The sequence below is a fragment of the Pseudophryne corroboree genome (genome assembly GCF_028390025.1).
Source record: "Pseudophryne corroboree isolate aPseCor3 chromosome 3 unlocalized genomic scaffold, aPseCor3.hap2 SUPER_3_unloc_6, whole genome shotgun sequence".
In the NCBI taxonomy this organism is placed as follows: Eukaryota; Metazoa; Chordata; class Amphibia; order Anura; family Myobatrachidae; genus Pseudophryne; species Pseudophryne corroboree.
Window position 1 is genome coordinate 2,589,309 of NW_026967552.1, and position 72,089 is coordinate 2,661,397.

Sequence of the window (72,089 nt, forward strand, 5' to 3'; positions counted from 1 at the left end):
TCATAAAACAATTATCATTTGGGCCTGTGCATAGTCCCTCAGACTTAACGTCTTCCCTGGAAATACTTGTGGATGGAGCCCTTCATTCGCTTTGCCAGGATTTAAGGGTGGTCAATCTGTTGAAATCAGAGCACTACATTTTGGCCACCGTGCTTGATCCTAGGTGTAAAGCCTACGTTGTATCTCTCTTTCCGGACACAAGTCTGCAGAGGTGGAAAGACCTGCTGGTAAGAAAATTGTCAGCTCAAGCGGAACGTGACCCGCCAACAGCTCCTCCTTCATTTTCTCCAGCAACTGGGGCTGCGAGGAAAAGGATAACATTTCCGAGCCCACCCGCTGGACACAAAAGTAACAATACAAGTGACACAGTAACAGGAAATTGTTTCTGTCACCATAGCGACAATTATCTGGAAATAAGATAATATACAGACACATAAAAAGACTCAATGGAAATCTTTTGTTTTTAAAGAACTTTATTTCATATCTTTAATACAGATTTTTCTCTATATTTTAAACTTAAATAATACTTTACTCTGCACAACATGGATAAAATATCCTTTAAAAGCACAGAAACAATTCAAGTTACATTATAGTATTGCAGGCAAGTAAAACAGATACACATCAGGAGAGTCAAAACCCTATGGGGGTCATTCAGACCCAGCCGCAATAGTGGCCCGCAGCAGTTTACTGGTGGTGGCAAAATGCACATGCGCAGCAGGCGCACAGACACACTCATTGTGGCTGCATCCCTGAGGGGTGAACGCGGGCGGGCCGGGATTATTTTCCAGGGGCTGCGTGATGTCACATCTGCGTTCATCTCTGATTACCCCCTATAAGCTTCCAGAGTGCACCTCATATCTCATCTTTTCCAAGTTACTACAAATGATATGAGATCGGTAGCAGCACTACTTTCAGGATTATTACACAGAACACACATAAAGGCTGACACAGCAAATAACAGTAACACATACAAGGGATTAATTAGAAATAAGGAAGCATAATCATCATTAAGTCTAATTATCAACTGGTTCTGTGCGGGACCAATACACCTCTTTACTGCCTCCAGCAGCCCCTGGTACTGCACTGCGGCCATTCACCCTGTCTCCCCCCAGTACTGCCACCCACCCTGTCTTCCCCCCACTACTGCCACCCGCTCTGTTTCCCTCTACTACTGCCACCACCCTGTCTCCCCCCCTACTGCCACCCATCTCCCCCACTACTGCCACCTGCCCCGTCTCCCCACACTACTGCCACCACCCTCTCGTTCCACTACTTCCACCCCACTGTCTCCCCCCACTACTGCCACCCGCCGTCTCCTCCCCACTAGTCACCACCCTGTCTCCCCCCACTTCTGTCACTGACGAGTCTCCCCACTACTGCAACTGCCCTGTCTACCCCCAACTGCATCCGCTCTGTCTCCCACTACTGCCACTGCCCTGTCTCTCTCCACTACTGCTACCGCCCTTCTCCCTCAAAACTGCCACTGCAGTCTCTCCCCCACAACTGCATCAGCCCCGTCTCCCTCCACTACTGCCACCGCCATCTCCCCCCACTACTGCCACTGCCCCGTCTCTGCCCACAACTGCCATTGCCCTGTCTCCCCTCTTACACCTTAGCGCTGCTTGAGGACAATATTACATACAGACAGTGCCTCCGGCAGCCCCTACTACAGCACTAGTGTCACCACCCTGTCTCACCCCTGACCTCTCAGCACTGCTTGAGGATTCTTGGTACTGCTGGTAACAGTCCTACATCTGCAGGTGGAAGTAACTGGGCAGTAAGGAGGCAGAAGCTGCTTCTGGTACCATGGATCCTGGTCATGTAGGATTGGGAGAGTCAGTGAGATTATGTAAGAGTAACCATCTTACAGGCAGCCGGTGGTGGGAGCAGAGAATGGGTGTTATGTGGCAGGAACAAGCTGGTTAGGTAACAGCTTGGCTGCTGCATTCTGTACAAGCTACAAGCGGTGCAATTCTATTGCTGGGAGACCCAGGTAGAGGACATTGCAGTAGTCTATGTGTGATGATACAAGTGCATGTATGACTGTAGGTAGATCTTCTGAGGGAATAAAGTGCTGGAGTCTGGCTATGTTCCTCAGATGAGGATCTGATTGTGGCAGATACTGATGTCTAAGTGTCACTCCACCATCCAGGACACCAAGATTCCGCACATGATCAGCATTTTGTAACTCTGAACCCCCAAGCGTAAGTCTGGTTGGTTTGCAAAGCTGAACTGTAGCCCTGCCCTTTGGTGGTGAGCTTAAAGACCTGTTTCACCAGGACTGAATCACAGCCAACTGGTATCACCCATACCTGGAGCTCAGCTAGACAACCATTTAGGATTGGTACTGGGTTCTCAGTACCCAGAGCAAAAGACAGGTCATCTGCATAGCAGTGGTAGATGAGGGCATGACATCTGATTATTTCACCCAGTGGTAGCATGTATATTGCAAAAAGCATAGGAGATAGAATAAGAACCTTGAAGAACAACGCATGGCAATGATAAGTATACTCCAGAAGATTAAAATAGTTCCTCACCTGAGTGATGTCTATTGTGTGCAACAAGAGCTGCTTTATTTCTCAGAGTATAGAAATAGCTTCTCACCTGTGTGACTTTGCTGATGTCTAACAAGTTGTGATTTGTGTGCAAAACATTTCCCACACTCAGAACATAGAAATAGCCTCTCACCTGTGTGAGTTTCCTGATGAGTAACAAGATATGATTTCCGTGTAAAACATTTCCCACACTCAGAACATGGAAATGGCTTCTCACCTGTGTGACTTCTCTGATGTTGAACAATATCTGATTTGTTTGCAAAACATTTCCCACACTCAGAGCATAGAAATGGCTTCTCACCTGTGTGAGTTCGCTGATGAGTAACCAGATATGATTTCCGTGTAAAACATTTCCCACACTCAGAACATGGAAATGGCTTCTCACCTGTGTGAGTTCTCTGATGATTAACAAGATCTGATTTGTGTGCAAAACATTTCCCACACTCAGAACATGGAAATGCCTTCTCACCTGTGTGAGTTCTCTGATGTCTAGCAAGATCTGATTTGTTTGAAAAACATTTCCCACACTCAGAGCATAGAAATGGCTTCTCACCTGTGTGAGTTCGCTGATGTGTAACAAGATGTGATTTCAGTGTAAAACATTTCCCACACTCAGAACATGGAAATGGCCTCTCACCTGTGTGACTTCTCTGATGTTTAACAAGATATGATTTGTATGTAAAACATTTCCCACACTCAGAACATATCAGTGGCCTTTCACCTGCCTTACCTGTATGTGGGTTAATATGCTTTGTGTTTTGTGTAAAACATTTGGCATCTATAGAACACGGAAACACTGTATCTACTGTCAGAGCTGTAACAGATGCACCAATATCAGAGTGATCAGGAGAACATTTCCCAGGATCAGAGGGACCAGCTGATAGAGCTGGATGTATAATTGGGGTAATGGGGTTAGCTCCTGGAGAATCCTGTCTACTGTCATTATCTTTTATGTCACAATCCGGGGATAACATTAGATGTCCTTCTGTGATATTCCTGCTTGTGTGTCCATCTGCTGGAAATAAAATACATTATGGAAATGTGACATTTCCTGTAACAATATTAATCTTGTAAACAATAGGAGAAGACGACTCTCTGGGACACTTAATTGTAAATGTCATAACTTTTTATGAAGGTTTTATAATATTGTGTCTCAGACTATCATTGTGTCCACCCTCCTGAGAACACTCACAATAACAAATGTAATATTATAATAAGACTTAGATAATAGGATTTTAATACCTATCGGTAATACTTTACTCTTAATCCGTAGAGGATGCTGGGGTAACCATAAGAACCATGGGGTATAGACGGGATCCGCAGGAGACATGGGCAATTTAAGCCTTTGAATGGGTATGAACTGGCTCCTCCCTCTATGACCCTCCTCCAGACTCCAGTTATAGGAACTGTGCCCAGGGAGATGGACATTTCGAGGAAAGGAATTATTGTTAAACTAAGGTGAGATACCTACCAGCTAACACCGCAAACACGCCACACAACATGGCATTCAACAGAACTCAAGCCAACGGCATGAATAATGTCAGCAACAGGCTGACTATAACCATAACACAACCTGTGTGTAACCATAACTAATAACTGCAGATACAGTACGCACTGGGATGGGCGCCCAGCATCCTCTATGGACTAACAGAAAAGGATTTACCGGTAGGTATTAAAATCCTATTTTCTCATACGTCCTAGAGGATGCTGGGGTAACCATAGGAACCATGGGGTTATACCATAGCTCTAGAACTGACAGGAGAGTGCGGATGACTCTGCAGCACTGATTGACCAAACATGAGGTCCTCCTCAACCAGGGTATCAAACTTGCAAAACTTAGCAAAAGTGTTTGAACCCGACCAAGTAGCTGCTCGGCAAAGTATTAACGCCGAGACCCTCTGGGCAGCCGCCCAGGACGCCCCCACCTTCCTGGTAGAATGGGTCTTCACCGATTTTGATAATGGCAATCCAGCCGTAGAATGAGCTTGCTGAATCGTAGCACAAATCCAGCAAGCTATAGTCTGTTTGGAAGCAGGAGCCCCAATCTTGTTGGGATCATACAGGACAAACAGAGCCTCCATTTTCCTAATCTGAGCCAGTCTGGTTACATCAATTTTTAAAGCTCTGACCACATCGAGAGACTTTGACTCCACTAAGACGTCAGTAGCCACTGGCACCACAATAGGTTGGTTCATGTGGAATGACAACACCACCTTAGGCAGAAATCGACGAGTCCTCAACTCTGCTCTATCAAATAAGGGCTCTTGTGAGACAAGGCCGCTAACTCCGATACCCGCCTTGCGGATGCCAAGGCCAACAGCATGACCACTTTCCAAGTGACAAATTTCAACTCTACCTTCTGTAAAGGTTCAAACCAATGTGATTGAAGGAACTGCAACACCACGTTAAGATCCCATGGTGCCACTGGGGGCACAAATGGAGGTTGGATGTGCAACACGCCTTTTACGAAAGTCTGAACTTCTGGAAGGGAGGCAAATTATTTTTGAAAGAAAACCGATAAGGCTGAAATCATTACTTTCTCTAACGTCCTAGTGGATGCTGGGGACTCCATCAGGACCATGGGGAATAGCGGGCTCCGCAGGAGACAGGGCACATCTAAAAAGCTTTTTAGGTCACATGGTGTGTACTGGCTCCTCCCCCTATGACCCTCCTCCAAGCCTCAGTTAGGTTTCTGTGCCCGTCCGAGAAGGGTGCAACCTGGATGGCTCTCTTATAGAGCTGTTTAGAAAAGTCTTTTTTAGGTTTAAACTAATCAGTGATTCCTGCTGGCGACAGGATCACTGCAACGTGGGACTTAGGGGAGAGACTTGCAACTCACCTGCGTGCAGGAGGATTGAAGTCTTAGGCTACTGGACACTGAGCTCCAGAGGGAGTCGGAACACAGGTCAGCCTGGGGTTCGTCCCGGAGCCGCGCCGCCGATCCCCCTTACAGACGCTGAAGACGGCGGAGACGGAGGTCCGGTGACAGGCGGCAGAAGGCTTCACAGTCTTCATAGAGGTAGCGCACAGCACTGCAGCTGTGCGCCATTGTTGTCTCACAGGCTCACTGACACGGTCACGGAGGGTGCAGGGCGCTGCTGGGGGCGCCCTGGGCAGCAATATAAATACCTAAATTGGCAAAAGAAATACACCACATATAGCCATTAAGGCTATATGTATGTATTTTAACCCAGGCCAGTATTAAAAAAACCGGGAGGAAAAGCCCGCCGAGAAAGGGGCGGAGCTTATTCTCCTCAGCACACAGCGCCATTTTCCCTCACAGAAAGGCTGAGGGGAAGGCTCCCATGCTCTCCCCTGCACTGCACTACAGAAACAGGGTTAAAACAGAGAGGGGGGGCAATGATTTGGCGATATAAATATATTAAATGCTATAAGGGAGGAACACTTATATAAAGGTTGTCCCTGTATAATTATAGCATTTTGGTGTGTGCTGGCAAACTCTCCCTCTGTCTCCCCAAAGGGCTAGTGGGTCCTGTCCTCTATCAGAGCATTCCCTGTGTGTGTGCTGTAGGTCGGTACGTGTGTGTCGACATGTATGAGGAAAATGTTGGTGAGGAGACGGAGCAAATTGCCTGTAATAGTGATGTCACTCTCTAGGGAGTCGACACCGGAATGGATGGCTTACTTATGGAATTACGTGATAATGTCAACACGCTGCAAGCCGGTTGACGACATGAGACAGCCGGCGGACAAATTAGTATTGGTCCAGGCGTCTCAGACACCGTCAGGGGCTTGTAAAAACGCCCATTTACCTCAGTCGGTCGACAGACACTGACACGGACACTGACCCCAGTGTCGACGGTGAAGAAACAAACGTATTTTTCCTTTAGGGCCACAAGTTACATGTTAAGGGCAATGAAGGAGGTGTTACATATTTCTGATACCACAAGTACCACAAATAAGGGTATTTTGTAGGGTGGGAATAAACTACTTGTAGTTTTGCCTGAATCAGATAAATTAAATGAAGTGTGTGATGATACGTGGGGTTCCTCCGATAGAAAGTTATGGGCGGTATACCCTTTCCCGCCAGAAGTAAGGGCGAGTTGGAAAACACACCTTAGGGTGGATAAGGCGCTCACACGCTTATAAAAACATGGCGTTACCGTCTCCAGATACGGCCGCCTCAAGGAGCCAGCTGATAGGAAGCTGGAAAATATCATAACAGTATATACACACATACTGGTGTTATACTACGACCAGCAATCGCCTCAGCCTGGATGTGCAGCGCTGAGGGGGCTTGGTCGGATTTCCTGACTGAAAATTTTGATACCCTTGACAGGGACAAGATTTTATTTACTATAGAGCATTTTAAGGATGCATTTCTATATATGCGTGATGCGCAGAGGCATATATTGCATTCTGGCATCAAGAGTAAATGTGATGTACATATCTGCCAGACGAAGACACGACAGTGGTCAGGTGAGGCAGATTACAGACGGCATATGGAAGTATTGCCGTATAAAGGGGCGGTCCATTGGACCTGGTGGCCATGGCAACAGCTGAAAAATCCACCTTTTGTTACCCCGAGTCACATATCGGCAAGAAAGGACACAGTCTTTTCAGTCTCAGTCCTTTCGTCCCCATACGGGCAGGCGGGCAAAGGCCAGTCATATCTGCCCAGGGGTAGAGGAAAGGGAAGAAGACTGCAGCAAGCAGCCCATTCCCAGGAACAGAAGCCCCTCACAGCTTCTGCCAAGTCCGCAGCATAACGCTGGGGCCGTACAAGCGGACTCAGGTGCGGTAGGGGGTCATCTCAAGAGTTTCAGCACGCAGTGGGCTCACTCGCAAGGGAACTCCGGGATCCTACATGTAGTATCCCAGGTGTACATTGGAAATTCGAGACGTCTCCCCCTCACACAATTCACAGGCTGTATTCCCAGCAGGTGATAATCAAAGTACCCCTCTTACAGAAGGGGGTAGTATTCCACACTATATTGTGGTACTGAAGCCAACTGGCTCGGTGAGATCTGAAATATTTGAACACTTACGTACAAGCGTTCAAATCAAGATGGAGCCACTCGGAGCAGTGATAGCGAACCAGGAAGAAGGGGACGATATGGTGTCACTGGATATCAGGGACACTTACCTACATGTCCAAATTTGCCCTTCTCACCAAGGGTACCTCAGGTTCCTGGTACAGAACTGTCACTATCAGTTCAGACGCTGCCGTTTGGATTGTCCACGGCGCCCCGGGTCTTTACCAAGGTAATGGCTGGAATGATGATTTTTCTTAAAAGAAACATGGACGCTTTCCTGATAAGGGCAAGGTCCAGAGAACAGTTGGAGGTCGGAGTAGCACTATCTTAAGTAGTTCTACGACAGCACGAGTGGATTCTAAATATTCCAAAATCGCAGCTTTTTCCGACGACACGTCTACTGTTCCTAGGGATGATTCTGGACACAGTCCAGAAAAACGTGTTTCTCCCAGTGGAGAAAGCCAGGGAGTTATCCGAGCTAATCGGGATCCTCCTAGAACCAGGAAAAGTGTAAGTGCATCATTGCACAAGAGTCCTGGTAAAAATGGTGGCTTATTACGAAGCAATTCCATTCGGCAGATTCCCGCAAGAACTCTTCAGTGGGATCTGCTGGACAAATGGTCCGGATCGCATCCTCAGATGCATCAGCGGATAACCCTATATCCAAGGACAAGGGTGTCTCTCCTGTGGTGATTACAGAGTGCTCATCTTCTAGAGGGCCGCAGATTCGGCATTCAGGATTGGATGCCGGTGACCACGGAGGCCAGCCTGAGAGGCTGGGGAACAGTCACACAGGGAAAAAATTTCCAGGGAAGTGTGATTAAGTCTGGAGAATTCTCTCCGCATAAATAAGCTTAGAGCAAATTTATAATGCTCTAAACTTAGCAAGACCTCTGCTTCAAGGTCAGCCGGTATTGATCCAGTGGGATAACATATTGACTATAGAGCATTTTAAGGATGCATTTCTATATATGCGTGATGCGCAGAGGCATATTTGCATTCTGGCATCAAGAGTAAATCACGGCAGTCGCCCACGTAAACAGAAAGGGCGGCACAAGAAGCAGGAGGGCAGTGACAAAACTGCAAGGATTTTTCGCTAGGCGGAAAATCATGTGATAGCACTGTCAGCAGTGTTCTTTCCGGGAGTGGACGACTGGGAAGCAGACTTCCTCAGCAGGCAGGACCTCCACCCGGGAGAGTGGAAACTTCATAGGGAAGTTTTTCAGCATGATTATGGACCGTTGGCAAAGACCAAAGGTGGACATGATGACGTCCCGCCCGAACAAAAAAAAACAAACGGGACAGGTATTCCGCCAGGTCATGAGACCTTCAGGCGATAGCTGTGGATGTTCTGGTAACACCGTGGGTGTACCAGTCAGTGTATGTGTTCCTTCCTCTGTTTCTCATAACCAAGGTATTGAGAATTATAAGACATAGAGGAGTATGAACTATACTAGTGGCTCCGGATTGGCCAAGAGGGACTTGGTACCCGGAACTTCAAGAGATGCTCACAGAGGATTAAGGGCCTGGGGAGCTAAGAAGGGACTTGCTTCAACAAGTACCATGTCTATTCCAAGACTTACCGCGGCTGCGTTTGACGGCATGGCGGTTGAATGCCGGATCCTGAAGGGGAAAGGCATTCCATAAGAGGTCATACCTACCCTGGTCAAAGTCAGGAAGGAGGTGACCGCACAATGTCATCACCACATGTGGTGAAAATATGTTGCGTGGGTGAGGCCAGGAAGGCTCCACGAAGAAAATTTAACTAGGGCGATTTCTACGCTTCCTGAAAACAGGAGTGTTTTGAGCCTCAAATTGGGGTTCATTAAGATTTAAATTTCGGCCCTGTAGATTTTCTTCCAGAAAGAATTGACTTCAGTTCCTGAAGTCCAGATTGTAAAGGGTGTATTGCATATACAGCTCTTTTGTGCCTCTAGGGGCACCGTGAGATCTCAACATAGTGTTGGGATTCCTTAAAATCATATTGGTTTCACCCGCTCAAATCTGTGGATTTGAAATATCTCACATGGAAAGTGACCATGCTGTTGACCAATATCTCACATGGAAAGTGACCATGTTGTTAGCCCTGGCCTCGGCCAGGCAATTGTCAGAATGGGCGGCTTTGTCTTACAAAAGCCCATATTAAAATTTTCTATTTGAACAGGACAGAACTGGGACTCGTCTCCAGTTTCTTCCTAAAGGGGTGTCAGCGTTTTCACCTGAAACAACCTATTGTGGTGCCTGCGGCTACTAGGGACTTGGAGGACTCCAAGTTACTAGACGTTGTCAGGGCCCTAAAAATATATATATATATATATATATATATATATATATATATATAGTTAGGACGGCTGGAGTCAGAAAGTCTGATTTGCTGTTTATATTGTATGCACCCAACAAGCTGGGTGCTCCTGCTTCTAAGCAGTCTATTGCACGCTGGATTTGTAGTACAATTCAGCTTGCACATTCTGTGGCAGGCCTGCCACAGCCGAAATATGTAGATGCCCATTCCACAAGGAAGGTGGGCTCATCCTGGGCGGCTGCCCGAGGAGTCTCGGCATTACAACTTTGCCGAGCAGCTACGTGGTCAGGGGAGAACACGTTTGTGAAATTTTACAAATTTGATACTCTGACTAAGGAGGACCTGGAGTTCTCTCATTCGGTGCTGCAGAGTCATCCGCACTCTCCCGCCCGTTTGGGAGCTTTGGTATAATCCCCATGGTCCAGACGGAGTCCCCAGCATCCACTAGGACGTTAGAGAAAATAAGAATTAACTTACCGATAATTCTATTTCTCGTAGTCCGTAGTGGATGCTGGGCGCCCATCCCAAGTGCGGATTGTCTGCAATACTTGTACATAGTTATTGTTACAAAAATCGGGTTATTGTTGTTGTGAGCCATCTTTTCAGAGGCTACTTCGTTTTGTTATCATACTGTTAACTGGGTTCAGATCACAAGTTGTACGGTGTGATTGGTGTGGCTGGTATGAGTCTTACCCGGGATTCAAGATCCTTCCTTATTGTGTACGCTCGTCCGGGCACAGTACCTAACTGAGGCTTGGAGGAGGGTCATAGGGGGAGGAGCCAGTACACACCATGTGACCTAAAAAGCTTTTTAGATGTGCCCTGTCTCCTGCGGAGCCCGCTATTCCCCATGGTCCTGACGGAGTCCCCAGCATCCACTACGGACTACGAGAAATAGAATTATCGGTAAGTAAATTCTTATTTTCATTGAGCCCAACTTTAAGCCCGCATCCACACCTGCTTGTAGAAAATGGAGAAAACATCCTAACTGAAATTCTTACGTAGAAGCCTTCTTGGATTCACACCAAGACACATATTTTCTCCAAATATGGTGGTAATGTTTAGACGTTACCCCTTCTCTAGCCTAAAGAATCATGGGAATGACTTCACAGGGTATACCCTTTTGGGCTAGGTACCGGCGTTTAACCACCACGCCGTCAAACATAGCCACGGTAAGTCTTGATACACGCACGGCCCCTGCTGTAACAGATCCTCTCGTAGAGGAAGAGGTCGAGGATCTCCTATGAGTAATTCCTGAAGATCTGGATACCAAACCCTCCTTGGCCAGTCTGGAACAATGAGGATCGCCTGAACCTTTGTTCTTATGATCTTTAGTACTTTCGGAAATCAGAGGAAGCGGAGGGAATACATACCCCGACCGAAACACCCATGGTGTTACTAGGGCGTCCACAGCTATTGCTTGAGGGTCCCGCGACCTGGAACAATATCTCTGAAGTTACTTGTTGAGACGACATGCCATCATGTCTATTTGAGGAACTCCCCAAAGACTTGTCACTTCTGTGAAGATCTCTTGATGAAGAGCCCACTCCCCTGGATGGAGATTGTTTCTGCTGAGGAAGTCTGCTTCCCAGTTGTCCATTCCTGGAATGAAGATTGCTGACAGAGCGCTGGTATGCTTTTCCGCCCAACGGAGAACTTTCGTGGCCTCTGCCATTGCTGCTCTGCTTTTTGTTCTGCCCTGGCGGTTTATGTACGCTACTGCTGTTACATTGTCCGATTGAATCAGGACGGGCAGATTGCGCAGAAGATGTTCCACTTGAAGAAGGCCGTTGCAAATGGCCCTTAACTCCAGAATGTTTATGTGTAGACAAGTTTCTTGGCTTGACCATCTTCCCTTGAAGTTTTCCCCTTGCGTGACTGCACCCCAGCCTCAGAGACTCGCATCCGTGGTTACTAGGATCCAGTCCTGGATCCCGAACCTGCGCCCCTCTAGGAGGTGAGAGCTTTTCAGCCACCACAGGAGCGAGATTCTGGTCTTGGAAGACAGGATTATCCTTCGGTGCATGTGAAGGTGGGATCCGGACCACTTGTCCAACAGATCCCACTGAAACACCCTGGCATGGAATCTGCCAAACTGAATGGCCTCGAAAGCCGCCACCATTTTCCCCAGAAACTGAGTGCATTGATGGATTGACACTCTTGCTGGTTTCAGAGTTTGTTTGACCAGGTTCTGAATTTCCAGAGCCTTTTCCACTGGAAGAAAAACTCTCTGTAATTATGTGTCCAGAATCATTCCTAGAAAGGACAGCCGCGTCGTCGGCACCAACTGTGATTTCGGCAAGTTTAGGAGCCAACCATGTTGTTGCAGAACTGTCAGGGAGATCGTAATGTTCTGCAGTAACTGGTTCCTGGATCTCGCCTTTATCAGGAGATCGTCCAAGTACGGGATAATTGTGATTCTTCGCTTGCGCAGGAGAACCATCATTTCCGCCATTACTTTGGTGAAAACCCTCCGAGCCGTGGACAGACTAATTGGCAATGTCTGGAATTGGTAATGACAATCCTGAATTGCAAACCTCAGGTAAGCCTGATGCGGAGGATAAATGGGAACATGTAAGTAGGCATCTTTTATATCCACCGACACCATAAAATCCCCTTCCTCCAGACTGGAGATCACTGCCCGGAGAGATACCATCTTGAATTTGAATTTTCTTAGGTAGAAATTGAGGGATTTTAGATTCAGGATTGGTCTGACCGAGCCGTCCGGATTCGGGACCACGAATAGGCTCGAATAAAACCCTTCTCCCTGTTGTGATGGGGGAACCTTGATAATGATCTGATTTTGACACAACTTTTGTATTGCGTCGCGTACCACCTCCCTGTCTGGAAGAGAAGCTGGTAAGGCCGATTTAAAAAAATCGGCGAGGGGGAACGTCTTGAAACTCTAGTTTGTACCCCATGTACACTATTTCCAAAACCCATGGGTCCAGGGCCGAATGAACCCAGAACTGACTGAAGAGTTTGAGACGTGCTTCCACCGGTGCGGACTCCCGCAGAGGAGCCCCAGCGTCATGCGGTGGATTTGGCAGAAGCCGGGGAGGACTTCTACTCCTGGGAACCTGCCACGCCGGTGATCTTTTACCTTTTCTCCTTCCTCTAGTAGCAAGGAAGGAAGAACCTCGGCCTTTCTTGTATTTATTAGGCCGAAAGGACTGCATCTGATAGTGGTGTGTTTTCTTTTGTTGTGCAGGAACATAAGGTAAAAAGGATGACTTACCCGCGGTAGCCATAGATACCAAATCAGCGAGGCCGTGACCAAACAAGACACCACCGTTATATGGTAGAGACTCCATATTTCTCTTAGAATCAGCATTCCACTTATGAATCCCCAATGCTCTCCTAGCTGAGACTGCCATGGCATTGGCTTTCAAACCCAAAAGGCAGATGCAATGGCTGGCCTTAGCAGCATACCTGTGGTGACATAAATGGATTTCAATGTAGTTTCCTGCCTACGATCCGCAGGATCCTTAAGGGCTGCCATGTCAGGGGACGGAAGAGCCACCTTTTTGGACAGCCATGCTAGAGCCTTGTCCACAATGGGGGGTGACTCCCACTTTTCCCTATATCCCGAGGGAAACGGATACGCCACCTGAATCCTTTTGGGAATCTGAAACTTTTTGTCAGGATTTTCCCAAACCTTTTGAAATAGAGTGTTCAGTTCATGAGAGGGAGGAAACGTTACCTCAGGCTTCTTCCCCTTATACATACAGACCCTTTTGTCAGGAACAAGAGGGTCTTCCGAGATATGTAACACGTCTTTTATCGTCACAATCATGTACCAAATGCTCTTTGCCAATTTTGGATCTAATCTGGTATCACTGTAGTCGACACTGGAGTCAGAGTCCGTGTCGGTATCTGTGTCTGCCAACTGAGCAAACGATCGCTTTTGTGACCCCGAGGGAGTCTGGACTTGTAACAACACATCCTCCACAGATTTCTTCCATGCCTGGTTCTGAGACTCAGATTTATCCAATCTCTTATTAATAAGACCCACATTTGCATACAAAGCAATCAATACATTTACCCAATCAGGAGTCGGCGATGCCGACAGGGTCACTCCCACAGCCGTTTCTGTCCCTAATACAGTCTTCTCCTGGGAAGAGCACTCTGCCTCAGACATGCCGACACACGTGTATTCACCACTCACAGACACACTGGGAATATAGGGGACAGACCCACCTAAAGTCTGACAGAGACACAGAGGGAGTTTGCCAGCTCACAATCCAGCGCTTCACCAACGGTTCTGAGAATACTAAACAATGCCTCAGACGTGCAGCGCTTTTATAACACACATATATTGCACCATTTTTACTGTGCCCCCCGTTTTTCACACTGATACTTATGCAGCAGTGTGAGGAAGGACCATCGTCTCTGCAGCCTGTTGTAGAGAAAATGGCACTGTTGTGAGGGCCAAGCTCCGCCCCAGTAATGGCGCGCTTCAGTCCCGCTATTTTTAAATAAATATTTATACTGGCGGGGGTTAGGACAGTGCCCGGGCACTATGTCCCCTATATCCAGTCTCCTTTGAGGTTTATATGCTGCCCCGGGCGCCACCCTCCCCCCGCACCCTATAGGGCCGGGGTGTAGTGGGAGCATGGCGCGCAGCGTGCGATCGCTGTGCGGTACCTCAGAAGCCGTCACTGAAGTCTTCTTTGCTTCTTCTACTCACCTGTCTTCTGACTTCTGGCTCTGCAAGGGGGGTGAGGGACGATTCTGGGAACGAGCATCTAGGCGTACCTAGCGATCAGACCCTCAGGAGCTAATGGTGTCCTGTAGCCAAGAAGCAGATCCTTTAAAAACTCACTAGAAGTAGGTCTGACTTCTCTCCCCTAAGTCCCACGAAGCAGGGAGCCTGTTGCCAGCAGTTCTCCCTGAAAATAAAAAAACCTAACAAAAGTCTTTTCCCGAGAAACTCTGTAGAGCTCCTCAGTGTGCATCCAGTCTGCCTGGGCACAATTCTAAAACTGGAGTCTGGAGGAGGGGCATAGAGGGAGGAGCCAGTTCGCACCCATTCAAAGTCTTAAAGTGCCCATGTCTCCTGCGGATCCCATCTATACCACCATGGTTCTTATGGTTACCCCAGCATCCTCTAGGACGTATAAGAAATATCTCTCTCTTGTACTGGTAACTAACCATGAAGTATAAATGGAGATGTAGTCACTCGCCAAGTCCTATGTCAGCACCAATGTAAAACAATGGATGGGGAACATATCGTATGAATTGGAGATTCTAGATGAACAATAACATCAGTCATATGAGCTGATGGATCAGAGAAATGTCTCCTAACGTTACTCCTGGAAGCATTGGTAAGGTAGCATTCCTTTATGTGTGTGCTCATACGCTGGTAAGCCTGTACATGTGTTACTCACTATTATATAAGGTATATTGCTACAGCAGAGTAGGTGTGGAACAAGGTACTTTACATGCAATACACCATATAATACCCTGTAATCATCATCATCATCTGCTAGGTTATACTCTACTTTCTCTTACGTCCTAGAGGATGCTGGGGTCCATTTAGTACCATGGGGTATAGATGGGTCCTTTGGGAGCCACTGGCACTTCAAGAGTTTAATAGTGTGGGCTGGCCCCTCCCTCTATGCCCCTCCTACCAGACTCAGTTTAGAAAATGTGCCCGGAGGAGCTGGTCACAGCTAGGGGAGCTCCTAGGAGTTTTCTTAGTTTTTTATTTTATAGAGTTAGTTAGGTTACAGGAAGGCTGCTGGCAACAGCCTCCCTGCTTCGTGGGACTTAGTGGGGGGGGGAGAAGGAACCAACGTCTTGAAGAGTTAATGGTTCTCTACTCCGCTGACAGGACACTGAGCTCCTGAGGGTGATGATCACAAGCCCACGAGGCGACCGCTCACTTCCGCAGCACAGCCGCCACCCCCTAACAGAGCCAGAAGAAAAAAAAGTGGTGAGCACAGTGCCAGCGTCCCGGTTAGCGGCAGGGTATGGCGGCACAAGGGTGGGAGCGTAGCTCTGACAGGCTGCGCTCCAGGAAGGCTCAGCAACACACAGTGTAGGCGCTTTGAGGGGTGTTCTGAGCCAGCACGGATAAACCCTACACTGGTCACGCAGATAACAGGGGCTAATCCCCCTGTTATCACTAAAATCCTCAGGCCAGTATAAACAATTAGTGCAGGAAGCCGCGCGCCATTACAAGGGGCGGGGCTTCCTCTCAGCGGATCCAGCACTCACCAGCGCCATTTTCTCCCTGCAGATCATAGGAACTAGGACACTGACAGGGAGCGCTGCCCTCCCTATTAAGGTTAGTTAGTCAGCGCCTGGCTTTTATCACAATAACTGCCTACAGGGGCGCGGTGTGGCTGGCTCCTTATACCAGGCTTTCCCAACCACGGTCCTCGAGGCACACCAACAGTGCAGGTTTTAGTGATATCCAGGCTGCAGCACAGATGGTTAAATCAGAATAAGTGAGCTACTAATTAAGTCACCTGTGTTGAAGCCTGGATATCACTAAAACATGCACTGTTGGTGTGCCTCGAGGACCGTGGTTGGGAAACACTGCCTTATACTCTGTGACTCTCTGAAGGTACTCTGGGGGAAACTGTGTCTGACATTTTCCTGTCTCTGTGTGTAAATATGTATATCTCACATAATCATATCTAGGGACTCTGAGTCTTGTGCTGCAGAGTTTGTATCTTCTCCTGAGGAGTCTATTCCATGTACTCAGGACTGTAATGTGCTGTCTCACCCTTCTGACTCCGAACCCCCATGGGTGGATTCTTTAAGGGGAATGATATCCCAGATTTCAACAAGGATGTCACATACTGAGAAGAGACGCAGTTTTTGAGACAATCTGTAGTGGGTATGAAGTATTCAGCTCCCACTACTTCATCTAAAACCCCACCTACATACCCCAAAAATGTACACTTGCCCAGATAATGCAAGCTGACACTGATACCGACTCTGATACAGGGGACGGTGATGGGGATATGCAGGGGGGGGGGGGGGATGCATCTATTGCTAAAGGGGTGCAGCTAATGATTGATGCCATTAGGGATGTTTTGCATATTTCAGAGAAGGTTCCGGAACAAGTAGAGGAATCTTATTTTACAGTAAATAAGAAATCCTCGCTTACCTTCCCTGCTTCTAAGGAGTAAAACTCCTTGTTTAAAAAATCCTGGGAAAACACAGAGAAAATTCCAGATCCCTAAAAGAATTCTCATTGCTTTCCCTTTCCCTGAAGAGGACAGGAAGAAGTGGGAAAACCCACCTATAGTAGACACTTCTGTATCTAGGCTGTCTAAAAAGGTGGTTTTACCTGTCCCTGGTTCAACCGCCTTAAAGGAGCCGGCTGACCGCAAGATTGAGACTACTCTCAAATCACTATACACTACTACAGGCGTGGCTTTAGGGAACACTATTGCTTGTGAGTGGATTTCTAAAGCCATAGTAAAGTGGTCAGGCAACTTATTAGAGGACTTCGATACTATGACTTATTTTTACGTCACATACAGGATTCTGCAGGTTTCATGGAGGAGGCCATGAAGGACATTGGCCTGCTTAATGCAAGGGCTACTTCCATGGCTGTCTCAGCACGCCGAGGACTCTGGCTACGCCAATGGACTGCGGATGCACTATTTGAGGACGCATTGGATGCGTGGATATCCACGGTGACTGCGGGTAAGCAGACACTTCTTCCCTCCGCAGCAGCCCCGGTTAGGAACTCTTATCCTTCATCTACACTGCAGTCCTTTCGGACCACAAAATTTAAAAAATCCAAACCCCCTCCAACCTTCTTTAGAGGAGCTCGGGAAAGATAAAAAAAAACAACTCACCAACAGGTTCCCAGGAACAGAAACCAGGTTTTGCTTCCTTCAAATCTTCAGCATGACGGTGAACCTCCCAGCGTGGAGATCAGGCAGGTGGGAACGAGACTAAGAGATTTCAGTCACGTCTGGGCGTCATCATGCCTAGACTCCTGGGTAAAAGATATTGTTGCTATGGGGTACAGACTGGACTTTCAGGAACTCCCACCTCACAGATTCTTCAAATCAGGCTTACCAGCATCGTTGACAGAAAGTGCTATCCTACAGGAAGCCATTCAAAAATTGGTATGAACAAATGTCATTGTTCCAGTTCCACCTCACCCAAAAACCAAGGGTTATTACTCAAACCTGTTTGTGCTAAAGGGGTGCAGCTAATGATTGATGCCATTAGGGATGTTTTGCATATTTCAGAGAAGGTTCCGGAACAAGTAGAGGAATCTTATTTTACAGTAAATAAGAAATCCTCGCTTACCTTCCCTGCTTCTAAGGAGTAAAACTCCTTGTTTAAAAAATCCTGGGAAAACACAGAGAAAATTCCAGATCCCTAAAAGAATTCTCATTGCTTTCCCTTTCCCTGAAGAGGACAGGAAGAAGTGGGAAAACCCACCTATAGTAGACACTTCTGTATCTAGGCTGTCTAAAAAGGTGGTTTTACCTGTCCCTGGTTCAACCGCCTTAAAGGAGCCGGCTGACCGCAAGATTGAGACTACTCTCAAATCACTATACACTACTACAGGCGTGGCTTTAGGGAACACTATTGCTTGTGAGTGGATTTCTAAAGCCATAGTAAAGTGGTCAGGCAACTTATTAGAGGACTTCGATACTATGACTTATTTTTACGTCACATACAGGATTCTGCAGGTTTCATGGAGGAGGCCATGAAGGACATTGGCCTGCTTAATGCAAGGGCTACTTCCATGGCTGTCTCAGCACGCCGAGGACTCTGGCTACGCCAATGGACTGCGGATGGACTGCGGATGCACTATTTGAGGACGCATTGGATGCGTGGATATCCACGGTGACTGCGGGTAAGCAGACACTTCTTCCCTCCGCAGCAGCCCCGGTTAGGAACTCTTATCCTTCATCTACACTGCAGTCCTTTCGGACCACAAAATTTAAAAAATCCAAACCCCCTCCAACCTTCTTTAGAGGAGCTCGGGAAAGATAAAAAAAAACAACTCACCAACAGGTTCCCAGGAACAGAAACCAGGTTTTGCTTCCTTCAAATCTTCAGCATGACGGTGAACCTCCCAGCGTGGAGATCAGGCAGGTGGGAACGAGACTAAGAGATTTCAGTCACGTCTGGGCGTCATCATGCCTAGACTCCTGGGTAAAAGATATTGTTGCTATGGGGTACAGACTGGACTTTCAGGAACTCCCACCTCACAGATTCTTCAAATCAGGCTTACCAGCATCGTTGACAGAAAGTGCTATCCTACAGGAAGCCATTCAAAAATTGGTATGAACAAATGTCATTGTTCCAGTTCCACCTCACCCAAAAACCAAGGGTTATTACTCAAACCTGTTTGTGGTACTGAAACCGGACAGTTCGGTAAGAATATTGAACCTGAAGTTGTTGAACCCCTACTTGAGGGTTTTCCAATTCAAGATGGAGTCTCTGAGAGCGGTGATCTCAGGTCTGGAGGATATCAAGGATGCGTACCTTCACATTCCGATCTGGCCACCTCACCAGGCCTATCTACGGTTTGCACTACAGGACTGTCACAATCAGTTCCAGACGTTGCCATCTGGCCTCTCCACAGAACCGAGGGTGTTCACCAAGGTCATGGCGGAGATGATGCTCCTCCTACGCAAACAGGGAGTGAACAAAATTCTATATCTGGATGATCTGCTAATAGAGGCATCTTCCAAGGAGAAGCTGTTGCAGAGTATTGCGCTCTCACCTCAACTACTCTGGGATCATGGGTGGATCCTTAACCTTCCAAAGTCACATTTGGAACCGACAAGGACACTGCCCTTCCTGGGGATGATACTCGACACGGAAGTGCAGAGGGTGTTTTCTACCGGTGGGGAGAGCGTTGGTGATCCAATCAATTGTCAGGAATGTCTTAAAACCTCCATGAGTATCGGTTCATCAGTGCATTCGCCTTTTGGGGAAGATGGTAGCCTCCTACGAGGCTCTACAATACGGAAGATTCCATGCACGGTTCTTCCAGCTGGATCTCCTGGACAAGTGGTCGGGATCGCATATTCACATACACCAGCGGATACGCCTGTCGCTGAAAGCCAGAATTTCACTCCTCTGGTGGCTGCAAACTTCTCACCTGCTCGAGGGCCGCAGGTTCAGGATTAAGAATTGGATTCTTCTAACCACGGATGCAAGCTTCAAAGGTTGGGGAGCAGTCACCCAGGGGGAAAACTCCCAAGGAAAGTGGTCAAGCCGGAAATCTGTCTTTCAAATAAACTTTCTGGAACTAAGGGCCATATACAACGGCCTTCTACAGGCGGCACATCTTCTGCAAGATCGAGCCACTCAAGTTCAGTCGGACAACGTCACAGCGGTGTCCTACATCAACAGGAGTGGTCTTCCACGGTGGTCTTCCATCCATGTGTTATGAACCACAGGTAGTGGTTCATTCCTATTTTAAGTTTATAGTTGTCTTGCAGGCCAGGATTTCCCGTTGCTCTGGTTTAAGAAGACTCTTGTTTGCTGCCGGTGGTGAGTCTGTGTAATTGCAGCTTGTTCCCATGTGTTCAGCCTCACCTGTCTGTTAATTGCACCTCTCAGTTGTGTAGCAGGGCAGCTGCACGACATAATTAATTAGGACTCTCTGTTATATTCTGGCTCAGTGCTATACACAGACGCTGGTGATAGTTCCAGAGTTCTTGAGTTCTGAGCTAGCCCCTGCCAGTTCCTGAGCTACTGTCTAGCTGCTTCCTGTGTCGGTTCCAGTGTCTGATCCTGTGTCCTGCCGTGAAGCGTTCCTGTCCAGAAGTCCTGTGGCTTTGTCTGTGCCTGGTCGAGTAACTGGCTTCTTGGTGTCCACCGGTCTGTCTTTGGGATTCTGCCTGTCATCCGGTTCTGAGAGTCTGTGTCGGCTACATTGGGGGTTCCTGTCCGTTTGCCAGTATTTGTACCGGTTCCGTGAGTAGCGGCTTTGCCGCGTCCATCGGCTTAGGCCGCTGTATTCTTTGGTTTTATTTGTTACTGGTGTTTTGCAGAGGGTTCTGCATATGGTGTCACCGCCGGTACACAACAGTATTGTGTCGGCGTGTGGACAGCATTTCCTTTGTTGTTCTTTTCCTTTGGCGGCGTGCCGCACATATATTTAGTTTTAGGGTTGTTAGTAGCCCCTAGCCTTCTGTTTGCTTTAGTTAGAGGTCCCCTTGTTATTATCCTGTCTCGGTTCACGCCTTGTCTCACTCTAAGACCTGGGGGCATCGGAGTTGGGCAGACCTAATCCGCCCTTCAAACGTGGCTGCCGTGGGCCGAAGAAACCATAGTCACTCAGGCGTGAACTGACCACACGGGTGAAACAATGGAGGTAGGGTGCTAGGGGCTATTTCCATACCTCACCTTATTTCAGCATCAGGTTCTGGTGCTCTGGACTCACTACGCAACATCTCCCTTGTTCTGAGCACCAGGAACCTAACATTATCACCAGCCATACAACAAAAAAGAAACAAAGCTAAAGAGTCATTTTTTTCTTTTTTGGTCCAGTGTCTTGTCTAGAATTCAGTGTTTAGAATCCAGTCCGGTGTTTAGAATCCAGTCCTGTCTAGAATTCCGTGTGCAGAATCCAGTCTTGTCTTGTCTAGTTTAAAATCCTCCTATGCCAACTATGCAAGCCCTGCAGGCCTCTCTCTCAGCCCTGAACTCTGCTTTCAGTGCTTTGAAACCTGAACGACTGGAAGTTTTGCAGCAATCCTTAAAGCAACTGCAAAACCTTCTGACTAAAATTTTGCTTATCTTGCCAGAAGTCGTTGATAGTTCATCTACCTCTAAAGAGACTCTTGCTCACAATATGGTGACAAGAGAACCCTCAGGTTCAGTTGGAGAGAAAAAGTTTAAGTTTTCTGCAGCCCAGGCTCTCAGAAGAGGAGCGTCTGCGTCGCAGAAACTTTATTTATGCCTATATTGTGGGGGTTTAGGCCACTATCTGCAGACCTGTGAGTTGCGCAAGCCAAAGTGTGGCGACAAGTCCTGCCCTCTGGCCAAGTTGAGTCAGGATACAAGACCTACTCCTGTCTTTACTGTGGCAGAGGTACTTGACACACAACCCACACTAAAAAGTACTCTGTCCTATAATTGGTGTCCTTGTGCTAGGGAGCCCCATTATAGATTAGGGAACCAAAGGAGAATGTTTCTCTCCTCTCTTGATTTTCCTGTTGAAGTAGTTTGCAAACCCCTGGAGCGGTGCCCGATGCCCGGGGTCCTGGAGCGGTGCCCGATGCCCAGGGTCCTGGAGCGGTGCCCGATGCCCAGGGTCCTGGAGCGGTGCCCGATGCCCAGGGTCCTGGAGCGGTGCCCGATGCCCAGGGTCCTGGAGCGGTGCCCGATGCCCAGGGTCCTGGAGCGGTGCCCGATGCCCAGGGTCCTGGAGCGGTGCCCGATGCCCAGGGTCCTGGAGCGGTGCTCGATGCCCAGGGTCCTGGAGCAGTACCCGATGCCCAGGGTCCTGGAGCGGTACCCGATGCCCTGGGTCATAGAGGGACATTGAATATTATAGCTCAGGTGTCAATACCAGAAGGGGTCTCAGAAGCTGTTACCCCAGGTAGGGACTTGAAAAGCGCAACTCCACAGAAGGTGTCTAAAACCATAGTTCTAGAAGGGAACTCGAGAAGCAAAACCCCAGAAGGGATCTTTGAAGTAATATCCCCAAGTGGGGTCTCGAGAGACACAGCCCCAGAGAAGGGTCTAGAAGTCGCTTCCCCAGGAAAGGACTCAAGAGGCATAGCATTAGTGGAGGTTCTGAAGGTTATAGCTTCAGCAAAAGTCCCGGAAGTCATTGTTCCGGGAGAAGTTTCGGTAATTATCGACTCAGAGAGGGAGGCTGACGGCCCGGTCCCAGAGAGGGAGGCTGACGGCACGGTCCCAGTAAAAGAATCCGAGGTGCTGCCCCCAGCGGGGTTCCCGAGGGCTACTGCCCAAGGTGGGGTTCCGAGGGCCACTGCCCCGGGTGGGGTTCCGAGGGCCACTGCCCCGGGTGGGGTTCCGAGGGCCACTGCCCCGGGTGGGGTTCCGAGGGCCACTGCCCCGGGTGGGGTTCCGAGGGCCACTGCCCCGGGTGGGGTTCCGAGGGCCACTGCCCCGGGTGGGGTTCCGAGGGTCACTGCCCCAGGTGGGGTTCAGAAAGTCACTGCCCCAGGTGGGGTTCAGAAAGTCATTGCCCCAGGTGGGGTTCAGAAAGTCACTGCCCCAGGTGGGGTTCAGAAAGTCTCAGCCTCGAGTAAGGTCAGTAGTGACCAGGTCCTAGCAAAGCACTCTAGTCAGTCAGATGGGAAGGAAGCAGATCCTGACTCTGTTGATATTTCAACATCTATAATCTTTGATGGGGACTTAGTCCAATTTCTGGCACTTTACAAACACTATTACATCATTATGTCGTCTAGACCATTTCTGGGCATCACTTCAGAGAATCTTGTGCTCTATCTGATATATTCCTTTAGAGGGGAGCCTTTTGAGTGGGCATCCAATTTAATGAAAACTGAAGATCCCATTCTTCAGGATCCCCCAGCATTCAGTGATGCAGTTATTAAATGATATGGTTCCAAAGAAATTGGTTCAGCTTCCTCTAGGTCACCCGTCTTATCTGCTGAGAGTTCACCATATACTGTAAACTCGGCACAAGAGTCTTAGCCTGTTGTTTTGACTGCATGATGTGCTTTTCTGTCTTCTTCTAATAGTAGTACTTTGCCTGAAAGTTCAGCTCCCAAGGTTAAGAAACCAATCTCTGATTTGAACCCAGCCTTGCTGGGAGGTACCATCAGTTCAGACAATGTTTGGGGAATTACCTTGGTCAGACCTCAAGAATTTTGTAAAAATAATAATAATAAGAAATAATTATTGACTCTTGCCTTGATATATTAAAAAAAAGGTGTTTTTTTTCCTTGTCTTGTGTCCAGTGGCCACCGTCAAGGGTGGGGAGGAGGGGGCACTGTTACAAGCTTGTTTCTGTTTTTTTGCCTGTTAGACCAGTGTGTTAGGTTGGGTTTTTTTTGTATCCCTTGTTTTGGAAAGTCTGAATTTTGGGGTCCGTTTGCCCCTCCTCAAGGGGGGAGGGGGGTACTGTTATGAGCCACAGCTGTGGCTCATTCCTGTTTTGCATTTTGGTTATGTATTTTATGTTATACTTCTGTTTCTGTTCCCCGTGGGTGTCATGGGGTGTTCGGAGCCCACCCTTAAGGAGAGGGTACTGTTATGAACCACAGGTAGTTGTTCATTCCTATTTTATGTTTATAGTTGTCTTGCAGGCCAGGATTTCCCGTTGCTCTGGTTTAAGAAGACTCTTGTTTGCTGCCGGTGGTGAGTCTGTGTAATTGCAGCTTGTTCCCATGTGTTCAGCCTCACCTGTCTGTTAATTGCACCTCTCAGTTGTGCAGCAGGGCAGCTGCACGACATAATTAATTAGGACTCTCTGTTATATTCTGGCTCAGTGCAATACACAGAGTTCTTGAGTTCTGAGCTAGTCCCTGCCAGTTCCTGAGCTCCTGTCTAGCAGGGTCGGTTCCAGTGTCCTGCTGTGAAGCGTTCCTGTCCAAAAGTCCTGTGGCTTTGTCTGTGCCTGGTCGAGTATCTGGCTTCTTGGTGCCCACCCGTCTGTCGTTTGGGATTCTGCCTGTCATCCGGTTCTGAGAGTCTGTGTCGGCTACATTGGGGGTTCCTGTCCGTTTGCCAGTATTTGTACCGGTTCCGTGAGTAGCGGCTTTGCCGCGTCCGACGGCCTAGGCCACTGTATTCTTTGGTTTTATTTGTTACTGGTGTTTTGCAGAGGGTTCTGCATATGCTGTCACCGCCGGTACACAACAGTATTGTGTCGGCGTGTGGACAGCATTTCCTTTGTTCTTTTCCTTTGGCGGCGTGCCGCACATATATTTAGTTTTAGGGTTGTTAGTAGCCCCTAGCCTTCTGTTTGCTTTAGTTAGAGGTCCCCTTGTTATTATCCTGTCTCGGTTCACGCCTTGTCTTACTATAAGACCTGGGGGCATTGGACTTGGGCAGACCTAATCCGCCCTTCAAACGCGGCTGCCGTGGGCCGAAGAAACCATAGTCACTCAGGTGTGAACTGACCACACGGGTGAAACAATGGAGGTAGGGTTCTAGGGGCTATTTCCATACCTCACCTTATTTCAGCGTAAGGTTCTGGTGCTCTGGACTCACTATGCAACATCTCCCTTGTTCTGAGCTCACCGCACGTCCCTGGAACCTAACACCATGGTGGGTGGGGTTTCAGAGGGTGGGTGCCGTTGGCAATCAAGCCTGTATCAATGTGTGCATTTATATTTAATCAGTACATATTTGGCTGCAAAGTATCCTAGCTGCATAGTGTGTTAGTGTTAAGTATGAATATATGACCTTTGGAGATACTCGGAGATAAACAGGAGAGGAACAGAAGGACAGCAGACTATCTTACCCACCTGCAAATAACATCATACAGAGAGTAACCTAATCCAGTACCACCAACACCTGCAGCCCGCACAGCCTGGACACTGACCTCCCTGTCTGATTAAGTAACAGCCATACTGCTCTCACACGTTGCTTTCTGCTCCTCATTTATACTCTCTACAACCACTGTGTAACAATCTCAGCCTTTCCGCTCCTTCCATTATTTACCAAAAAAACCAACATTTTTCACTGTCTCTGCTTTTACTACATCACCCTTCTCATTGTCCATTCTATATTACACCCACTCCATTCTATATTATTCCTCTGAACAACACTACTGTACTGGAATTATGGCTCCTCGATCCTGTCCCATACCAATCCTCCCTACTAGGTCACCCCCCAATTTCCAAACCGCCAACACGCATTCAGAACCCACCCAACCTCATCCCCATATCCCCTGTTCCCTCCCTTCCCCTGTGCACTATGGAATGCTAGATCAATCTGCAACAAGCTGCCAACTATCCACGACCTCTTCATCTCCCACTCTTTTAACCTTCTCGCCATCACTGAAACCTGGCTCTCCTCCTGGGACACCACCTCCCCTGCTGCCCTCTCCTACGGAGGCCTCTCCTTCACCCACATGGTCAGACCTGATGGCTGCCAGGGTGGAGTCGTGGGCATCCTTCTCTCCCCAAACTGCACCTTTCGTGTCATCCCACCTGAGCCCTCCCTCACCTTCTCCACCTTTGAGGTCCACACTATCCACCTCTTCTACCACATTCACCTCCATGTGGCAGTGATCTACCGCCCCCTGGCTTCTGTTCACCTTTCCTTGACAACTTTGCTGCCTGGCTTCCCCACTTTCTCTCCTCCAACCTCCCCTCTATCATCCTTGGTGACTTTAACATCCCTATCGACATCACTAATGCAGCTTCCACTAATCTTCTTGCCCTTTCCACTACCTTTGGACTTTCTGAATGGTACTACAACCCTGAAAAACACAAGGGGGAAGGGACAAGCGCCTAATAGTGCAGTATCTTCACACCGAATTAGGTTGTGTATAGTGTCTTATCTATAGGTAATATGCGTACCAGAAGTATGATCTATAGTGGGCACATCAAATGTTTTTAGTATTTTTCACCGCAATTGGTCCCCAGATTGGACGTCAATGTGGATGTTCTCTCAATCATCAGTTTGCAAATGCGCCGGTCTGTAAATAATCAGAGCGAGAGGCACCTCTCATAGTGCAGAAATCACTTAGTAAATATATTGGAATTCATAGAAGACGATAGGTATTAAGCGTACCAGAATATGAACACCAAACAGCTTTTAAATATGGACTTTTTGTCGAGAGCGGCTTTCCTTCGTATGTTTAGAGAGTGGCGGACTTCATGTATTGCCGTGTGTAGATAAATATATCACAGGCTAAAAAATATGTAGGTTTTAATTCATAAAAAGGAAACATAAAAAATATATATTCTCAAAGAAAGAGTTCATAAAGCTTATCTGGATAGTCCAAGATTTTTTCCGTGGTCCGGGGTATATCCACCGTGTAAGTCTGAGTCAAGGGGGTTCAGAACAGGTCCTCAACGCGTTTCACCTATAAAAGGCTTCCTCAGGAGTGTCTATAGGGACTAACCATGTTCTGACTGTTTTTATCCCCTTGTGAGATAAGTGGGAGGCGCCCAATTATGCAAATCACTTCCGGTTTTTACACCTCGTCAGGGGCAACAAAGGAGTGATTTGTAAAAGTATAAAGTAGCTAACAACAGAGAAAAGTTATAGACATAGGAAGGGATACAATTTTATGCAACAGAAACAAATATCAATGTTTTAACTGTGGACCGGAAGTCGTGTAAGACGCGATACTCGTGTTATCCGGAAATGACGTACCGGAAGTAGTATGTCCGGCGGTGCATACATTATAGATGGTTGGAATACATTGTTGGCGGTACGTGGCGCGTAGCGGGCACGTGACCCATTGTGACCCGCATGACGCTAGTTTTGGAGAATCCCACTTGCAAACAGGAAGTGCATGTGGAGCGCAGTACCGGTGGAACGCAATGTTTAACCGGAAAGACAATTTGTAAAGTGAAATATGGAAGAAGCTTCTAATGATTTAACATCAAAACAAATAATAATGCTAGTATAATAAATACACATAGATGGTGGATACATTACAGATGGTTGTGATACATTGTGTGGTGCGTAACGGGCATGTGACCCATGGCGACCCTCATGACGCTATGTTAGGGGAACCCACATGCAAAACAGAAGTGCATATGGAACGCAGTATCGGTGGAACGCAATACTTAACCGGAAATACATATTCAGAAATGCATATTGAAAAGTGAATCAAACTGAAATACTAATGTAATGAGTCATAAATACACCCAGATGGTATCTGTAACAAAGGGTACCATATTATGGGGAATTTTGAGCCGCGCATGGAACGCAGCCCAGGACAAATGTGTTTCCATCTGTTTACTACATAATATTTTATATAACAAATTAGCAACATAAAAAAAATTTTTAAGTTCTAGTAGCTTCTCAGTGGTAATTTTTAGGGGTATAACACTTAATTCGATAGTTAATAAAATATATATAGATGGAAAAATGAGAAAAAGGGAACTACAGTGTAGAGAAGGCATTTTTTGGAGGAGGAATTGGTTTAAAGGAAGGGGGCAATTTCGTATCCTTCATTGTGACCTGATGGGCTCAGGGTATTTAAAGTGAATATCCAGTACATTTCTCGTTGAGACAACAGTTTTGGGAGATCTCCACCTCTTGTTCCTAATGAGACTTTTTCCAAACCCTTAAATGTGAAGGTGTCTGTGTTGGAACAATGATGAGTCAGGAAATGGTTTGAAAGTGGGTGGCTTTCCACTTTATTTTTAATATTGCGGAGGTGTTCCTGTATCCTCAGTTTGAGAGGGCGCTTGGTCTTACCAACGTATTTTAGTCCACATCCACATTCAGCCAGGTAAATAACAGAAGTTGTGTTGCAATTGATGAATTGTTTTGTTTTAAATTCTGTTTTGTTAGATGAGTCATGAAAGGTTTTTCTATTGGGGTGCACAAATTTGCAGACGATACATCTTCCACATTTGTATGTTCCTGTGCAACTGGGCATAGTCTGGATATTACTTTTTGTAGATGTTTTCAGCTGACTTGGAGCAAGGATTTCTTTTAAGTTTCTAGATTTTTTGAAAATGATTTCCGGACGGTCTGGGAGTACTTGATTCAGTATTGGATCCATTTTCAGGATGTGCCAATGTTTGGTAAAGATGTTTCGGATCTTTTTTTCATTGCTACTGTATTGTGTGATGAAAGGAGCTACAAATTTTCTCTTTTGGTCCCTAGTCTTTATTTCCAGAAGGTCTTTCTGTTCCAGATTATTTCCTTTGCTCCGGGCAGTGTTGAGGATACTTTCTGGATATCCACGTTCTCTGAACCTGTTGATGTAAATTTCTGATTGCTCTTTGTACGTATCTGGGTCTGTGCAGTTACGTTTGATACGATACAATTGCGAATATGGTATATTATTCTTCCAGCTGGTGGTGTGGGCACTATCATAGTGTAAGTAACTATTTGTATCAACTGGTTTAATGTAGTTTTTAGTGGTGATCTTGTTTCCTTCTGTGGAAAGTACCAGGTCCAGGAATTCCACTTGGGTTTTGCTACTCTTGTAGGTGAATTTCAGATTGAAGTTGTTATTTTGTAGCTGCTCCATAAATTCAGCAAAAGATTCTTCTGTTCCTTCCCAGATCAGAATGATATCGTCGATGTATCTTTTGAAGAAGCGAATATTGGTTTGGAAAAGAGGATTATTGAAGATATGTTGTTCTTCCCACATACCCATTAGTATGTTCGCGTAACTAGGTGCAAATACTGTGCCCATTGCAGTACCGCGGGTCTGTATGTAAAATTGATCCAAGAATTTGAAGTAGTTGTGGGTCAGAGTGAAGTGAATAAGTTGACAGATGAATTTTTTATGAAGTTCAGTGATTTCTGAATCTTTCTCTAATATTTCTGAGCACGCCTTAATTCCTATGTCATGTATAATGCTAGTATACAACGATTGGACGTCTATGGTGGTCCAAATGTAGTTCTCATTCCATTCAAAAATTTTTAAAAGATTCAGAATGTTGGTAGTGTCTTTCAAAAAGGCCGGTAGTCCAGTGACATGAGGTTTAAGGAACACGTCTATATATTCGGATAAGTGTGAAGTTAACGATTCGATGCCGGCTATTATTGGTCTCCCCGGAGGTGATTCTAAATCCTTGTGTATCTTGGGTAAGTGATACATGATAGGTATGATGGGATTGTTTATCATTAAGTATTGGAACTCGTCCTTAGTGATGATACTATTGTGTAATCCCTGAACTAATATCTGTCTTAGTTCAGTAGTGAATTCTTCCGTTGGATCTTTACTCAATGGTTTATATGATGTTTCATCATCAAGTAATCTTTTTGCTTCCTTGATGTAGATGTCACGGTCCTGGATAACAAGGCCTCCGCCTTTGTCTGCCGGTCGTAAAACGATATCTGTATTTTCTTGGAGTTCTTTTAATGCCAATTTTTCTGCTTTCGTAAGGTTAAACTTCTTTATTTCCGGGTCCTTTTGGTCTATTAAATCCTTTTTTACTAAATCGTAAAAAATGTTTAGATGTGCCCCTTTAGACTCAAGTGGGTAGTATTTCGATGGTTGCTTTAATCCGGATTTATTAGTCTCGTAATTGGAGATGATTGCATTGTCTTTTCTAGCAAAGTGTCTTTGGAGTGTCAATTTTCTAATATATTTGTTCAAGTCAATGAATGTCTGAAATTTATTTGGTTTCTGTATGGGGGCAAAAGTTACTCCTTTACTCAGCAATGAGATTTGCGGTTGAGTTAAAGCATGTTTGGAAAGATTGAAGATTCCTGTTTCACTCAATTTAGAAGCTACTTGTGGTTTTTCTTTCTTGGATTTTCTTCTTCCGCCTCGTTTTCCTCGTCTCGTTGTCTTCGTTTTAAAGGAGATGCCAATCTTACATTTTCTTTTAGTCTCGTTTGTTGGTCCCTGTCTCTGTATGGTCTTATAGGGTTCCTGGATAAAAAACCCTGTTCTGTTGATGTGCTTGCATGGTCTTCCAATGGATGTCTGTTGATATTTACGTACCTGTTGGTAATTCTGTTTTCTTCTCTGTTGGTTTTTTTGTGAAATGAGGTAGATCTTGATCTGTGTTGGTTCCATCTTTGTGTTTTATTTCTATTGATCATACGACCTCTTTCTCTGCTGTGGGATTGGAATCTGGACCAATTTTTGACCCTTTTATTTTCATAGTCCAATTTGTCCCTATAGAATTTATTTTCCTTGTTCCGAATCACCTCTTCTTCAACTTTTTCTAACTTTTTATTAAGCACTTTCTCATTTATTTTGTATTCTTCGTTATCCTTATGCTTAATGAGTGACTCTTCTTTGTTTCTAATGTCAAGCTCTAATGCTGTTAAGGTATTTCTCTTCTCTTTTATGATCAATTTCATAAGATCGAGAGAGCAAGTATGTAAGATTCTATCCCATTCATCTATGAATTCCGTGTTGTCGATTCCAAACGTGGGTTTTTTTAGTAGTCTTAATCCTCTAGGGATTCTGTCAACTTTGAGGTAATGCTCCAAACCCTTAATGTCCCACCAAGTTTTGGTTTCTTTAATAAGTGATTTTTCTATTTCCCAAAACAATGAGTCTAGGCTATCATTAATTATCGTGGTGTTTGGAGTGCCTTCCTCATTAAATACCTTCTGGCATAACTCAGTTCTCTTTTTGTTTAACCCACACAAACGTAGCATATTAAACAGAAATAAGAAAATGTGGTATAATCACAACAATAAATAATATATTATGTACAATAAAGAAGGGAGTGCTGCTCCAACTTATAACCTGATAGGAAAAGTTTTGAAAATAGAAATCAGTTGGTGCGCTACTTTCCTTCTCAGTTTTTAAATTCAAAGAAGAGAGAGTTCTGAGTTGATTAACTTGCACTTTAGTTCCCTAGGGTTTTCCTATGGGTGGCAGCTCAGTCCTTCAAAGTGTCACTAGGTTTAGTGACAAATTAATCTGAAAAAAACAAGGGGGAAGGGACAAGCGCCTAATAGTGCAGTATCTTCACACCGAATTAGGTTGTGTATAGTGTCTTATCTATAGGTAATATGCGTACCAGAAGTATGATCTATAGTGGGCACATCAAATGTTTTTAGTATTTTTCACCGCAATTGGTCCCCAGATTGGACGTCAATGTGGATGTTCTCTCAATCATCAGTTTGCAAATGCGCCGGTCTGTAAATAATCAGAGCGAGAGGCACCTCTCATAGTGCAGAAATCACTTAGTAAATATATTGGAATTCATAGAAGACGATAGGTATTAAGCGTACCAGAATATGAACACCAAACAGCTTTTAAATATGGACTTTTTGTCGAGAGCGGCTTTCCTTCGTATGTTTAGAGAGTGGCGGACTTCATGTATTGCCGTGTGTAGATAAATATATCACAGGCTAAAAAATATGTAGGTTTTAATTCATAAAAAGGAAACATAAAAAATATATATTCTCAAAGAAAGAGTTCATAAAGCTTATCTGGATAGTCCAAGATTTTTTCCGTGGTCCGGGGTATATCCACCGTGTAAGTCTGAGTCAAGGGGGTTCAGAACAGGTCCTCAACGTGTTTCACCTATACTACAACCCTACTCACAATCTCGGCCACTCCTTCGACCTTGTCTTCAGCCACCGATGTGATCTCTCCGATTTCTCAAACTCTTCCTTCCCTCTCTCTGACCACCATCTATTTTCTTTCACCCTCTCATCCTCCCCTCTACTCTCCACGCCCAGACCCACCATCACCAGACACATTCTCAGGTCTTTCAACCCCACTATCCTGTCCTCCCTTGAGACCTTCCTCTCTCCACTATGACTTGTCCCAATCAGGCAGCCTCCTTCTATAACTCTTCCCTTACTGCTGCTCTCGACTCTGTGGCCCCCCACCTCTCCTCTGTCCCCTCCGCTGCTCCAAACCCCAACCCTGGCACACCAAACTAACACGATTCCTACAAAAATGGTCACGCTCCGCAAAACGGTCCTGGAGGAGATCTCACTCTCTGGCGGACTTCCTCCATTTCAAGTTTATTCTCTCCTTTTACAGCTCTGCCCTTTCTCTCGCCAAACAATACTTTTTCCAAACACTCAGTCCTCCAGTCCACGCCGACTCTTTGAAACTTTCAACACTCTCCTTCGCCCCCCTCCTCCCTCACTGCCACTGACTTTGCCTCCTTCTTCATCTCCAAAATTGTGGCTATCCAAAATTACATCTCCTCCCGTCACCTGTCTGCTGTCCCCATCATCCCTCCCCTCCATCTATCCCACCCTGTCCTGCTTCTGTCCCACCTCAGACAAGGAAGTACACTCACTCATCTTATCCCCCCTCAACTTGCCCCTTGGACCACCTTCCCCTCCCGTCTTTTCCGCTCCCTCCCCCCCACTGCCTGCTCCCACATTGCTCACCTCTTTAACCTATCGCTCTCTACCGGCATCTTTCCCTCACAATTCAAACATGCTCTGGTGTCCCCTATTCTCAAAAAAAACAACCTCGACCCTTCATCACTCACTAGCTACCTCCTCATCTCTCTTCTCCCATTTACCTCCAAACTACTTGAATGACTGGTCTACAGCCATCTCACAAGCTACCTCTCTGACAACTCCATCCTTGATCCACTACAATCTGGCTTTCGCCCACTCCACTCCACTCCACCAAGACTGCCCTGGTGAAAGTCACCAATTACCTGCTTTCGGCCAAATCCAGGGGCCACTTCTCTCTGCTTATCCTTCTGCACCTATCTGCTGCCTTTGACATTGTGGATCACCCTCTCCTCCTCCACACTGTCAGGAATCGGCGGTCAGCTGCGTCTCACCTACTAGCGCGCTGGTGTGCGGGCCTCCGGAGGTCATGGCCCCAGTCGCGGCTGTATGGATGCGCTGACCGCGAGCGTCATCTTCCGTGTCGCTGAGTGCCCCTGAGTCTGGTCCTGCGTTTGTGTTCCGCTGTGGTGTGCCGGCATCCGGTCCGTGTGGATGCTGCTATGATTCCTGCTTCCAATCCAGCCCTGAGTTTCCAGCCAGAACACTGCGACCAATCACTGCAGAGCAAGGGGTATAAGTTCCTGTCCGGGGCTCACTCTCATCGCCTCGGACAACGAGTCACATACCCTGTGTCTAGTTCTCCCAGTTCCTGCGTTCCTGTTTCCAGCGATCCCTTGTCGATACCTCATTTGTTCCAGATTCCATTTCTACAGCTCTCCTGTTACTCCGGACTTCAGCTACATCCAGCTTCAAACCCATCAGCAGTAAGAGACTCTCCTCAGGTGTTCTTTCTCATTACTTACCTGTGCACTAATTGTCAGCATACCATCTGTGCAACTCAGCCGCATAACATCTACTGGCTTAGAGACTGTCTCCTGCTTTAGCCTAAGTGTGGCTATATGGACTTTTGCTTTTACTGAGACTGTGAGTTACTCATATATTCCGGAGTTCTGCTTTCATAACCATTATCCGTTTACCCTGTGTTATTCAGAGACTGTGTATTTCCAAGTACTACTGGAGTTCTGTTATTTCACCTGCATTTCATTATCAAGTTATTTACGTTCTGCTGCAAGAGACTTCTATGTTATTTGGATTCAGTTATCCGTCATAGTTTTCTACATTACCGGTTTCCATTATATTCAGTATTATAGCATCTGCTTTGCATTAATAAATATCAGCGCTTATGCGCAGGACTCTTATATTGCCTCCCCGCTTTATACATCGCACCCGCACTGACCCACTAGCGCCCCTGCCGGGGACAGACAAATCCAGAGACCTGACAGTTTGTCCGAGGCCCATGGACCTGGACGGTGGTCAGAGTGTGGGGTTAGGGACACTCCAAGCTTAGTGTCACGAATAGATGGTCAAGAGGCAGATTATACAATACCTGCAGGAAATGTCTTCTCGTTTAGATATTCTGCAACAGTCATTTCCAACTTCAGCTCCTCCAGTATCCTCATCAGTTTCTGCTCCTGTTCCTAGTTCCATAGTTTCTAGCTCTCCAGTTGCTTCTATTCCAATGTCTCGCATCCATCTTCCTTCACCAAGTAAACTTGATGGTAATCCTAAAATGTGTCGTGGATTTTTGAATCAATGTGAAGTCCATTTTGAATTGCAACCACAGAACTTTCCAATACCTAGAGCAAAGGTTGCATATATTGTCTCTCTGTTAGCTTGTTTGTTGCCGCATTCCGACGCATCTTTGACGAGCCTGGGCGTACGACTTCTGCTTCCTCAGACCTCCTTCAGATCCGCCAGGGAACACGTACTGTGGGTCAGTACGTCATTCAGTTCCAGACATTGGCATCAGAGGTGAAGTGGAACACCCAGGCATTGGTTTGCCGCCTTCTGCCACGGTCAGTCTGACCGCATAAAGGATGAATTGACTACCCGAGATCTACCAGAGCAACTGGAGGCCCTAATCTCTCTATGTGTCAAGTTGGATCTACGTTTACGCGAGCGAGCCTGTGATCTTCGCAAGCACCGAGTTATGCCTCCTGTACAGTCTCCACCTATTACTGCTGACGAACCTATGCAGGTAAACAAATTTCGTTTACCACCTGAGGAGCGGTCCAGAAGATTAAAGGGAAGACTGTGTCTCTATTGTGCTGCTGATAGTCATCTGAGAATGGGACTGTCCCATTGATTTGGTCCCAGGGAGCAAGCCACCTAGAGGGCGAACATACCCTTTTTCAGTTCCAGAGACTCAAGCAATGAGCGAATATATATATATATATATATATATATATATATATATATATATATATAAAGGAGAATTTACAAAAAGGGTTTATCCATCCATCTTCTTCCCCAGCCGGTGCAGAATTCTTATTTGTTAAGAAGAAGGATGGAGGACTACGCCCCTGTATTGATTATCGGGGGTTTAAATGACATCACGATTAAAAACAGCTACCCGTTACCTCTCATCACAGAGCTAAAAAAGAAAGAAATGAGACCGTGCTTCTTACTTTGAACAATATTTTTAATATATATATATATATATATATATATATATATATATATATATATATATATATATGAAACACAATATAAATTAATATCACATATGAATACCGGCCAGTATCCTTTAAAAACAATTAAATATTTATATTATACATTCTTAAATCAGCAAAAAGACAGCAAAGACCACTTAATACTTTGTAGAACTGCCAATTTCAATACTCTATTAACTACACCACACTTCTAATTTTACTTGCATATAAATTCATCTATCCTATATGGGGACAAGTTCACAAGTATAGTATCCAAATTAGAGTCCCACTTCCATTATATTCAGTATTATACCATCTGCTTTGCATTAATAAATATCAGCACTTATGAGCAGGACCCTTATATTGCCTCCCCGCTTTATACATCGCACCAACACTGACCTACTAGCGCCCCCGCCGGGGACAGACAAATCCAGAGACCTGACACACACACTCCAAAACATTGGCCTCTCTAGCACCGTCCTTAGACTGGTTTACCTCTTACCTCACTAACCGCTCCTTCTCTGTGTCTGCCTCTGGAACAAAATCACACCCTTCCATCCTTCCTGTTGGTGTCCCTCGGGGTTCTGTCCTAGGCCCCCTTCTGTTCTCCCTGTACACCTCCTCCCTGGGTGCGCTCATTAACTCATTTGGCCTTCAATACCACCTCTATGCTGATGACACACAACTCTACCTCTCATCTCCTGATCTGTCACCCTCTGTTCTCTCTCAGGTCTCCAGCTGCCTCTCTGCCATCTCCTCCTGGATGTCTGAGCACTCTCTGAAGCTCAACATGGACAAAACTGAACTCATTATCTTTCCCCCAGCCAGAGCAACACCCCCAACAAATATCTCTATTACTGTTGACAACACAATCATCTCCCCCGTTCCCCAGCTCCGCTGCCTGGGTGTCACTCTTGACTCCTACCTCTCCTTTGCACCCCACATCCAAGCTCTGGCGCAATCTTGTCGGTTTCAGATACGCAACATTGCTCGCATAAGGCCATTTCTCTCCCAGAGTGAAACTAAACTTATCATCCACTCACAGGTCATCTCACGACTTGACTACTGCAATGTTCTCCTCACTGGCCTCTCTTGCTTCCATCTTGTTTCCCTCCAATCTGTCCTCAACTCCACAGCTAGGCTCATCTTCCTCTCCCTCCGCTCCACTTCTGACACTCCCCTTCGACAAAATCTACACTGCCTCCCATTCCCCTACAGAACCTCTTCACACTCCTCACCCTCACATACAAGTCCATCTCTAATTCCACTGCTCCCTACATCTTCAACCTCCTCTCATACTCCCTCCCACCCACTACGGTCAGCCAATGACCATCGCCTCTCCTCTGCCTTGGTCACTGCTTCCCATGCACGAGATCAGGATTTTTCCCGTGCTGCACCCCTCCAGTGGAACGCGCTCCCCCGCTCCATTAGACTCCCTCCGACCTTCCAAAGCTTCAAACGGGCACTGAAAATCCACCTATTTATCAATGCGTACCCCTCCGATACATAACCTAGTCCTGAAGCCGCTCCTCCATCCCCCTGCCCCATGCCTTGAACATCTCTGCTGTGCTTACATCCTCCCATCAGGCTTCCTCCCGTTTGCTTGCACCTCATGTCATCTGTCTGTCGCCCCTCCCCACTAGATTGTTAGTTCATCAGAGCAGGGCCCTATTTCCTCTTGTTGGCTAAGCCCTCTTCTCGACACATTTCACTCAGCGACCATCTTTACCTGCTTTTTCTCCTACTGGTAAAGGCTCCTCTCTATCTATAGCCACCAGCCCCAAGTAGTGCAATGATTACTCCCTCAGTACTAACATCTCAGCTGTATTATGTATGAGAATTGTGGCTCTTTGTTACCTGTACTCTATTTCTGTTATTTATTTACTGTAATGCTAAGTTCTGTCTCCCTGTACTGTCCTGTGTACGGCGCTGCAAAACACTTGTGGCGCCTTATAAATAAAATGTAATAATAATAATAATAATACTGTGTCTGTCTCCTTATCAGGGATATTCAGGACATCTCAAATAGAGTAGATAAGAGCTTCCACTCCCTGAGACATTAGCGTCCCCCATATTTACATTCACCCCCCCTCTTCCAGATCTGGCATCTCGACATCACAGACAGATAGACTGGAGAACTTGGGGGAATGTACCTTTTTGGGAAATAAGTATAGGGTGTTTAGAGGATGGTCTGCGGTCTGAATTCTTAATCATAAAATCAGCCATAGACTTCCTTTAAAATCCTTCCTCTCTTGCCTAGCAGTATCCAGTTCAGATGAGATGTCTGTAATCATTCCTTTTATTGAGTCCAGCCACGCTGGCTCCTGAGAGCTGCTTCCTTGTGAAGGAGGGCTGCACTGTGCACACAACAAAGATCCCCCAGGGGAAGGGGAAAACCTTATGCTGCAGGACTGGCATATGACCTTCTTAACTGACATACTGTACAGCATAATACACACACAGGAACAGGTTACATAACACAGTAACCCAGATAGCCTGATAGGAAGGAGAGAGAGGGAGAAACCAGCACACCTTGCCTCTACAGCCAAAGCAGTGCTTTGCCGGCCAGTAACTAGGAACCTCAGATAAGGGACCTAGATTATTATATACACATACAGTATATCGCTCCACCCTACCACAAACCCCCGTGTACCAAACAAGGTGCTTTTGAGGGTCCCTAGGAGGTAGGAAATGGCGCACTGAGCCACTGGTCCAACTCTCTGGAAATGGCAAGGTAATATTTGCAAAGAAAATGGTGTTAAAACCACTTTTCAACATCAGTGCCAGTGTGGGCTTACATAGAGGGACAACAGCAGCACTTAAGCTGTGTGCCCGCTGCCCTAACGCAGCCATCTGAATTGGGGACCCCGGTTTAGTACTCACCACTCAATTAGGGGTGGCGGCATGCTGTGGCGAAGAGCGCACACCGCTGTGGGTGAGCGAAACAACCCCCTTCAGGAGCCATGTCTTGTCAGCGGGGATCCGAAACATTAACCCTTCAAGAGGTTGGTACCGGTCCCCCCTAAGCCTCACGACTCAGGCAGACTGGTGCCAACCCGTCCTTCCTGAAAACATCAAACTAAAATACATTCTGAAGAAAACTCTCTGAAGCTCCAGAGAATGCACCCGGCTCCTTGGGCACATTTTTCTAACCGGAGTCTGGTAGTAGGGGCATAGAGGGGAGGAGCTAGCACACACTAATGATTTCTTAAAGTGCCAGGCTCCAACAGACCCGATCTATACCCCATAGTACTAACACCGTCCCAGTATCCCCTAGAATGTTAGAGAAAGTGGAACATTCCTGTTGACAGTCCTTCATGACACTTTACCTAAACCAATCCCGGAGGAGTTGTCTTCCGTCTCGAAGTGATATGATAAAGGAGTAAGACTGTTAGAGACACTCAGAGTTTGTTTCCTACTGTAACATGTGCCAACTGGGACTAAGTTACTGGGCATGGATCTATTTTTGGGCCAAATTTATTTGCTTTTGTTATGGGTATAAAATGTATATTTTTATCTTTATTTCCTGTGCTATGTATGAGATACACCAGAGAGTGTGGGGAGGAGACTGGTCAGATCTCTGGGCTGGTAACACACAGTGACATGATGTGAGGGGGAGAGCAGGAGTATAATAGGGGCTGATGTCTCCTGATGTATGAGATACACCAGAGAGTGTGGGGAGGAGACTGGTCAGATCTCTGGGCTGGTAACACACAGTGACATGATGTGAGGAGAGCAGGAGTATAATAGGGGATGATGGCTGCTGATGTATGAGATACACCAGTGAGTGTGGGGAGGAGACTGGTCAGATCTCTGGGCTGGTAACACACAGTGACATGATGTGAGGAGAGCAGGAGTATAATAGGGGCTGATGGCTCCTGATGTATGAGATACACCAGAGAGTGTGGGGAGGAGACTGGTCAGATCTCTGGGCTGGTAACACACAGTGACATGATGTGAGGGGGGAGCAGGAGGATAATAGAGGCTGATGTCTCCTGATGTATGAGATACACCAGAGAGTGTGGGGAGGAGACTGGTCAGATCTCTGGGCTGGTAACACACAGTGACATGATGTGAGGGGGAGAGCAGGAGTATAATAGGGGCTGATGGCTCCTGATGTTTGAGATACACCAGAGAGTGTGGGGAGGAGACTGGTCAGATCTCTGGGCTGGTAACACACAGTGACATGATGTGAGGAGAGCAGGAGTATAATAGGGGATGATGGCTGCTGATGTATGAGATACACCAGTGAGTGTGGGGAGGAGACTGGTCAGATCTCTGGGCTGGTAATACACAGTGACATGATGTGAGGAGGAGAGCAGGAGTATAATAGGGGCTGATGGCTCCTGGCTCCCCCACTGGGCAAATACAGTTCCCTAATTTGTACTGACAGAGGAGGGTGTAGTATAAGAGATTGCTGTAGTGACTGAGCAAGGAGAATATGTGACTCTTTTCTGTAATAAGTGTTTATTACTCACCTGTGCTGATATCTGTAGGGATCTCCTCCTCCTTACACTGCTGATCACCCCTCACATACGTCTCTTCTTCTCCCTCTGTATCTTCTGCCTTTATATCAGTCACATACGTCTCTTCTTCAACCTCTATATCTTCTGCCTTTATATCAGTCACATACGTCTCTTCTTCTCCCTCTATATCTTCTGCCTTTATATCAGTCACATACATATCTTCTTCTCCCTCTATATCTTCTGCCTTCATATCAGTCACATATGTCTCTTCTCCCTCTGTATCTTCTGCCTTTATATCAGTCACATACGTCTCTTCTTCTCCCTCTATATCTTCTGTCTTTATATCAGTCACATACGTCTCTTCTTCTCCCCCTATATCTTCTTCCTTTATATCAGTCACATACGTCTCTTCTCCCTCTGTATCTTCTGCCTTTATATCAGTCACATTAGTCTCTTCTTCTCCCTCTATATCTTCTGCCTTCATATCAGTCACATACGTCTCTTCTCCTCCCTCTATATCTTCTGCCTTCATATCAGTCACATACGTCTCTTCTTCTCCCTCTATATCTTCTGCCTTCATATCAGTCACATACGTCTCTTCTTCTCCCTCTATATCTTCTGCCTTTATATCAGTCATATACGTCTCTTCTTCTCCCCCTATATCTTCTGTCTTCATATCAGTCACATACGTCTCTTCTTCTCCCTCTGTATCTTTGACTTTAATATTATTTAATTGGGCTTCACCCTATGTAAACCATCAATAAAAGAAGACTGTAATAATTGTTGATTTCAGTAATAGATTAAACAATACAAATATAATGACACACAGCTGCTCTACACATTATATAGTGACAGTCACTTTCGGTGAGACCATAAATCCCACCTACCTGATCCTCCTGTGGGATCCTGTGATTCTCTTCTGTACAATCCTGGGAATACAGAGGACGGGGACATCTCTCTGGGGTATCTCTGTTACTGGGCCCATCTGTAGGAGACACACAGTGACTGAGTACAGTGTATATATGTGATTATCAGATGATGTGTGTATATAGGGGCCCCCATACCTGCTCTCCCCTGTACAATACTTGACAGTCTCCTCTTACCCAGTGATGTGAGGGGCCAGTGATTCTCCATCATCACGTCCTTGTACAGACCCCTGTGTTCCTCTATATACTCCCCCTCCTGCATGGAGACATAGACAGTGACATCCTGACACCTTATAGGCACCTGACACACACAGTGATACAGTCATCACCCAGACATATCCCCTGGTGTTACTGTATAATGCCCCATTCCCAGCAGTCACCTCTCCAGTCATCACCCAGACACATCCCCTGGTGTTACTGTATAATGTCCCATTCACAGCAGTCACCTCTCCAGTCATCGCCCAGACACGTTCCCTGGTGTTACTGTATAATGCCCCATTCCCAGCAGTCACCTCTCCAGTCATCACCCAGACACATCCCCTGGTGTTACTGTATAATGTCCCATACCCAGCAGTCACCTCTCCAGTCATCACCCAGACACGTCCCCTGGCATTACTGTATAATGCCCCATTCCCAGCAGTCACCTCTCCAGTCATCACCCAGTCACGTCCCCCGGTGTTACTGTATAATGCCCCATTCCCAGCAGTCACCTCTCCAGTCACCACCCAGACACATCCCCTGGTGTTACTGTATAATGTCCCATTCCCAGCAGTCACCTCTCCAATCATCACCCAGACACATTCCCTGGTGTTACTGTATAATGTCTCATTCCCAGCAGTCACCTCTCCAGTCATCACCCAGATACATCCCCTGGTGTTACTGTATAATGCCGCATTCCCAGCAGTCACCTCTCCAGTCATCACCCAGTCACGTCCCCCGGTGTTACTGTATAATGCCCCATTCCCAGCAGTCACCTCTCCAGTCATCACCCAGACACATCCCCTGGTGTTACTGTATAATGTCCCATTCCCAGCAGTCACCTCTCCAGTCATCACCAAGACACGTCCCCTGGTGTTACTGTATAATGCCCCATTCCCAGCAGTCACCTATTCAGGCATCACCCAGACACGTCCCCCAGTGTTACTGTATAATGCCCCATTCCCAGCAGTCACCTCTCCAGTCATCACCCAGACACGTTCCCCAGTGTTACTGTATAATGTCCCATTCACAGCAGTCACCTCTCCAGTCATCACCCAGACACGTTCCCCAGTGTTACTGTATAATGTCCCATTCCTAGCAGTCACCTCTCCAGTCATCACCCAGACACATTCCCTGGTGTTACTGTATAATGTCCCATTCACAGCAGTCACCTCTCCAGTCATCACCCAGACACGTTCCCCAGTGTTACTGTATAATGTCCCATTCACAGCAGTCACCTCTCCAGTCATCACCCAGACACGTTCCCCAGTGTTACTGTATAATGTCCCATTCCTAGCAGTCACCTCTCCAGTCATCACCCAGACACATCCCCTGGTGTTACTGTATAATACCCCATTCCCAGCAGTCACCTCTCCAGTCATCACCCAGACACATCCCCGGTGTTACTGTATAATGCCCCATTCCCAGCAGTCACCTCTCCAGTCATCACCCAGACACATCCCCTGGTGTTACTGTATAATGCCCCATTCCCAGCAATCACCTCTCCAGTCAGCAACTGAATGATCTTGTTGGTGAGTTCCAGGATCTTCTGATCATTGTGTCTCTCATGTGTCAGTGAGTGAGGTGGAGGCATCGTGATGGGGCTCTGGGTTCTACTTAGTCCTCCTGATATACAGGGATGGCTGCTGGGTGTCTCATACTCATTGGATGTGTTCTTCACTATTGTGTAATCCTGTGTAATGTTGGAGACATCAAATATCAATATATACACTCCCAGATCCCCTCACCTCCCCACATATGTCCCTGTATTATTACTATAGAAATAAGTGATGTCACTGTGACGCTCCCAGATCCGTTTACCTCCTCAGTCATGTCCCTGTATTTTTACAATAGATATAAATGATTTTACTGTGACGCTCCCAGATCCCCCAAACTCCTCAGTCATGTCCATGTATTATTACTATAGATATAAGTGACGTCACTGTGACTCTCCCAGACCCCTTCAATTCCCCAGTCACGTCCCTGTATTATTGATATAGATATAAGTGACGTCACTGTGCCGCTTCCAGATTTCCTCACCTCCCCAGTCATGTCCCTGTATTATTACTATAGATATTAGTGAAGCCACTGTGACTCTCCCAGATCCCCTCCCCAGTCATGTCCCTGTATTATTACTATAGATATCTGTGATTTCACTGTGACGCTCACAGATCCCATTACCTTCCCAGTCATGTCCATGTATTATTACAATAGATATGAGTGATGTCACTGTGACACTCCCAGATCACCTCACCTCCCCTGTCATGTCCCTGTGTTATTACTATAGATATGTGACATCACTGCGCCGCTCCCAGATCCCCTTTCCTCCCCAGTCATGTCCCTGAATTATTACTATAGTTATAAGTGAAATCACTTACGCTCCCAGATTCCCTCACCTCCCCAGTATTATTACTATAGATATAAGTGATGTCACTGCGATGCTCTAAGACGCCCTCATCTCCCCACTGACATCGCTGTATTATTACTATAGATATGTGACCTTACTGTTATGCTCCGATTCCCTAACCTCCCCAGTCATATCCCTGTATTATGACTATAGATATTAGTAATGTCACAGTGACGCAACCAGATCCCCTAACCTCCCCAGTCATGTCCCTGTATTATTACTATAGATATAAGTGACATCACTATGACACTCCCAGATCCGCCCCACCTCCCCAGTCATGTCCTTGTATTATTAATTTAGATATGAGTGATGCCACAGTGATGCTTCTAATTCACCTCACCTCTCCAGTCATGTCCCTGTTTTATTACTATAGATAAAAGTGATGTCTACAGTGACGCTCCCAGATTCCCTCACCTCCCCAGTTATGTCCCTGTATTATTACTATAGGTATAAGTGATGTCACTGTGACACTGCCAGAACTTCTCACCTCCCCAGTCATGTCCCTGTATTATTAGTATAGCTATAAGGTCACTGTTACGCTCCCAGATCCACTCACCTCCGCAGTCATGTCCCTGTATTATTACTATAGATATAAGGTCACAGTTATGCTCCCAGATCCTATCACCTCCCCGGTCTTGTCCCTGTATTATTATTATAGATATAAGTGATGTCACTGTGACACTCCCGGATCTTCTCACTTCCCCAGTCATGTCCTTGTATTATTACTATAGATTTAAGGTCACTGTTACGCTCCCAGATCCCCTCACCTCCCCAGTCATGTCCGTTTTATTACTATAGATATTAGTGATGTCACTGTGATGCACCCAGATCCTCTCATCTCCCCAGTTATGTCCCTGTATTATTACTAGATATAAGGACACTGTGACACTCCCAGATCCCCTCACCTCCCCAGTCATGTCCCTGTGTTATTACTATAGATATTAGTGAGGTCACTGTGACACTCCCAGATCCACTCACCTCCCCAGTCATGTCCCTGTATTATTACTATAGATATAAGGTCACTGTGATGCTCCCAGATCCTCTCACCTCCCCAGTCATGTACCTGTATTATTACTCTAGATATAAGGTCACTGTGACGCTCCCAGATCCTCTCACCTCCCCAGTCATGTCCCTGTATTATTACTATAGATATAAGGTCACTGTGATGCTCCCAGATCCACTCACCTCCCCAGTCAGCAGGTAGATGATCTTCAGGGTGATATTTATTATCCTCTCAGTCCTGTGACTCTTGTCCTTGTCCGTCCTCAGTAAATCAGAGAGAATACAGAACATGTGATGTGTAATAAAGACTCTGTTCCTCACAGCTGGAGTTCCTTGGAATAAATATAATACATAAAACATATTGCACATGTAACATAGTAAATATGGAATAGAGTGGCGATTAAGTCTCCTATTTCCCCCCTACAGCCATAGAGTCCTGGTTAGTGTCTCCGAGGTTCCTGCGACCCAGCCCCATAAGGCTGTACTGCATAGTGGGCCTGATCTAGAGTGTAGCGCTATTGTGGGTGGAGTCACAATGAACTGATGTTCGGTACACCGCTCATGTGCACGGCCCATACAGAGCATGTGCTCTATGTTTCCTGAGTTGTCAGACGAGTATGGCTGCAGCCATGAAGTGGTGTAAGGGTGAGAATTGGTTGTGAAGGGACAGGGTCTCCTGAGGTAAATTTCATGGACTCATTCATGGAGCTGCAGCGTACAGTCTCCGTGACCTCAGGTTTCACACATCCAGCCGATGGTGTAGCAAAGGTGGTAGGAGACAGGCAGGGGAAAGGCGGTAGGAAGCAGGAGACAGGCAGAGGAAAGGCGGCAGGAGACAGGCAGGGGAAAGGCGGCAGGAGACAGGCAGGGGAAAGGCGGCCGGAGACAGGCAGGGGAAAGGCGGACGGAGACAGGTAGGGGAAAGGCGGCCGGAGACAGGCAGGGGAAAGGCGACCGGAGACAGGCAGGGGAAAGGCGGCTGGAGACAGGCAGGGGAAAGGCGGCCGGAGGCAGGCAGGGGAAAGGCGGCAGGAGGCAGGCAGGTGAAAGGCGGCAGGAGACAGGCAGGTGAAAGGCGGCAGGAGACAGGCAGGCAGGGGAAAGGCGGCAGGAGGCAGGCAGGGGAAAGGCGGCAGGAGGCAGGCAGGGGAAAGGCGGCAGGGGAAAGGCGGCAGGAGACAAACAGGGGAAAGGCGGCCGTAGACAGACAGGGGAAAGGCGGCCGTAGACAGACAGGGGAAAGGCTGCAGGAAACAGGCAGGGGAAAGGCAACAGGAGACAGGCAGGGGAAAGGCGGCAGGAGACAAGCAGGGGAAAGGCGGCAGGAGACAGGCAGGGGAAAGGCGGCAGGAGACAGGCAGGGGACAGGTTGCAGGAGACAGGCAGGGGAAAGGCGGAAGGAGACAGGCAAGGGAAAGGCGGAAGGAGACAGGCAAGGGAAAGGCGGAAGGAGACAGACAGGGGAAAGGCGGCAAGAAACAATGTGACAAATGTATTAACCTGGAGAAGGCATAAGGAAGTGATAAACCAGTGATAAATGCAAGGTGATAAACACACCAACCAATCAGTTCCAATATGTAAATTAATAGTTAGGAGGTGATTGGCTTGTGCGTGTATCACCTTGCATTTTTCACTGGTTTATCACTTCCTTATGCCATCTCCAGGTTAATACATCTGCCCCATTATTTGTTCTCAGGAGATTGAATAAATTCTTAATCATTTGTAATAAAAGTTAAAGTTTTATTCTTTGAGAATATCTCTACTTTCTTTCTCTTGTCACTGTGGCACTCCCAGGTCCCCCTCACCTCCCCAGTCATGTCCCTGTATTACTACTATAGATATTAGTGATGTCACTGTGACATTCCCAGATCCCCTCCCCTCAGTCTTGTCTCTGTATTATTACTATAGATTTAAGTGATGTCAAAGTGACACTTCCAGAACCCTCACCTCCCCAGTCATGTCCCTGTATTAATATAGATATACGTGATGTCACTGTGACGCTACCAGATCCCCTCACCTCCGAAGTCATGTCCCTGTATTAGTTCTATAGATATAAGTGATGTAAAAGTGACACTTCCAGACCAGTAGCGGATCTTACCACGGCAAGCAGGACTTTTGCCCGGGGCGCCGCCATCCGGAGGGCGCCGCACCAGGGCAAGATCCGCTGCTGCTGTGCACCCCGCTGCCCGCTGCCGCCATGAAGGAAAACAAGACGCGTACGCGTCTAGTTTCCCTTCGTAGAGAAGTCCTTTACTGTGCAGTGCACGATGACTTTATCGTGCACCGCACAGCAAAGGTCCTCTCCACGAAGGGAACTAGACGCTATGCGTCTAGTTTCCCTTCGTGAAAAGGACCTTTGCTGTGCGGTGCGCAATTACATCATCGCGAACCGCACATCATTTCAGTCTGTACAGGGGGCGAAAATTACTACGCCCCCTGTACGAAGCCACGCCCCCTATTGTCGCCCGGGGCGCACAGAGCCCCAGAACCGGCCCTGTTCCAGACCCCATCACCTCCTTCGTCATGTCCCTGTATTAATATAGATATAAGTGATGTCACTGTGACGCTCCCAGATCCCCTCACCTCCGCAGTCATGTCCCTTTATTATTACTATATATATATATATATAAGTGACAGAGTGACTATCCCAGACCCCCTCACCTCCCCAGTCTTGTCCCTGTATTACTACTATAGATATAAGTGATGTCACTGTGACACTCCCAGATCCCCTCACCTCCCCAGTCATGTCCCTGTATTATTACTATAGATATAAGTGATGTCACTATGACACTCCCAGATCCCCTAACCTCCCCAGTCATGTCCCTGTACTATTACTATAGATATAAATTATGTCACAGTGACACTCCCAGGAGTGTGATATACATTTGCTTTATACTGCTCCAATTATCATCTGTTACACATGCCAGGGATATTATGGTCTCTGCTTTAATATATCCTAGAATTTAAGCAATATTTTCAATCCCCACAATTTCATATAATAAAATTAATAATAACAACGACACTAAAGGCTGTACCCCAGTATAAAAATAATAACATATGTCTTTATTAAGAGATCACCACAATAATAATAATAATAATAATAATAATAATAATAATAATAGGACACCACAGGCTACTCCCCCTGTATTATAATAACTGGACACCACAGGCTGCTCACCCTGAATAATAATAACAGGACACCACAAGCTGCTCCTCCTGTATAATAATAATAATAATTACAGGACACCACAGGCTGCTCCCTCTGTATAATAATAATAATAATAATAATAATAATAATAATAACTGGATTGCACAGGCTGCTCCTCCTGTATAATAATAATAATAATAATAACTGGATTCCACAGGTTGCTCCTTCTGTATTATAATAATAACAGGACACCACAGGCTAATACTCCTGTATTATAATAATAACAGGACACCAAAGGCTGCTCCCGCTGTATAATAATAACAACAACAACAACAACAACAACAACAACAACAACAGGACACTACTGGCTGCTTCCCCTGTATTATAATAACAACAACAACAACAACAACAAGAACAGGACACCACAGGCTACTCCCCCTGTATTATAATAATTATAATAACAATAACAACAGGACACCACAGGTTGCTCCCTGTGTATAATAATAATAATAATAATAATAATAATAATAATAATAATAATAAAAGGACACCACAGGCTACTCCCCGTGAATAATAAGAACAGGATACTACAGGCTGCTCCCCCTGTATAATAATAACAGGACACCACAGGCTGCTCTCCCTGTATAATAACAACAACAACAACAACAGGACACCACATTCCGCTCCCCCTGTATAATAATAATAATAATAATAACAAAAACAGGACACCACAGGCTGCTTCCCCTGTATAACAACAAGACACCACAGGCTGCTCCCCCTGTATAATAATAATAATAATAATAATAATAATAATAATAATAATAAAAGGAAACCACAGGCTACTGCCCCTGAATAATAATAACAGGACACTACAGGCTGCTCCCCCTGTATAATAATAATAATAATAATAATAATAATAACAACAGAAACAGGACACCACAGGCTGCTTCCCCTGCATAATAATAATAATAATAATAATAATAATAATAATAAAATGACACCACAGGCTACTCCCCCTGAATAATAATAACAGGACACTACAGGCTGTTACCCCTGTATAATAATAATAACAGGATGCCACAGGTTGCTCCCCCTGTTTAATAATAATAGGATACCACTGGCTGCTCCTCCAGTATAATAATAATAATAATAACATGACACTACAGGCTACTCCTGTATAATAATAATAATAATAATAATAACAGGACACCACAGGCTGCTCCCCCTGTATAATAATAAAAATTACAGGACACTACAGGCTGCTCCTCTTGTATAACAGGACACCACATGTTGCTCCTCCTGTATAATAATAACAGGACACCACAGGATGCTCCCGCTGTCTAATAATAATAATAACAGGACACCACAGGCTGCTCCCCCTGCATAATAACAGCACACCACAGGCTGCTCCCCATGTATAATAATAATAATAATAATAATAATAATAATAATAACAACAACAACAACAGGACACCACAGGCTGCTCCTCCTGTATAATAATAATAACAGAACACCACAGGCTGCGCCCCCTGTATAATAATAATATTAATAATAAAAGGACACCACAGGCTGCTCGATCTGTTTAATAATAATAATATTAATAATAATAATAATAAAAAAGGACACCACAGGCTGCTTCCCCTGTATAATAATAACAACAACAACAACAACAAAAAGACACCACAGGCTGCTCCCCCTGTATAATAATAATAATAATAATAATAATATTATTATTAGTAGTATTATTATTATTATTATTATTATTAATAATAATAATAATAATAATATAAAAATAATAAAAAGGACACCACAGGCTACTCCCCCAGAATAAAAACAGAACACTACAGGCTGCTCCCCCTATATAATAATAATAATAATAATAATAAGACACCACAGGATGCTCCCCCTGTATAATAATAATATTAATAATAACAGGACACCACAGGCTGCACGATCTGTTTAATAATAATATTAATAATAATAATAAAAAAGGACCCCACAGGCTGCTTCACCTGTATAATAATAACAACAACAACAACAACAACAAAAAGACACCACAGGCTGCTCCCCCTGTATAATAATAATAATAATAATAATAATAATAACAACAGGATACCACAGATTGCTTCCCCTGTATAATAATAATAAGATTTTACTCACCGATAAATCTATTTCTCGTAGTCCGTAGTGGATGCTGGGACTCCGTAAGGACCATGGGGTAATAGCGGCTCCGCAGGAGAGAGGCACAAGAATAAAAGCTTTAGGATCAGGTGGTGTGCACTGGCTCCTCCCCCTATGACCCTCCTCCAAGCCTCAGTTAGGATACTGTGCCCGGACGAGCGTACATAATAAGGAAGGATATTGAATCCCGGGTAAGACTCATACCAGCCACACCAATCACACCGTACAACTTGTGATCTGAACCCAGTTAACAGTATGATAAACGAAAGGAGCCTCTGAAAAGATGGCTCCCAACAATAATAACCCGAATTTTTGTAACAATAACTATATACAAGTATTGAAGACAATCCGCACTTGGGATGGGCGCCCAGCATCCACTACGGACTACGAGAAATAGATTTATCGGTGAGTAAAATCTTATTTTCTCTGACGTCCTAGTGGATGCTGGGACTCCGTAAGGACCATGGGGATTATACCAAAGCTCCCAAACGGGCGGGAGAGTGCGGATGACTCTGCAGCACCGAATGAGAGAACTCCAGGTCCTCCTCAGCCAGGGTATCAAATTTGTAGAATTTTGCAAACGTGTTTGCCCCTGACCAAGTAGCTGCTCGGCAAAGTTGTAAAGCCGAGACCCCTCGGGCAGCCGCCCAAGATGAGCCCACCTTCCTTGTGGAATGGGCTTTTACAGATTTTGGCTGTGGCAGGCCTGCCACAGAATGTGCAAGCTGAATTGTATTACAAATCCAACGAGCAATAGTCTGCTTAGAAGCAGGAGCACCCATCTTGTTGGGTGCATACAATATAAACAGCGAGTCAGATTTCCTGACTCCAGCCGTCCTGGAAATATATATTTTCAGGGCCCTGACAACGTCCAGCAACTTGGAGTCCTCCAAGTCCCTAGTAGCCGCAGGCACCACAATAGGCTGGTTCACGTGAAACGCTGAAACCACCTTAGGGAGAAATTGAGGACGAGTCCTCAATTCTGCCCTGTCCGTGTGAAAAATCAGGTAAGGGCTTTTATAAGATAAAGCCGCCAATTCTGAGACACGCCTGGCTGAAGCCAGGGCTAACAGCATTACCACCTTCCATGTGAGATATTTTAAATCCACAGTGGTGAGTGGTTCAAACCAATGTGATTTAAGGAACCCCAAAACCACATTGAGATCCCAAGGTGCCACCGGAGGCACAAAAGGAGGCTGTATATGCAGTACTCCCTTTACAAACGTCTGAACTTCAGGCACTGAAGCCAGCTCTTTTTGGAAGAAAATCGATAGGGCCGAAATTTGAACCTTAATGGACCCTAATTTTAGGCCCATAGACAGTCCTGTTTGCAGGAAATGTAGGAAGCGACCCAATTGAAATTCCTCCGTAGGGGCCTTCTTGGCCTCACACCACGCAACATATTTTCGCCAAATGCGGTGATAATGTTTTGCGGTTACATCCTTCCTGGCTTTGATCAGGGTAGGGATGACTTCTTCTGGAATGCCTTTTTCCTTCAGGATCCGGCGTTCAACCGCCATGCCGTCAAACGCAGCCGCGGTAAGTCTTGGAACAGACAAGGCCCCTGCTGAAGCAGGTCCTTTCTTAGAGGTAGAGGCCACGGTTCTTCCGTGAGCATCTCTTGAAGTTCCGGGTACCAAGTCCTTCTTGGCCAATCCGGGACCACGAGTATAGTTCTTACTCCTCTCCTTTTTATGATTCTCAGTACTTTCGGTATGAGAGGCAGAGGAGGGAACACATACACTGACTGGTATACCCACGGTGTTACCAGAGCGTCCACCGCTATTGCCTGAGGGCCCCTTGACCTGGCGCAATATCGGTCTAGTTTTTTGTTTAGACGGGACGCCATCATGTCCACCTTTGGTTTTTCCCAACGGTTTACTATCTCTTGGAAGACTTCTGGATGAAGTCCCCACTCCCCCGGGTGGAGATCGTGTCTGCTGAGGAAGTCCGCTTCCCAGTTGTCCACTCCGGGAATGAACACTGCTGACAGTGCTATCACATGATTTTCCGCATAGCGAAGAATCCTTGCAGCTTCTGCCATTGCCCTCCTGCTTCTCGTGCCGCCCTGTCTGTTTACGTGGGCGACTGACGTGATGTTGTCCGATTGGATCAATACCGCCTGACCCTGAAGCAGGGGTTTCGCTTGACTTAGGGCATTGTAAATGGCCCTTAGTTCCAGAATGTTTATATGAAGGGATGTTTCCATGCTTGACCATAAGCCCTGGAAATTTCTTCCCTGTGTGACTGCTCCCCAGCCTCTCAGGCTGGCATCCGTGGTCACCAGGATCCAATCCTGAATGCCAAATCTGCGGCCCTCTAGTAGATGAGCACTCTGCAGCCACCACAGAAGAGACACCCTTGTCCTTGGCGACAGGGTTATCCGCTGATGCATCTGAAGATGCGATCCGGACCATTTGTCCAGTAGATCCCACTGAAACGTTCTTGCATGGAATCTTCCGAATGGAATCGCTTCGTAAGAAGCCACCATTTTTCCCAGGACCCTCGTGCACTGATGCACTGACACCTGGCCTGGTTTTAGGAGGTTCCTGACTAGCTCGGATAACTCCCTGGCCTTCTCCTCCGGGAGAAACACCTTTTTCTGGACTGTGTCCAGAATCATTCCTAGGAACAGTAGACGTGTCGTTGGGATCAGCTGCGATTTTGGAATATTTAGGATCCACCCGTGCTGACGTAACACTACCTGAGATAGTGTTACTCCGACTTCTAACTGTTCCCTGGACCTTGCCCTTATCAGGAGATCGTCCAAGTAAGGGATAATTAAGATTCCTTTTCTTCGAAGAAGAATCATCATTTCGGCCATTACCTTGGTAAAGACCCGCGGTGCCGTGGACAACCCAAACGGCAGCGTCTGAAACTGATAATGACAGTTTTGCACTACAAACCTGAGGTACCCTTGGTGAGAAGGGTAGATTGGGACGTGGAGATAAGCATCTTTGATGTCCAGAGACACCATATAGTCCCCTTCTTCCAGGTTCGCTATCACTGCTCTGAGTGACTCCATCTTGAATTTGAACCTTTTTATGTAAGTGTTCAAGGATTTCAGATTTAAAATTGGTCTCAACGAGCCGTCCGGCTTCGGTACCACAAACAGCGTGGAATAATACCCCTTTCCCTGTTGTAGGAGGGGTACCTTGATTATCACCTGCTGGGAATACAGCTTGTGAATGGCTTCCAAGACTGCCTCCCTGTCGGAGGGAGACTTTGGTAGAGCAGACTTCAGGAACCGGCGAGGAGGAAACGCCTCGAATTCCAGTTTGTACCCCTGCGATACTACCTGCAGAATCCAGGGGTCCACTTGCGAGTGAGCCCACTGCGCGTTGAAATTCTTGAGACGGGCCCCCACCGTGTCTGAGTCTGCTCGTAAAGCCCCAGCGTCATGCTGAAGACTTGGCAGAAGCAGGGGAGGGCTTCTGCTCCTGGGAAGCGGCTGCATGGTGCAGTCTTTTTCCTCTTCCTCTGCCCCGGGGCAGAAATGAGTGGCATTTTGCTCGCTTGTACTTATGGGAACGAAAGGACTGAGTTTGAAAAGACGGTGTCTTTTTCTGCTGATGTGAGGTGACCTGGGGTAAAAAGGTGGACTTTCCAGCCGTTGCCGTGGCCACCAGGTCCGATAGACCGGCCCCAAATAACTCCTCCCCTTTATACGGCAATACTTCCATATGTCGTTTGGAATCCGCATCCCCTGACCACTGTCGCGTCCATAACGCTCTCCTGGCAGAAATGGACATAGCACTTACTCTTGATGCCAGGGTGCAAATATCCCTCTGTGCATCACGCATATATAGTAATGCATCCTTCAAATGCTCTATAGTTAATAATATATTGTCCCTATCCAGGGTATCAATATTTTCAGTCAGGGAATCCGACCACGCGACTCCAGCGCTGCACATCCAGGCTGAGGCGATTGCTGGTCGCAGTATAACACCAGTATGTGTGTATATACTTTTTAGGATATTTTCCAGCCTTCTATCAGCTGGTTCTTTGAGGGTGGCCGTATGTTAGGGTCTCCTGCCCTGTGCTGCCACGTCGTCATGGCAACCGGGAGACGAGTGCTAGCGGAGTAACCTGAGCGCAGCTGATACTCCGGTTCGGGTCTTTTGCTGTGCAGTGGTTACAAGCAGGGGATCCGGTGCTGGTTTTTGTGCTCACAGTCTGTGAGGTCTGAGTGGGGCGTGGACAGCACCTGCTTTATAAGGCCTCTTCTCAGATTAAGCAGATGCTGCTGAATCTTTGTTGGTTAGTCAGTTCCTGAAAATTAGCCAGTACTGTGTAGCTTTGTATTTGTTATTGCTTACTGCAAATAGGCCTGGGGATTTGGTACTACACTCTGCCAATCCAGACCTAGCAGTAAGACTGGAGTCAGTCGTTTAGCCTGCTGAGGTGACTTTTGCTATTCTTTGAACCCAGCAGGTTTGTGGCTGTACTTTCAGACCTGCATGCTTAATCCTCTCTCACTGTGCAGGGCGTCCATGTGTCAGTTTAGTCAGTAAGCTGAACCTGGGCCCTGCAAGGGAGAATTAGGATTGTGGAGACTCTCCTTGTGTCTACTATTCCATCTCTGACCAAGGAGTTTGCTGCCACACCCGTTGGTAACCCTTTAGGGTTTTGCTGTTGCCCTTAGCAACAGCATTTCGGGTTCTCTACGTATTAAAACACAACATCTTGCTTTTTCCATCTGAGCATTTGTAATACTAGGGAGACACCCAGTTTCTTAGCCTCTGGGCTTCTCTGTTCACTTTGTGTTGGTTTTGTTACCCTATCACTTTCTGTGTACGTGATGTCATATTTCCCAGTCTGTCTGTTAGTTCATTTGTTTTGCATCCCTCTCTGTTCAGACACCAGTACATTCCTGCAGGCACTGGTGTGCATAACATATTCAGCAGCCCAATACTCCTGTTGAAATTTTGTGGGAATATGGAGCATACCCCTCAAAATACGTTGCAACAGGTGGTCGATCAGGTGCAGGTCCTGACTCGTCAATTTAGTGATTTGTCCATTAAAATGCACACCTCCCAGGCCGCTGGTGGAGCTCCCGCAGCAGCAGCACCTTCAGGGGTTAAGGAGCCGAAAGTAAATCTTCCGGATCGTTTTTCTGGAGATCGCTCGCAGTTCTTTTGTTTCAAGGAGAGCTGCAAGCTATATTTCCTGCTTAGGCCTCAGTCTTCTGGGTCAGAGATTCAGCGGGTGGGCATAGTGATTTCCTTGCTACAAGGAGACCCACAGGTCTGGGCATATGGGTTGCAGCCTGACTGTCCGTCGCTTAAAAGTGTTGATGCTTTTTTTACGGCACTGGGCATGTTGTATGATGACCCTGACAAGACGGCCTCAGCCGAGGCTCAGATTTCGATCCTTAAGCAAGGGCGAAGGCCAGTTGAGGTTTACTGTACGGAGTTTCGGAGGTTGGCCCATGATACCCAGTGGAATGACCCAGCCCTGAGACACCAGTACCGAAGAGGTCTTTCTAACCAGATAAAAGACCAACTGGTACAATATCCCTTGCCTGATAGCTTGGATCAGCTCATGCAGTTATCCATCCGGGTGGATAGACGGCTGAGAGAGCGTAGGCTTGAAAGGGAGACCGAGGTTTCCTTCTTTCCCAAGGGAACCTCAGACTCTGAGGAATTTTCCGAGGAGCCTATGCAGATTGGGGCTACCCGCCTCTCCTCGCGTGAGAAGACGCGGAGGAGACAGCAGGGGTTGTGTTTGTACTGTGGGAATAAGGATCATGTGGTAGTATCATGCCCAGAAAAGCCGGAAAACTTCAGGGCCTGAGGGTGATGGGAAATATCCTGTCAGGCCAGAAGTCAGAATTTCCCAAGAAGACTTTTATCATTCCGGTGACCTTGAAGATCCTCGGTCAAACTGTCATGACTGAGGCCTTTGTGGACAGTGGGGCCGACGGGGTTTTTATGGACCGCCAATTCGCCCTGAAACACTCTGTTTCCTTAGTACCCTTGGCGTCGGAAATTGAAATTTGTGGGTTAAACGGGGAACCATTATCCCAGGGTAAAATTACCTCTTGCACTAGCCAGATTTCTTTGTTTATTGGAGCCACACACTCTGAAAAATTGTCCTTTTATGTGACTGTCTGTACTTTTGCCCCATTGGTGTTGGGGTTACCCTGGTTAAGGGCCCACAATCCTCAATTTGACTGGGTCTCTGGGGAGATTCTTAGTTGGGGTACTGATTGTTTCAGGAGTTGCTTGAGCCTTCCAGTCAGGCTCTCGCAGCTAAGTTTGCCAGGATTGCCAGGGTGTTATGCAGATTTTGCGGACGTGTTCTCCAAAAAAGTTGCAGAGGTACTACCTCCCCATCGCCCTTATGACTGTGCCATTAATTTGTTGCCGAATGCTAAGCTTCCCAAGAGCAGGTTGTACTCCCTGTCACGTCCTGAGACTCAGGCTATGGCAGAGTACATTCAGGAGAACTTGGCTAAAGGATTTATCAGACCTTCACAGTCTCCAGTTGGGTCGGGGTTCTTCTTCGTGGGTAAAAAGGATGGTTCATTGCGACCCTGCATCGACTTCAGGGAATTGAACCGTATCACGATTAAAAACTCATACCCACTGCCTCTCATTTCGGTCTTGTTTGACCAGCTTCGTACTGCCACCATCTTTTCTAAGATTGACCTACGCGGTGCGTACAATCTAATCCGAATAAGAGAGGGGGATGAATGGAAGACTGCCTTTAATACCCACTCAGGGCATTATGAATATTTGGTGATGCCTTTTGGGCTCTGTAATGCCCCGGCAGTCTTCCAGGATTTCATGAACGATGTGCTCAGGGAATATTTGGATAGATTCTTAGTCGTATACTTAGATGACATCCTAATCTTCTCCCATTCCCTGGAGGAACATCGGAAGCATGTACGCTTAGTCCTCCAGAAACTCAGAGACCACCGGCTTGGGGCGAAGCTGGAGAAGTGCGAATTTGAAGTTCAGCAAATCGCATTTCTAGGATATATTATCTCCCCAGAAGGTTTCCAAATGGAGGGTTCCAAGGTACAGGCAGTCCTGGATTGGGTGCAGCCCACTAGTTTGAAGGCGCTTCAGCGTTTCCTGGGCTTTGCAAATTTTTATAGACGATTTATCGCTGGATTTTCGTCTATAGTGGCGCCCTTGGTGGCACTCACTAAGAAAGGGGCGGATGTTGCTCACTGGTCTCGTGAGGCCAAATCGGCTTTTGCCCGTCTCAAAAGGGCATTTGTCTCGGCCAAAGTGCTGCGACACCCAGATCCAGAGCGTCCTTTTGTGGTGGAGGTGGATGCCTCTGAGATGGGTATTGGGGCAGTGCTCTCTCAGATGGGAGTGTCTGATAATCGCCTTCATCCCTGTGCTTACTTTTCCCGTAAATTTTCGCCTGCAGAGATGAATTATGACGTGGGTAACCGGGAATTGTTGGCTATTAAGGATGCACTCGAGGAGTGGAGACACTGGCTTGAGGGGGCTAAGTTTGTGGTCTCAATTCTCACCGACCATAAGAATTTGGCATATTTAGAGTCAGCGAAGCGTCTCAATGCCAGGCAGGCACGATGGGCTTTGTTTTTTGCTCGCTTTAATTTTTTGATAACATATCGCCCTGGGTCAAAAAACATCAAGGCTGATGCGCTCTCGCGGAGTTTTGCTCCAATCCAAGAGACCACCGAGGAGCCGTTGCCCATTGTGTCCCCATCATGTATTAAAGTGGGCATTACCCAGGACCTCTTGTCATTAGTCCTTAGAGCACAGGAGCAGGCTCCTCCAGACCTTCCGGTAGGTCTTTTGTTTGTGCCTCCTAGGTTAAGACAGCGAGTGTTCTTGGAATTCCATGCCAAGAAGTCGGCAGGTCACCCGGGTATTGCCAGAACTCGGGAGTTGCTTTCTAGGGCGGTGTGGTGGCCCTCGGTGGCTAAGGATGTGGATCAGTGGGTTCGGGCATGTGACATCTGTGCCCGAAATAAGACTCCTAGAGGGGTTCCTGTTGGCCCATTACATCCACTCTCTATTCCATCTAAGCCATGGACCCACATTTCAATGGATTTTGTGGTGGACTTGCCCAAATCCTCGGGGATGACAGCCATCTGGGTTGTCGTTGACAGGTTTTCGAAGATGGCGCACTTCGTTCCACTGGTTGGGCTGCCATCGGCCAGACGCCTGTCTGAATTATTTATGCTGCATGTTGTGCGTCTCCACGGGTTGCCACTTGATGTGGTCTCTGACCGCGGATCCCAGTTTGTGGCCAAATTCTGGAGGGCATTTTGTTCCGATCTCCAGATTTCTGTCAGCTTGTCGTCAGGCTACCATCCGCAGTCTAATGGGCAGACTGAAAGGGTGAACCAGTCCTTGGAGCAGTTCCTCAGGTGTTATGTCTCCAAGTGTCAGACTGACTGGGTTGCTCATCTGTCCATGGCGGAGTTTGCCTATAACAACGCGGCTCACTCTGCTACAGGGATATCTCCCTTCCTTTGTGTGTATGGGCATCATCCTAAGGCCAATTCTTTTGACCCCCTGGACTCCACGCCTGGTGGTTCCTCTGTCGTTTCGGTCCTTAGAGGTATTTGGAGGAAAGTGAAGAAAGCCCTTGTGTCTGTGTCATTAGTGACCAAAAGGGTTTTTGATAAGCGGAAAAGACCCTGCAGCTTCAAATTAGGAGACTTCGTCTGGTTGTCTACCAAGAATTTGAAGTTGAGACAGCCATCTCATAAGTTAGGCCCCCGGTTCATCGGCCCTTATAAGATCACCAGGGTTATCAATCCAGTGGCATTTCAGTTAGATCTGCCCCGTTCTTTGGGTATCAATAAAACATTTCATTGTTCCCTTTTAAAACGGGCGATTAGTAATCCTTCTTCCAGAGGAAGACCTTCCCCTCTTCTGATACGTGGCCAGAGGGAGTTTGTTGTTGAAAGGATTCTTGACTCCAAGATGGTTCGGGGTCGGCTGTCATTTTTGGTGCACTGGAAGGGGTTTGGCCCAGAGGAGCGGTCGTGGGTGCGCAGTTGTGATCTTCATGCCCCCAGACTGATACGCTCTTTCTTCTCGCAGTTCCCCGATAAACCCGGTGGTAGGGGTTCTTTGACCCCTCGTCAGAGGGGGGGTACTGTTAGGGTCTCCTGCCCTGCGCTGCCACGTCGTCATGGCAACCGGGAGACGAGTGCTAGCGGAGTAACCTGAGCGCAGCTGATACTCCGGTTCGGGTCTTTTGCTGTGCAGTGGTTACAAGCAGGGGATCCGGTGCTGGTTTTTGTGCTCACAGTCTGTGAGGTCTGAGTGGGGCGTGGACAGCACCTGCTTTATAAGGCCTCTTCTCAGATTAAGCAGATGCTGCTGAATCTTTGTTGGTTAGTCAGTTCCTGAAAATTAGCCAGTACTGTGTAGCTTTGTATTTGTTATTGCTTACTGCAAATAGGCCTGGGGATTTGGTACTACACTCTGCCAATCCAGACCTAGCAGTAAGACTGGAGTCAGTCGTTTAGCCTGCTGAGGTGACTTTTGCTATTCTTTGAACCCAGCAGGTTTGTGGCTGTACTTTCAGACCTGCATGCTTAATCCTCTCTCACTGTGCAGGGCGTCCATGTGTCAGTTTAGTCAGTAAGCTGAACCTGGGCCCTGCAAGGGAGAATTAGGATTGTGGAGACTCTCCTTGTGTCTACTATTCCATCTCTGACCAAGGAGTTTGCTGCCACACCCGTTGGTAACCCTTTAGGGTTTTGCTGTTGCCCTTAGCAACAGCATTTCGGGTTCTCTACGTATTAAAACACAACATCTTGCTTTTTCCATCTGAGCATTTGTAATACTAGGGAGACACCCAGTTTCTTAGCCTCTGGGCTTCTCTGTTCACTTTGTGTTGGTTTTGTTACCCTATCACTTTCTGTGTACGTGATGTCATATTTCCCAGTCTGTCTGTTAGTTCATTTGTTTTGCATCCCTCTCTGTTCAGACACCAGTACATTCCTGCAGGCACTGGTGTGCATAACACCGTATCAGGAGACGGTAACGCTACTTGTTTAGATAAACGTGTGAGCGCTTTATCTACCCTAGGGGGTGTTTCCCAACGCGCCCTAACCTCTGGCGGGAAAGGATATAGTGCCAATAATTTATTAGAAATTAGCAGTTTTTTGTCGGGGGAAACCCACGCTTTATCACACACCTCATTTAATTCATCTGACTCAGGAAAAACTATTGGTAGTTTTTTCACACCCCACATAATACCCTTCTTTGTGGTACTTGTAGTGTCAGAAATGTTCAATGCCTCCTTCATTGCCGTGATCATGTAACGTGTGGCCCTACTGGACATTACGTTTGTCTCCTCACCGTCGACACTAGACTCAGTATCTGTGTCTGGGTCTGTGTCGACCCACTGAGGTAACGGGCGTTTTAGGGCCCCTGACGGTGTCTGAGACGCCTGGACAGGCACTAATTGATTTGCCGGCTGTCTCATGTCGTCAACAGTTTTTTGCAAAGTGCTGACATTGTCACGTAATTCTTTAAATACGATCATCCAGTCAGGTGTCGACTCCTTAGGGGGTGACATCACTAACCCAGGCAATTGCTCCGCCTCCACATCATTTTCCTCCTCATACATGTCGACACACACGTACCGACACACAGCACACACACAGGGAATGCTCCGATAGAGGACAGGACCCCACTAGCCCTTTGGAAAGACAGAGGGAGAGTTTGCCAGCACACACCAAGCGCTATATATATATACAGGGATAACCTTATATAAGTGTTATTCCCTTTATAGCTGCTGTTTTTATTATTATTAGCTGCCAATAGTGCCCCCCCCTTCTTTTTTTTACCCTGATTCTGTAGCAGGTCTGCAGGGGAGATTCAGGGAGCCGTCCTTCCAGCGGAGCTGTGAGGGAAAATGGCGCTTGTGTGCTGAGGAGATAGGCTCCGCCCCTTCACGACGTCCTTATCTCCCGCTCTTTTCTGGAAAAATGGCAGGGGTTAAATACATCCATATAGCCCAGGAGCTATATGTGATGTATTTCTTTTTGCCAACCTAAGGTATTTCTGTTATATTGCGTCTCAGGGCGCTCCCCCCCCCAGCGCCCTGCACCCTCAGTGACCGGAATGTGAAGTGTGCTGAGAGCAATGGCGCACAGCTGCGGTGCTGTGCGCTACCTTAGTTGAAGACAGGACCGTCTTCTGCCGCCGATTTCACCGGACCTCTTCGCTCTTCTGGCTCTGTAAGGGGGCCGGCGGCGCGGCTCCGGGACCCATCCAGGCTGAACCTGTGATCGTCCCTCTGGAGCTAATGTCCAGTAGCCTAAGAAGCCCAATCCACTCTGCACGCAGGTGAGTTCGCTTCTTCTCCCCTTAGTCCCACGATGCAGTGAGCCTGTTGCCAGCAGGACTCACTGAAAATAAAAAACCTAAAATAAACTTTTACTCTAAGCAGCTCAGGAGAGCCACCTAGCATGCACCCTTCTCGTTCGGGCACAAAAATCTAACTGAGGCTTGGAGGAGGGTCATAGGGGGAGGAGCCAGTGCACACCACCTGATCCTAAATCTTTTATTCTTGTGCCCTGTCTCCTGCGGAGCCGCTATTCCCCCATGGTCCTTACGGAGTCCCAGCATCCACTAGGACGTCAGAGAAAATAATAATAACAATAATAACATGACACTACAGGATACTCCCACTGTATAATAATAACAAGTTTTATGGTAAGAACTTACCTTTGTTAAAACTCTTTCTGCGAGGTACACTGGGCTCCACAAGGATAGACACATGGGTGTAGAGTAGGATCTTAAACCGAGGCACCAACAGGCTGAAAAGCTTTGACTGTTCCCAGAATGCACAGCGCTGCATCCTCTATAACCCCGCCTCCCTGCACAGGAGCTCAGTTTTTAGTTAACCAGTCCAAAGCAGTAGCAGGAAAAGAGACGACAACGGTTAGTAGCCACATACATCACACTCTCACAACAGATCTCTGACACCGAGGCCGGTGCTGTCCAGCAGGTCCCAGGGGCCACCTGTAGTCGGGCCAGCTGTGACTCTAACCCTTAGCTGAGTCCGTGCCGCGGTTGAGAGTCATCCGGCATAGGAGGGGGTGCGTCAGCCCGATCTGCTGCGGCAGCGGGTCTCCAAGAGTAAGGAACTGGGGTGCAGCGAGGTGGAAGGTGGCTGGGAGGGCAGCTTATGTGGAGAGGGGATGTCACGATACCCACAGCCGCCACCAGTACCATGTAACAGGATGTCCAATCACCTCCTCCACAGTGACAGGGGGCATGCTTTCATATGAGCTGAAAGCACGCCCCTGTCAAAGAGGCACTTCTAGTAGTGCCGCTTACAGTGTTTTTTTTAAATGGAATTTTACTCCCCGCTGCTTGGCCCCGCCCCCTACTTCCGGACCTTTTACATTGTCAGCGGGATTATACTTTCACGGTGTGTGTGTCTTGTCTTTTTTGGGGTATTTTTTTAGTAGTAGTACTACAGGTACCAGCGGGCCAGTTTTTCCGCCGCATGCTGGTACTTGTGGTTCTCCAAGTACCAGCATGCGGGGGAGGCTTGCTGGGACTTGTAGTACTGCTACTAAAAAAAATATATTTTCTTTTACAACAAAGGCTATCAGCCCCCCCATCCGCAGCCCATTGGATGGGGGGGGACAGCCTCGGGCTTCACCTTGGGTGGCTGGGGGGGGGGGACCCCTTGATTGAAGGGGTCCCCACTCCCCCAGGGTACCCCGGCCAGGGGTGACTAGTTGGATATTTGATGACACGGCCGCAGGGCACTATATAAAAGTGACCCCCGGCTGTGGAATTATCTGTCCAGCTAGTGGAGCCCGGTGCTGGTTTTAAAAATACGGGGGACCCCTACTCTTTTTGTCCCCCGTATTTTTGGAACCAGGACCAGGCGCAGAGCCCGATGCTGGTTGCTTAAATATGGGGGAACCCCTGTCAATTTTTTCCCCATATTTCTGCAACCAGGATCGGCTCAAAGAGCCCGAGGCTGGTTATGCTTAGGAGGGGGGACCCCACGCAATTTTTTTGGAAAAAATAAGCACTTTCCCACCCCTTCCCACTGATATACATGCACGGATCTCATGGATCCCTGCATGCCTATCCAATCACGAAAAAAAAAGCAGGTCTGTTTTTTTTTAGCACTTTTTTACGAGTTGTAATTTTTCACGGCAGTGTTTTGTTTTTTTTTGCTTTGCACTTCTTAGTAAATGACCGAGATTCATACTTAAACAGCCGCGTTTTGACCGATGGTGTATTCATTCGTGATTTTTTCCTAGGACTTCAAAATATTACGAATGCCCTCATCACTGCCGTGATTATTGCTTAGTAAATTACCGAGATGACACTTTGATGAAAAAACGGCATCTCGGTCAAAATCGGGAGCTTAGTAAATGTACCCCAAAGTCTGTGTCATAAGTATCTTCTTTGCATTATTTTAAGCATTAATGACAGGGGAGGCACTGCCTCCCCTGACTGCACGCCCCTTGTAGAATGGGCCGTAATGTGAGCAGGAGCTGATAGACCAGCCTTCACATAAGCATGTGTAATCACCAGTCTAATCCATCTGGCCAAAGTCTGCTTGTGAGCAGGCCAGCCCCGTTTGTTAAATCCAAACAGCACAAAAAGAGAATCAGATTTTTCTAATAGAAGCAGTTCTCTTCACATAGATACGGAGAGCCAGTACCACATCCAAAGACCGCTCTTTGGGAGACAGATAGGGAAAAACCAGTGCCGGAACCACAATCTCCTGGTTAAGGTGGAACGAAGAAACCACCTTAGGTAAATATCCGGGACGAGTCCGAAGAATCGCCCGGTCACAGTGAAATATCAGATATGGGGAACTACAAGACAAGGCACCCAAATCAGATACTCTTCTAGCTGACGCAATAGCCAGCAGAAACACCACCTTAAGGGAAAGCCACTTAAGATCAGCTGAACCAAGAGGTTCAAAAGGAGACTCTTGTAGCGCCTCCAAAACCACTGACAAGTCCCAAGGAGCCACAGGCGGGACATAAGGAGGTTGGATACGCAACACACCCTGACTAAAGTTATGCACATCAGGTAAAGTCGCAATTTTTCTCTGAAACCACACCGACGAGGCAGATATATGAACCTTGAGGGAGGCCAGATGCAGGCCTAAGTCCAGGCCCTGCTGAAGAAAAGCCAACCCTATAGTAAATCCGAGCCGAGGCCGGTTTCCGGGCCCGCAACATAATTTGAATGACCGCCTCAGAAAACCCTTTAGCCCTTAAGACGGAAGCTTCAAGAGCCGCGCCGTTAAAGACAGCCAGGCTAGGTCCTTGTAGACACAGGGGCCCTGAATGAGGAGGTTTGGGCATTGTGGAAGTAGAATTGGATGCTCTGACGATAGGCCCTGCAGGTCTGAGAACCAGTGCCGTCTGGGCCACGCTGGAGCTATGAGAAGCAGAATTCCTCTTTTTTGATTGAACTTCCGAATTACCCTGGGCAGGAGTGACACCAGAGGAAACACGTACAGCAGCCGAATCCTCCGCGGCACCGCCAGCGCATCCACGAATGCTGCTTGAGGATCCCTTGCCCTTGCTCCGAAGACCGGAACCTTGTGATTGTGTCGAGACGCCATCAGATCCACGTCTGGAAGGCCCCACTTTTCCACTAGTAGTTGAAACAATTCTGGATGGAGGCCCCACTCGCCGGCATGTACGTCCTGACGACTGAGAAAGTCTGCTTCCCATTTCAGGACCCCCGGAATGAATACTGCAGATATGGCCGGTAGATGGCGTTCTGTCCAATGAAGAATCCGTGAGACTTCCTTCATTGCCAATCGGCTTCGAGTGCCGCCTTGATGATTTTTGTAAGCCACTGTGGTGGCGTTGTCCGACTGTACTTGAACAGGACAGTTCTGAATTAAATGCTGGGCCAGGCTCAACGCATTGAAGACCGTCCGCAATTCCAGAATGTTGACTGGCATCTGTCGTCAACAGGACCCAGTTGGATATCCAGAATGGACAGCACAATTGTCGGTCCTGGAGCCACCATAGCAGCGACAGACGGACCTCCGGAGTCAGTGCGATCATGTGAGACCTGATCCGGTGAGGCAGGCCATCCCACTTGGCTAGAATCAGCTTCTGGAGGGGGCAAGAATGGTATTGAGCATACTCCACCATGTTGAATGCTGATAACATGAGGCCCAGCACCTGCATCGCCGAATGTATCGACACTTGCGGACGAGAAAGGAAGCAATGAATCCTGTCCTGAAGTTTCAGGACTTTCTCCTGAGACAAGAACAACCGCTGGTTGTGAGTGTCCAATAGCGCTCCCAGGTGCACCATGCTCTGAGCAGGGACCAGGGAGGATTTCTTCCAGTTGATGAGCCACCCGTGGGCTTTTAGAAACTGGACAGTCATATCCAGATGACGTAGGAGAATTTCTGGGGAATTTGCCAGGATTAACAAGTCATCCAGATACGGCAGTATCCTGACCCCTTGATGGCGGAGTACCACCGTCATTACCGCCATAACTTTGGTGAAGACTTGCGGAGCCGTAATTAAACCAAAAGGTAACGCCTGAAACTGGTAATGGAAGTTGCCAATTGCAAACCTCAGGTATTGTTGATGTGACACTGCTATAGGAATATGCAGGTAAGCATCCTGTATATCCAGGGAGACCATGTAGTCCCCAGGTTCCAAGACCACAACTATAGAGCGAAGGGTTTCCAATACGGAACTTGGAAACCTTCACAAACCTGTTCAATGCCTTGAGGTTGAGAATGGGCCGGGAGGACCCATTCGGTTTCGGGACTAGAAACAGCGGAGAATAGTACCCCCGGCCCCTCTGCTCAAGAGGCACCTGTACTACGACTCCTGTATCCAGGAAGGTCTGTACCACCGAATGTAGAATGTTTGCCTTTGTCTGGTCCAACGGGACGTCAGTCCAGTAAAATCGATGAGGGGGTCGGTTTTTGAAGGCTATGGCGTAACCTCGAGTGACAACTTCCCGTACCCAGGCATCTGAATTGGTCTTCAATGATTCCTGCGTATACCCTAAAAGCCGGCCCCCCCACCCTGGGATCCCCCAGGGGGAGGCCCGCCCCGTTATGCGGCAGGCTTATCGGTCTTGTAAGCTGGCTGACGGGCCACCCATGCTCTTTTTGCTTTGGCTTACCAGGTGTGGATATGCGGGCCTGCTTGTTGTACGCCTGACCTTTTGCTTTACCTGAAGGACGAAAGGGGCGAAAGGAAGAACCCTTAGCCTTCGAGACAGCAGCGGTACTTGGCAGACAGGCAGTTTTGACAGTAGCCAAGTCAGCCACAATCTTATTTAAGTCCTCCCCAAACAGAATATCTCCCTTGAAAGGGAGTACCTCCAGGGTTTTTCTAGAGTCCAGATCCACGGACCAGGATCTCAGCCACAAAATCCGGCGAGCCAGGACTGACGTATTAGAGGCCTTGGCTGCTAGGATACTCGCATCAGAAGCCGCCTCTTTAATGTAGCGAGAAGCTGTGACAATGTATGACAAACATTGTCTAGCATGGTCAGAAGAGATTTCAGCTTTTAACTCCAAGGCCCATGCTTCAATAGCCTCTGCAGCCTATGTTTCTGCAATAGTGGGGCTTTGTGAAGCACCCGTGAGGGTGTAGATTTCTTTCAGACAACCCTCCACACGTTTATCCGTAGGCTCTTTTAATGACGTGACGGTAGTGACAGGTAGAGCTGAAGAAAACACCATCCTAGCCACATGCGAGTCCACTGGAGGAAGCGTTTCCCAATTTTTAGACAGCTTTGGCGCGAGGGGATAGCGAGCCAGCATCTTCTTTTGAGGCACAAACTTCTAACCCGGGTTTTCCCAGGGTTCCTGACGTATATCCACTAGGTGATCAGAGTGAGGTAAAACTTGTTTAACCACCTTCTGACGCTTGAACCTATCTGGTTTCTTAGGAGGGACGGATGACTCGGGATCATCCGTAATCTGTAAAATCAACTTAATAGCCACCAAACGCTCAGGAACATCCACATGTGAACTACCCTCCCCATCAGCAGTATCTGTGTCAGAATCTGTGGGGTCAGTGTAAGTGCCATCTTCATCAGACGAGGTGTCAGTGACAGCAGTGGATTGTGAGGCGATAAGAGATCGCTTAGAGGACCCCTTGGGCTTAGGAGAGCGAGGGTCAGACTTTTTAGTAGTCAAGGACTGGTTCAACTTCTTCAACTGAGCAGATAAATCGTCTGCCCACGGCGGATTAGCTGCAGGGACCACATACGGTTGTACCGGCACGGGGGTCCCATAGGGGTTGTTAGTTTATTAACTAGCATATGCAGAAGCGTGGAAAAAGCAGCCCACGGTGGGTCATTATGGACCTCCGTTGCCACAGTCCCACTGGGGGGGCAAGGAGCCCCCAGAACCAGAGCCCACAGCTGCTATATTCTCCTCATATGGATCTGCGGCTTCAGCAACACCGGCAGTGTGTTCAGCCCCAGAACCGTTACCCCCAGAAGCAGACATGATATAACTTGCAGTATCAGGTAACATAGTACAATTGGCAGCAGCACAATACCTCTAAACCCAAACCCCTGCGCAGTGTAGTCAGCACCAGCAGAGATACAGGAGATATATGGTGACTAAAATCACAGATAAAAATACAATTAGAGTATATCTTTTGAATATCCTATATTATTATAAAACCTGACGCACCAAGCCCCCTCAGGTTATAGAATATAGGGATAGCAAGTTGAGTGAGAGACACAAAATGGAAACCACCCAGCAAGCTAATGCACACACAGATAGTCACGTTTGTACAATGCAGAGGTTATTACTAACAATAATACTGCACTGGACCAGCTTATATAGCTATATAGGCAATGGATATAACACTGCACAGTAAGAACTGGATGTATATCACAGGGTAATTGTACTAGAAAACCCTGACTAAATGCACTCTTTGTTACTATCACTGTCTAAAAAGGCAGGTAGAATACTTAAGTGTCATGTAAAGTCACAGCACTGACAACCAGGCGGCTTTACATAGGAGGATTTGCCTAAGCAGTCCCAGGAAGTGAGCTGAGAGATAATGGCGCCCAGACACTGACAGGGAGTGAGGGAGAGACAGAGATGCAGCTCCAGGGCGGGAACATTTGCGGGAAATAACGCCCAGGAGCTGGGGGAGGGGCTCCAGGTCTAAGCCTTATCCCCGTGCTGTCAAAACCACTGGGTACTGTGGGCTACTTTTAAAATGGTTTAAAGAGAAAATCTGACCTGCACCCATGCCTTGGTGATCTAGTGGGATCACCTGTACTGTCATAGTGTCCACCGCCAGCGCGCGCGGCCCACCTCTCGCTGACCGCGCCGGATTGCGATAAAGTACGGGCCCCACAAGCGGGACCCACTTACCAACTCCCGAAGCGTGGCCACGCGATCCCAGAGAGCCCCCGTTGTGTGTGCCTGACCAAGGAAGAAAACCGGAGCCTCCTGCTGTAGTTACCCGGCAACCAGGGCTCGGGAGTGTACAGCGCCGCTGGGGAGAGATGGAGCTGCAGTAATGAATGTAAGAAGACATATACACACTGCTGCTGAACAGTCAAAGCTTTTCAGCCTGTTGGTGCCTCGGATCAAGATCCTACTCTACACCCCTATGTCTATCCTTGTGGAGCCCAGTGTACCCCGAAACAGAAAATAATAATAATAGTAATTATAATAATAACAATAACAGGACACCACAGGCTGCTTTTCCTGTATAATAATAACAGGACACCACAGGCTGCTCCACCTGTATAATAAAAATAATAGCAGGACACCACAGGCTGCTCCACCTGTATAATAATAATAATAACAACAACAGGACACCACATGCTGCTCTTCCTGTATAATAATATTAGTAATTATAATAACAACAACAACAGTACACCACAGGCTGCTCCCCCTGTATAATAATAATAACAGGACACCACATGCTGCTCCTCCTGTATAATAAAAATAATAACAAGACAATACATGCTGCCCCCCTGTATAATAATAATAATAATAATAACCGGACACCACAGGCTGCTCCCCCTGTATAATAATAATATCAGGGCACCACAGCCTGATCCTCCTGTATAATAATAACAGGACACTACAGGCTGCTCCCCCTGTATAGTAAGACGCCATTACCTGATCTCCACGGACACTGGGAGGCTGCAGCAGTCGATGAAAACTCACTTCCTGCATGTGGAAGTAAGTTGGAACGCACAGGCAGGAAGTAGGGTATGATTGGCAAAGTCGGCTTCCTAGTTACTGGCCCCTCCCCTAATACACCCCGCCCACTGCCCCGGCCTTTGTAATGACTTTTACAATACATGTCCTCAGTTCAGGAGGCCGGCGGCCATTTTCTAGTAGACCAGTCAGGCAGCAGCAATAGGTTCCTTGGCCGTGTAGTGACGTCGGGAGCGGCGGCCATTTTCCCCTGGTCTGAGCTCCGCCTTCCTTCTATCATTCCCACAAGGCAGCAGGAGCAGAGAGCAGCCATTGCTGTGTCTGGCAGCAGGTAATGATATTATTATTATTATTCTATAGGCTGAGCAGCTCTGGTGTCAGGTTCTGTACTACAGAGGGAGCAGCCTCTGGTGCCTTGTTATAGTGCAGCTGGAGCAGCCTCTGGTGCTGCATTATCCCTGTAACATCTTGTCTTGTCATTGTATGCAGGAGGAGCAGCCTGTGTTGCAATAATATACAGGGGTAGCATCTTGTGTTGTCATAATAGACAGTAGGATCAGCCTGTGGTGTCCTGTTGTTATTATTATTATTATACAGGAGGAGCAGCCTGTGGTGTCCTGTTATTATAATAAAGGGGAAGCATTGTTTTTATTATTATACAGGGGGAGTAGCCTGTGGTGTGCAGTTGTTGTTGTTATTATTATACAGGTGAGCAGCCTATGGTGTCCTGTTATTATTATTATACAGGAGGAGCAGCCTTTGTTGTCCTATTATTATTATTATTATTATTATTATTATTATAATAAAGAAGGAGTAGCTAGTGATGTCCACTTATTATTATACAGGGGCAGCTGCATGTGGTGTCCTGTTGTTGTTATTGTTGTTGTTGTTATTATTATACATGGGAAGCAGGCTGTGGTGTCCTGTTATTATTAGTATACAGGGGGAGCAGCCTGTGGTGTCCTGTTATTATTATTATTATTATTATACAGAAGGGAGCGGCCTGTTGTGTCCTATTATTATTATTTTGCACAGGGAGCAGCCAGTGGTGTCATTTTATTATTACTATAAAGGGAGAGCAGAATGGGGTGTCCTGTTGTTATTAGTATTATACAGGGGGAGCTGGTTTTTGTGTATGGTTATTATTATACAGGGACAGCAGCTTGTTGTGTCGTGGTATTATTATTATTATTATTATTCATTGGGAGTGGTGGTGATGTCACAGTAACATCAATTATATCTATAGTAATAATACAGAGACATGACTGGGGAGGTGAGAGGATCGGGGAGTATCATAGTGACATCACTTATATCTATAATAATAATAATTCAGGGATATGACTGAGGAGGTGTTGGGATCTGGGAGCATCACTGTGACATCACATATCTATAGTAATAATACAGGGACATGACTGGGGAGGTGAGGAGATCTGGGAGTGTCACAGTGACATCACTTATTTCTTTTTCATCCACTAGGGGGCACTGGAGTACTCTTGGGATATGGACGTTGCGATAGCAGGGATAGGCACATTTAAATATTTAAATGTGTAATCCTCCTTCCCCCTCCATACTCCCAAGATGCCTCAGTGTTTTTTGTGTCCTTCACCAGGGAAAGTCGTATCATTCCAGGGTTTACTTTTAATTTCTCTAACGTCCTAGTGGATGCCGGGGACTCCGTAAGGACCATGGGGAATAGACGGGCTCCGCAGGAGACTGGGCACTCTAAAGAAAGATTTAGGACTACCTGGTGTGCACTGGCTCCTCCCTCTATGCCCCTCCTCTAGACCTCAGTTAGAATCTGTGCCCGGCCAGAGCTGGGTGCTTTTAGTGGGCTCTCCTGAGCTTACTAAGAAAGAAAGTATTTTAGTTAGGTTTTTTATTTTCAGAGAGCTTCTGCTGGCAACAGACTCTCTGCTACGAGGGACTGAGGGGAGAGAAGCAAACCTACTAACTGCGGCTAGGTTGCGCTTCTTAGGCTACTGGACACCATTAGCTCCAGAGGGTTCGAACACAGGCGCCTGTCCTCGATCGTCCGTTCCCGGAGCCGCGCCGCCGTTCCCCTCGCAGAGTCAGAAGAGCAGAAGCATGAAGACGGCGAAATCGGCGGCTGAAGACTCCTGTCTTCATTTAAGGCAGCTGTGCGCCATTACTCCCACAGCACACCACACACTCCGGTCACTGTAGGGTGCAGGGCGCTGGGGGGGGGGGGGGGGGGGCAGCAATTGAAGTACCTTTTGGCATAAACTACATATATACAGTCAGGCACTGTATATATGTAAATTCCCCCACCATATTTTCTCACAGAAAGCGGGATAGAAGCCCGCCGCTGAGGGGGCGGGGCCTTCTTCCTCAGCACACCAGCGCCATTTTCTCTTCACAGCTCCGCTGGAAGGACGCTCCCCAGGCGCTCCTGATACAAGAAGGGTAAAAAGAGAGGGGGCACATAAATTTAGGTGCAAAAGTCATATAAAGCAGCTATTGGGTAATCACCTTTTATAGTGTGTATCCCTGGGTTATATAGCGCTGTGGTGTGTGCTGGCATACTCTCTCTCTGTCTCCCCAAAAGCCTTTGTGGGGTCCTGTCCTCAGTCAGAGCATTCCCTGTGTGTGTGCGGTGTGTCGGTACGGCTGTGCCGACATGTTTGATGAGAGTTACGTGGAGGGAGAGCAAGTGCAGATAAATGTGGTGTCGCCGCCGTCGGGGCCGACACCTAATTGGATGGATATGTGGAAGGCCTTAAATGATAATGTAAATTCATTACATAAAAGGTTTGATGATGTTGCAGCCGGGGGACATCCGGGCTCTCAAACCGGGCCTGCCCAGGCAGCTCAGAGGCCATCAGGGTCTCAAAAACGCCCACTGTCTCAGATGGTTGACACGGATGCCGACACGGAGTCCGACTCCAGTGTCGACGATGATGAGGCACAATTGCAGCCTAAAATGACCAAAGCCATCCGCTATATGATTATTGCAATGAAAGATGTTTTACACATTTCAGAGGTTAACCCTGTTCCTGACAAAAGGGTACATATGTTTGGGGAGAAAAAGCAGGCAGTGACTTTTCCCCCGTTACATGAATTAAATGAGTTATGTGAAGAAGCGTGGAGCTCCCCTGATAAGAAAATAGTGATTGCCAAAAGATTACTGCTGGCGTACCCCTTCCCGCCAACGGATAGGTTACGTTGGGAATCCCCCTCTAGGGTATACAAGGCCCTGACACGCTTATCTAAAAAGGTGGCCCTGCCATCTCAGGATACGGCCGCCCTAAAGGAGCCTGCGGATAGG

The 72,089-nt window shown here is 47.1% G+C and overlaps 1 protein-coding gene across 1 annotated transcript; it reads right to left on the reverse strand.

Moving 5' to 3' along the window:
• Window positions 1–1,349: 1,349 nt before the first annotated feature.
• LOC134984516 (gastrula zinc finger protein XlCGF17.1-like) lies at window positions 1,350–26,025 on the reverse strand. Its single transcript, XM_063950083.1, has 2 exons — window positions 25,971–26,025; window positions 1,350–3,567 (listed from the first exon to the last, which is right to left on the reverse strand). Exons 1-2 carry the CDS (start codon window positions 26,023–26,025, stop codon window positions 2,573–2,575), a joined length of 1,050 nt encoding a protein of 349 aa, XP_063806153.1. The 3' UTR covers window positions 1,350–2,572.
• Window positions 26,026–72,089: the final 46,064 nt, after the last annotated feature.

What these genes read in the sequence shown, in the direction of transcription:
- LOC134984516 (XM_063950083.1), bottom strand. Translation starts at nt 26,025, where the DNA reads ATGGAGGTGAATGTGGTAGAAGAGGTGGATAGTGTGGACCTCAAAGGT. An exon ending in GGACCTCAAAGGTGGAGAAG is followed by an intron (nt 3,568 to 25,970) that starts GTGAGGGAGGGC and finishes TATTTCCAGCAG; the next exon opens with ATGGACACACAAGCAGGAAT.